The sequence below is a fragment of the Danio aesculapii genome, chromosome 15 (assembly GCF_903798145.1).
Source record: "Danio aesculapii chromosome 15, fDanAes4.1, whole genome shotgun sequence".
NCBI lineage: Eukaryota > Metazoa > Chordata > Actinopteri > Cypriniformes > Danionidae > Danio > Danio aesculapii.
Window position 1 is genome coordinate 29,143,006 of NC_079449.1, and position 72,089 is coordinate 29,215,094.

General features: G+C 34.3%; 4 protein-coding genes across 5 annotated transcripts; 1 reads left to right on the forward strand and 3 right to left on the reverse strand.

The window, feature by feature from the left end:
• Positions 1-897: 897 nt before the first annotated feature.
• acad8 (acyl-CoA dehydrogenase family, member 8) lies at positions 898-11,877 on the reverse strand. Its single transcript, XM_056473661.1, has 11 exons — positions 11,739-11,877; positions 10,930-11,030; positions 10,054-10,223; positions 9,416-9,525; positions 8,515-8,591; positions 8,301-8,438; positions 7,309-7,444; positions 6,871-6,968; positions 5,007-5,159; positions 2,046-2,148; positions 898-1,760 (listed from the first exon to the last, which is right to left on the reverse strand). Exons 1-11 carry the CDS (start codon positions 11,851-11,853, stop codon positions 1,705-1,707), a joined length of 1,257 nt encoding a protein of 418 aa, XP_056329636.1. The 5' UTR covers positions 11,854-11,877; the 3' UTR covers positions 898-1,704.
• A 1,954-nt stretch (positions 11,878-13,831) lies between these two features.
• On the forward strand, positions 13,832-17,962 carry thyn1 (thymocyte nuclear protein 1). 2 transcript variants are annotated; one of them, XM_056473506.1, is made up of 7 exons: positions 13,832-14,129; positions 14,218-14,411; positions 14,610-14,678; positions 14,759-14,851; positions 16,358-16,453; positions 16,527-16,677; positions 17,700-17,962. In XM_056473506.1, exons 1-7 carry the CDS (start codon positions 14,081-14,083, stop codon positions 17,744-17,746), a joined length of 699 nt encoding a protein of 232 aa, XP_056329481.1. In that variant the 5' UTR covers positions 13,832-14,080; the 3' UTR covers positions 17,747-17,962. The 2 variants fall into 2 exon arrangements, with proteins under 2 accessions (XP_056329481.1, XP_056329482.1); XM_056473507.1 differs by having other exon boundaries at positions 17,703-17,962.
• A 24-nt stretch (positions 17,963-17,986) lies between these two features.
• Positions 17,987-24,706, reverse strand: vps26b (VPS26, retromer complex component B). Its single transcript, XM_056473505.1, has 6 exons — positions 24,197-24,706; positions 23,964-24,120; positions 21,350-21,514; positions 20,662-20,837; positions 19,069-19,211; positions 17,987-18,991 (listed from the first exon to the last, which is right to left on the reverse strand). The coding sequence occupies exons 1-6, from the start codon at positions 24,417-24,419 to the stop codon at positions 18,860-18,862; spliced, it is 996 nt and encodes a 331-aa protein (XP_056329480.1). The 5' UTR covers positions 24,420-24,706; the 3' UTR covers positions 17,987-18,859.
• A 4,520-nt stretch (positions 24,707-29,226) lies between these two features.
• Positions 29,227-52,826, reverse strand: jam3a (junctional adhesion molecule 3a). The gene is made up of 9 exons (XM_056473590.1): positions 52,670-52,826; positions 41,905-41,973; positions 41,711-41,824; positions 41,481-41,633; positions 36,620-36,822; positions 35,655-35,754; positions 33,263-33,392; positions 33,123-33,174; positions 29,227-31,480 (listed from the first exon to the last, which is right to left on the reverse strand). Exons 1-9 carry the CDS (start codon positions 52,716-52,718, stop codon positions 31,445-31,447), a joined length of 906 nt encoding a protein of 301 aa, XP_056329565.1. The 5' UTR covers positions 52,719-52,826; the 3' UTR covers positions 29,227-31,444.
• Positions 52,827-72,089: the final 19,263 nt, after the last annotated feature.

Consider the following 72,089-nt stretch of genomic DNA (forward strand, 5'->3'; position numbering starts at 1 on the left):
AAGCACTATCTTCAAAATTACAACCACACACTTTATTTTGACTGCTACGTTGTTTTGCATTTAAGAGGATCTGGGTTGAGATCCCGGACGAGCCCCCAACTACAAAAATAAGTTAATTCCAAGTAATTCCAATTCCAAGAAAACTAAAACTCCTTCAGATGTTTGATCCCAAGAGGTACTTTAAATTTATGAGAAACAAAACACTATTATGGCTGCAAAATTTAGTTTACTATCTTGCTAAATGCATTCAAGAGGCTTTTTGTTGAGATCCCGGACGAGCCCCCAACTACAAAAATAAGTTGCTGATCTTTCTTCCTTTCATTTCTGACTTACCTGTCATTCCAAGAAAACTAAAGTTCCTTCAGAAGTTTGATCACAACTAGTACTTTAAATTTATGAGAAACAAAACACTATTATGGCTGCAACAATTAGTTTACAATCTTGCGATATGCATTCAAGAGGCCTTGGACTGAGATCCCAGATGAGCACCCAACTACAAAAATAAGTTGTTGATCTTTATTCCTTTTTTTTTCGACTTCCCTGTAACCATCAAGAAAACTAAAATTCCTTTAGATGTTTGATCACAACTAGTACTTTAAATTTATGAGAAAAAAAACTCTATGACTGCAACAATTAGTTTACCATCTTGCTATATGCATTCAAGAGGCCTTGGGTTGAGATCCTGGAAGAGCCCCTGATTTTCAATAGTCATAAAGATAATACTAAGTGAACCAAAAATTCCTTTTAAAGTTAGAACTTACAATAAGTACCTTAAATATTAAGACCAAGCATTTTATTTTCTGTTTTCCAGACTGTATTGTTTTATATACCAGAGACTTAGAGTTGTGAACCTGTATGAACTCTCCATTTATTTTTCAAAACCAGTATCTGCATCTGTGCATCCTTATATGAAAGGTTTATTTTGTTGCATCCAGTCAGTGCTATATTGTGCCACATGGCATAAAAATATGGCTGCTACTTGTGTAAACATGATGTTCAGGCATTTAAAAAAACTGTAACTTCAAACCTAACCTGTAATCATTGTAATACAAACTAAATGTGATTACACAGTACATTTTTTACATGATGCATGATTTTTATGCAAAACTCAAATATCCTTTATGTAAAGTTTCATCAAAATATAGATATTTTATGATTTTGCAGGGTGAACAAGACAGTTAGAAGTCACAACAACTATTTATGAACAACTTGAAGATCAGATTTACAAAGCCATGCTGTGAAAATGATCTGACAATGAGAGCTGTCTGTAGTGAAAAATAAGTGCTGAATACTGTATTAATCTGCAAGTACACAAAAGAGTGAAATATGGGATTTACTGATCTATTGAATTTAATCCAGTAAACTTTAATTTAATTGAATTCAGTAACTTGGTGTCGTAGCCAGTGCTTCTCTTTACTTGTCGTCTTGTAACATCCTAAAATGTATACCCCACCCCAAACTAAAATCCTCAGTGTGCTATTATAATAAACACCATAACTTAGATTCACCAATTTAAGAGTTTAAGGCATAAACGTTGTGAAGATATGCAGAAAACACCATTGATGGCTCAACAGACACTGGAGTGTGGAAGATCAGTAATCTCTACAGTCACATCATGAGGGAGATATAAATATATAACAGGCACCTGACCTCATATCTGTGCTTTTAGAAAACGACAACACAGACACTTTCCTCCTTTCAGCATCACGACTCGGTGAGCAAACTTCTGGCGATGATCATCCTCATCACTTCATTTGTTCCTAATTACAAGACAACAAATTATGGTAAATGAAAAGTAACGCATTACTTGCATTCTAAATATCATGTTTGTTTACCAAACCCAGAACACAACAATAATGAAATCCTATTACTAAATTGATATGTACGTAGGATGTTTTAACATGGATTTATGAACTATTAATTATTGTAAATATTACATGTATATTATTAGACATTACAACTACTACAAAAGCAGTCATACACTAAATTTGTATGTGTGTGTGTGTGTGTGTGTGTGTGTGTGTGTGGAAACAAAAATTCCTTACCCTCCAATATCTGATGTACTCTAATGTCTCTGACGTACTGCTGCACTGCATAGTCCTTAAGGTATCCATAACCTCCATGAATCTGTAAAGCCTGGTTACATATCTGAAAGAATAAAAAAAAGGATTAAAAAAAATGATTTACAGCACTGATCAAAAGTTATTTAAAAGTTTTAAAAATTGAGGCTTCATTCCTTTATTTTTTTGATGACACATGCAATAAAAATGGAAATATCATGAAATATTATGGTACAATTAGGGCACGAAATGCCGGTACAAAGTGACATCGTTGAGTTTTCAGCACATCAGTTTATTAACTGATGAGAAACACTTGGTTCGAACCACTTAGTGTGCTCTATTAAGAACGAGATTCAACTTCATTAACATGCATGATATAGCTTTGAAGACTCCTTTTACCTGTTAAACCGTAATTGAAACAAGTAGAAGAAGAAGTATTGTTCAGAGACATGGGTCATCAGTGTGGCATTTATAAATGTGCCGCAACGAAGGTTTTGTTTCCATTTCCTTGCGATGAGAGCTCAGCTTCTGTGTAAGGAACATTTTTTAACCCGAGAGCTTTTCGCATCTGGAAACGGTGAAATCCAGATTAGCCGCTCGTCTCCTTTTAAATAAGATGCGTTTCCAGTTGGTGTTGATTGCCTTGTCTCTACAGAATTGGTAAGTGTGTGATCAATATTTGTCATTTATGTTTATTCAGAGAGAAAGTTAGTTAGGATCGTCAGCAGTACTCTTGTTTTTAAAGACTTACCTTAGTCAAAATGATTTAGTTACTAAGTTATCTTAATATCACTACAATTTTATAGACTGAAAATCCTCTGCTCTTAGATCCGCTGTAAAAGCTACTCTCTGAATCACTGTCTATCTCTCCTGCGCCTGTGTTTGTGTTGCCACTGTGCAAATCTGCTGTAGTGCACATAATGAAACTCCCCTTTTCATGCAAGCCCTTCCCTCTTTCACCACTCGACACTCCCACCTAAACAAAGCTGGACTTTTTTCAATCCAGAGGTGTGATGCTGCGTTAACACCAGACGCAGAAGAAACCAAGGGATTGGGATGGGGTGGGGGGTTCATATTAATGAATTTTAAAATAGTTTAACCATAATATGTATATGAAAAAAAAACAACATTTATTTCTGTGAAGGTAAAAACCTGCATTTGTCACATCCTTACTCCAATTTTCAAAGTAACATCAATTTTCAAAAATCATGTTAATAAGTTGGCTTGGTGCACGAGAAATATTACATTATCTTTATTTATAATACTTAATATTATCAGTGTTGAATATAGATGTTTAATAATGAAAAAATAAATAAATACAACTCAGAAACCAGTTATTACTTTCAAATATTATAAAAGGTAATAATAAATAATAAAAGAAATGAGCAACTTCATGTGCTAATATTCAAGACATCTGTACTCTTGCATGTGTTAACTGTATAACAGGGTTTCTCAACCACGTTCCTGGAAGATCCCCATTTCCCATGTGTCCTTAACCAAACACACCTGATTCAGATCATCAGCTCATCACCAGAGACTGAGGCTAAGTTTACACTGCAGGCAAATGTGGCCCGAATCAGATTTTTTTTTTTTTGCGCACATGTGACTGTGATCTGTTTTTGTCTTGACAGTGTGAACAGCCCAAACTGCAAGGAATCGGATCTTTTTCATTCAGATTCGTGCCACTTTCATATATGGTATTAAATCAGACACAGATCTGATGTTTTGCGATGCGACCGCATTGTGAACGGGGATAGGATTACATAATCTCTGAGCGACATGCATCAATCATCATTCTGTGCTGCAAACATCATCTGCTCCTCAGCAGTGTAGTAGAATGACACACAGGGCGATTACTTTACCACAGAAAGTTGGTTGTTCATTCTGAAAAAAATTATGAAGGCAAAACTGGTGCTTGTTAATGACTGGTGCACGGGTGGATCGTGAAGCTGAAGTGTTGGATAGGGGATCCGTGTCCAACGAAGGAGGCACTTTCATTTTAAAGGATGAACTTTCTCTCTGAGAGAAACAAAGGCAGGAGCTCAACCCCCTCCCCCCCCTTCTGCGCATGTATGTTGTTTATTAAGAAGTCAAATGAAATACCTCTGCAAACACAGATAAACCAACTCACAGTTCACCTTCACAGTTCAGTCTGTGGCTGCTCATTAAGCCTTGAGGAGTTTCCGGTGGTCGCAAATGATCACAAATGATCAGAGTTTTCAATCATAAGTGACTTATTTTAGGTTTCAAATGCTAAAAAACACATTAGTAGTAGCAGAACAACCCTTTACAGTTCATAAAATACACTGCTGTTCTCTGTGAAAAGGGCAATAATCATATTAAACATAATCTGACAACGTGCTTCATATAGTACACACATTGCATGCATATTTAGACATTTCGTGCTGTCCGTTGGTTGTACTTTTGCACATGCGGGTCAGTTTAGGACCATGATCTGTTCACACTGGAAATCTGATATTTGCCACATTTATAACAATGTGAAGAGCTATGCAAAAACATCTGATCTGAGAAAAAAACCTTGCATTTGATTGATTTGAGCGCTAAAGCCTCCCAGTGTGAACGTAGGCTGAAAGACTTGTAATAGGTGTGATAGACAAAGGAGACATCCAAAACATGCAGTGTTGGTCGTCCTCCAGGAACATGGTTGAGAAACACTGCTGTATATTATCTTAAAACCCATACAGTGACAATGTTTGCTTAAAACTTGACTTATAGGGTCACTCTAACTGCATTCTAACACACTTGAAGTTCGTTTGTGTTTTTGCAAAGCGAGTGAGCGCCAAACAAGATAACGCCAGCATACACAAATCTTGAACTTCTGAACAGTCGTATATTTATGTATTTATGCTACATCAACATCACACAAATCATCCACATAAAATGTCACAGAGTGACAGGTGAGTGTGTGTGTGTGTGCGTACTTACTGAGAAACATTCATCTGTCACAAAGAGCTTGGCCATTGAGCAGAGCGAGACGGCGTCCGGTCGCCCGTCCTGCAGAGCCAAGGCCGCCTGACGCACCAGCAGACGAGACGCGACCAGCTTAGTGGCCATTTCAGCCAGCTTAAACTGCAGAAACTGAACACACACACACACACACACAGGTTTCTTATTTTAAGATGCAGTACAGAATTAAAGGCACAATATATACTGTAATTCTCACCACTAGAGGGCGCGTATTCACAACAAACAAATGCGTAGTTTGATGATTGGCTGTTTCTCAATTCCAAAAACGCAGAGAACGGACTTGCGTTCTTGTGGAGACTGGTCTTGCCAGGTGTCCTCGGATGAACGAACTCGGGAGACCACGAGAACAGAGAACGCGTCCTGTGAGGAATGAGATGCTGCGTTCTTCCTGATGGTCACATGACCTTAACGTATTTTTTAAAGTAAAATTATTTAAACATTACAACATTCATACAACGATTTATTGTGTTTCCCCTTTCAAACTATATACTATGCATAAAAACATTATAAATACACATCGCACAACATAAATAAAATATATTTTAATACGAATTTCAGCAAACAAACATTTAATGTGTTTATTCCTTTATAAAGATATCCATGGTAATGTTTACTCTTACTATTTCATTTAGGGAAACTAAGTTCTATCTCTGAACTTTAATAATAAATCTAAATAAAATGCTGCGCTTCCAACCTCCAGTCGCAATGACTTATGGGACTTCTAGAGCAAGATCAGCGCTCAAGTCTGCATCGGTGCATCCTCGATATCAAGAACACATCTGGGAAGATTCACGCGTCCTCTGTTCTTGCGGTCTTCAGTATTGGAACTGAACTTTGGCAGCTGATGATGACGTTACACGAGAACACGAGGACACGAGGACGCAAGACCGCTGAAGAACGTATATTAAGAAACAGCCATTGATTCTCCCAAAAATGACAATCCTGGTCATCGTTTACTCACCTTCCACTTTTTTTCAATCCTAACTGAGTTTCCTTCTTCTGTTAAACACAAACGATGATATTTGAAGTAATGTTGGAAACCGACAGCCATTAACTTACATGGTAATGTTTTCCCTACTATGGCTCCTTTTTTCCCCAACATTCTTCAAAATATCTTCTTTATGTTTAGTAGTCGCATAGAAATTCATAAAGTTTTAGAATAGGCATGGGCCGGTATAGAATTCTGACAGTATGATAACCTTGGATAAAAATATCACGGTTTGACGGTATTGTCATTATTGCTCTAAAATATTTTCTTTTTAAATGTCTGAGCAAAAAACTAAAACTTTTCCCCCTTTTGAACACAAAACATTTTATTCTGAGACACATTTAAAATATTTTAGAACAGTAAACATGTCAGGCTAAATTAATTATTAACTTTTGCTCTCTTCATTTGTTTCAAAAACAGATCTTTTACTATTTAAAACGGCATCTTTGGAGATCTTTTCTGCTGGTGATCCTGTTGTCCTAAAAAAACTAAAAAATAAATAAATAATAACATAATTAAAAAAAAAAATCCTACACATACTTTAGGAATGGTATTGCAGACAATTTTGACAGTTTTAAAACCTTGTAATGTGTATTTAAATATACATTACATTAAAACCTTGACTTTTCCAAGGTATACCTTGAAAACTGTTAACGTCCCATGCCTAGTTTAAAACCACTTGAGGGTGCGTAAATGCTGACAGAATGTTCATTTTTGGGTAAACTAACCCTTAAATTGTCAATCAATTCAGATTTAATACAAGGAATTGAAATTTTGAGTAACGTTTAATCAAACGTGTAAACATAAACATTTAAATGTGACCTAAACATGTACCTGACTGTTTGCTAGTGTTTCTCCAAACTGTTTCCGCACACACATGTGATCTCGAGCCAGAAGCACAGATGCATGAGCTGCTCCAAGAGAACAAGATGCTGTGGACACAACAAAAGAGGAGGTTCAGAAAAATGTGCAATTCTGTAATCGTTTACTCCTTGTTCCAAAACCTGTATAAATTCCTCCGATAAACAACAAAGATGATATTTTGAAGAATGTTAGAAACAGTGTTTTTCCCAAACTGTGGATGTCAATGGTTACCGGTTTTCCAACATTCTTCAAAATATCTGTTTTTTAAGTTCCACAGATAAAAAGAAAAAAACACTGGCAACCACTTGAGTAAAATGTAATTTCTGCATGAACTGACCCTTTAAAATCAATCACAGACAAAGGCTTTAAATAAACAGGTTATTAAATCGAAGTTACAAAACAATTCACCAATATTGATTCTGCCTCCATTTAGGCCTTTCATAGCAATGCTAAAGCCCTGCCCCTCCGTCCCGAGCCGATTGGTCACAGGGACAGCACAGTCCTCAAATATCACAGCTCTGGTTGGCTGAGAGTTCCATCCTACCTGCAGAATTCAAATCAGAACGTAAAGCACGTCAGAGACAAAATAACTCAATCCTGCCACCTGCTGGACACTCTCTAGCACTGTTTTTTTTAGATTAGAAAAGCAGTTTAGGTCTAACCATCCTAAACAAGCACAATAGCAGCAAGTGCAGCATATAGGTCTTAGTATAAGTGCAATTATGGAAAACTATTGGTAACATTTAGAGACTGATGTACTATGAACATGATACAAAAGTTGTATTAACTGTAGTCAGAGATTAATAATATGCAAATAGATATGAAGATAATATAGAGGTTTGCTTTAAACAGGAATTACAAATAGATATGTAGACATGTATATCATACATTAACAAATGTATATGTGCAGTGGATATGTACATCTGCAAATGGGTATGTACAGTGTGGTGCAAGGATTAAGTGCTATATTAAATTGTGCAATAGTTATAGGGAGAGTGTAGGGGTGCTTGGGAGTCATTCTTAAATGGATGGGTTTTCTTAAGTCTCTTCACTTTTTAATAGCACTCCTTAAGTTAATGCATTTATGTATATATGAATCCAGTGGAAGGTGTTGGAGTATAACAACAACTAAAAGGCTGTTCACACAGACGGGATACATCCTTAGCATGTTCCCACTATGCAGTCTGACTTGTTATTACTTAATACTACTGTAACATTATGCACTTTCACTGTATTTTTTCTCACTGCTGAAAATCTCTCGTCTTTTAGCTTGAGCCTCAGTTCGTGTGTTTTGGAGGGGATATGGCTTTGTGATTATCCAGGGAGAACAGGATCTTTGGCTTTCAAAGCTTGCATGCAATTGCTAGAATTTCAATGTTAATACTGCAGATGTTGACTACCTTCTTCTCTTTTTTGCCAAAGCTGAGTCCAGGAGTTCCTTTCTCAACCACCAGACAGGAGATTCCCTTTGGCCCCTTCCCTCCTGTCCTGCACATCACCACATAAACATCTGTGTCTCCGCCTCCACTGATGAACGCCTGATGGGAAACAGTGAAAACTGCTGGGAAGCTGCATGCAGATCTTTGTCAATGTCTGAATCATGTCTTTATGTACCTTGGAGCCGTTCAGGATATAATGGTCTCCTTTGAGCGTTGCGCTGGTTAGAAGTGAAGCAGCATCACTACCACTACCTGAGGGTAATGAATTTAAGAATACATTACTTTTTAACATTAAAATACTATGTTTATTATACTATTATATTATATTATATATATATATATATATATATATATATATATATATATATATATATATATATATATATATATATATATATATATATATATATATATATATATATATATGCTTTGTGTCTATCTATCTATCTATCCATCCATCCATCCATCCATCCATCCATCCATCTATCTATAAAACATAACATAAAGTGTAACATATATATATATATATATATATATATATATATATATATATATATATATATATATATATATATATATATATATATATATATATATATATATATATATATATATTTATTTATTTTTTTATTTATTTATTTATTTATATATATATATATATATATATATATATATATATAATATTAATAATAATAAAACAAAAAATATAAACACAACTTATGAACACACAAATTATAATTTCATTAAAACTTTTTCAACAAGCAGATAAACACTGTAGCTTTGAACTTTGTACTCGAAGATGTCAAGTAACACTTAAAGTAAAACTGCAGTAATGGTGTTTTAAATGTAGCTTTGACACCACAGAAATAAAATACATTTTAAAACATTTTTAAATCGAAAATTTGAATTGTAGAAATATTTGCTTCTTTATTACTTTCAGTCAATTTAATTATTTTTAACTATTGTTTTTTTCTTAACTATTGTTTTTTTTTTTTTGTATAATTAGCAGTGTGAGTTAACAATAAGAACACTGATATATCCCACACAGGAACACGAAAATGGGATCATGAACTCACCAGGTTCTGTGAGACAGTAGGAGGCAAACTTCTGCATAGAGCAGAGATCAGGACAGAATCTCTCCCTCTGCTCGTTGTTTCCGAATGTGTCAATCATCCAGGCACACATACTGTGACAACACAAGCAATAATTACTTTGGACAATAAAAAGAACCATAAATTACATGAAAGAGTTCACAAGCATGTGCCCCTTTTAAAGTAATACATATAAATTACAACACAATGACGACTATTCTTACTTAATTTTTTTTTTGTCTGAATATCTAAACAATCTTAAACCACGAAGCATTTTCTATACAAGCAAAACTTATTGTCATGATTTAGGAAATAATATGCCAAAAATAACTGAGTTTTTTCTTAAAACAAGCAAAATACTCCTATTTTAAATCAAAAAGAAGATTATTTTTCTTACCACACTGGCGGATTCTTTTGCCTGTTTTAAGGAAAAACTCACTCAATTTTGACACATTATTTCTCAAAACAAAACAATATTTTTTTATTTGTCTAGAAAATGCTTCTTGATTTAAGAATTTGTAGATATTTGGAGAATACTAGAAACAAGACAAAACCTCTAGGTAAGAAACGCATTTTTTGCAAGGCACCACTCAGCTAGCAGGGACAATTATGAGGAGACTCACTTGTGAATACTGACGTAAGCAGTCGTACTGACACAACCTGTGGATAAAGCCTCAAATATGATAGAAGTGTCCAGACGAGACAGTCCAGACCCCCCGACATCAGGGTTCACATAAATCCCACCAAAGCCCAGCTCGGCGGCTTTCCTCATGGCCTCCACAGGGAAGATTTCCTGCAAATATTGTTATAACTATTATTTTTTTGCATTTCCAAAACATGACCTGTCCTCATACCTGTCACAAGACCAACATACTTTCCTGCAAAAATAAAGTGACTGAATGCACAGAACTTACAGTTGAAGTCAGAATTATTAGCCTCCCTTTGAATTTTTTTCCTTTTTTAAATATTTCCCAAATTATGTTTAACAGAGAAGGGAAATTTTCACAGAATGTCTGATAATATTTTTTCTTCTGGAGAAAGTCTTATTTGCTTTATTTCAGCTAGAACAAATGTAGTTTTTAATTTTTTAAACACCATTTTAAGGTTAAAATTATTAGCCCCTTTAAGCTATTTTTTTCCGATTATCTACAGAACAAACCACTGTTATACAATAACTTGCCTAATTACCCTAACCTGCCTAGGAAACCTAGTTAAGCCTTTAAATGTCACTTTAAGCTGTATAGAAGTGTCTTGAAAAATATCTAGTCAAATATTATTTAGTCTCATCATGGCAAAGATAAAAGAAATCCGTTATTAAAACTTGTATGTTTAGAAATGTGTTGAAAAAAATCTTCTCTCCGTTAAACAGAAATTGGGAAAAAATAAACAGGAGGGCTAATAATTCAGGGGGGCTAATAATTCTGACTTCAACTGTATTTCAATGGTAAAAGTTGCAGAGTGCTACATATAAACAATACTCTTTCAGATGTTCGGGTTACCTTTTGGTCCCATTCTGCCATATGTGGTGCCATTTCATTGGCAGCAAAGTCAAATGCCACCTTCTGAAACTCTTTCTGTTCATCTGTGAGTCCTATGGAGGCTGTGGGAATGTATTAGGTATTTATATTAGTGGTTTATGTACTGGAAGCATCTTTTGAGGTGACAAAAGAAAGATGAACGACATGACAAAAAAACTTCGTCTGATTAATGTTAGAGCCAATCGACAGCGCTCTATACACACCCCTATGTATGATTGGCTGAGCATGTCAACAGACAACCAATGGCGGTTGAGGAAGCACGGACTTCAACTAGGTTACAGAAAATATGAATTTTTATAAAGATTTCTTGTCAATTATTTACAAATGAATGCAGACATTCATCAACTCTGAAACTCCAGGAAGAAACCCTGACGTTCAATGAAGCATCATATTGACTTAACAACTCCGTTTACTAAGGAAAATGTATTATTAAATGATATTTACATATGTAACTCCAGTAAAATTCGATTAAGGACACTCTAACACACCAAAAATAAACTTCCTATTTTTTAAACCAATGGGAGCAAACTTTCAACCTGTACCTCTACCAAAAATTAGGTCAAAAATACATATATTTAAAAGCAAAAACCTGCACCAAATTTGACATTTATATCGAATATGAGGTTAAATTAGCTAAAATATAGTCACGCATAATTAAAGCTATTTTATCTGATGCACATATCCAGTTTAGCAGTGCTAAATGACTAACTGTCCTCATCTCTCAATAAACATTGATATTATAATCAGAGGCTTAAAATGATTTAACTTACGATCAATGCAAGCTGCTATTCCTCGTCTATGCAAACTGTTAAATATTAAACTGCGTGTTCTGCCGACACTATTTGATCCCAATCGGACACCTCTTATGAGTGCCCTAGCCGCCATGTTGGTTATGTGACGCGATGACTAACAACGGTGATGATAGGTAAATGTAGTTCAAACAGACTTGATTTGTAGTTCATTTTAAAAAGGTATATGGCAAGCCACTTTAACATTTATTCCATATAACTCTAGTCTGGAGAGCTGCAGTCATGGGCAGAGTACAAAAATTGTGGGCTTGGCAAGCAGTTGCATTCCTGTTCTCAAGAACTGAATTGTTTATATCAACAATGGGGTGTATATGCACACAGACTTTTCATTTCAGCCAGCCAGCCTCAGCGCTTTCGGTGAATTGTGTTTCCATTATAAAATTGCCACGTTGAAAGTCTGATTTCTTTAAAAATCAGTGATCTTCACTGTCTGAAGATATTTGATATAAAGTGGGTCTTAGACTGGACAAAACGCACTGCATTAAAATCAATTTTCCCCTGCCTTGTCTTTAAAATATGGCAGTTTATTTTACCTCAGTATTTTCAATGGAGTTTCTGCGCTCACCTTCTGATTCTGACGGGGCTACACAGTCTTTAATCTCATTTTACGCTAGAACAACTAAATGAACGATTAAGTCTATTTAACTGAATGTATTATAATTACATTACAACATCGATGCTTTAAAACAAACCTTATAAATTGAAAATAGTCACATTTAGCTTTCACCAAAAGTTTATCATTGGCTGAAAAACACTAGCTGTGCATAGAGCCCATTACATTTCAACTAACAATGTAAATTCAACAATTCAGTTTCACTGGTTAAATGCTCAATTTTATATCAGGAACTGAATTACAACTAGTAAGAAAAGTAATTCTTGATAATTGTATTTTCACTAGTTAACTGTCCCTCCCATTTCACATATCAGAAATACAATTATTACTAGTAAAGGGCTTTTTTATTGTTAATCATGTGGCTATTAGTACAAAAGTCTGTCCTTAAAATCCACAATAGACTTGCTATTAGTAAAAATGTGATATCAATAATTAAATTGACACTAATTTAAAAGTAGGTTGCTGATATCTGTAAATATTTTTCAACATATTAGATTAACAATAGCAAAATTAACACAGTGAAATTAATCTTTTTTTCTATCAAAGTAAAAAAAAAATACTAGTAGCTTTTTTCAATTGTTGATATAAAAAATTAGGTCACTGTATCAAAAATTTAATTAATAATATCAACAATTGAATTCAAGTTATCAACAATTATTTTTGATACCAGCAATTACATTTTTGACATCCGTAAATACATTTTGACTAGAAAGTAATTAATTGCTGATCAACATTTGAATGACTTTTAAGTAGACGACGCAGTAGGTAGTGCTGTTGTCTCACAGCAAGAAGGTCACTGGTTCGAGCCTCGGCTTGGTCAGTTGGCAATTCTCTGTGGAGTTTGCATGTTCTCCCTGTGTGGGTTTTCTTCGGGTGCTCCGGTTTCCCCCACAGTCCCAAGGTGCAGGTGAATTGGGTAGGCTAAATTGTCTCTAGTGTATGAGTGTGTATGGATGTTTTCCAAAGATGAGTTGCAGCTGGAAGGGCATCTGCTGCGTAAAACATGTGCTGGATAAGTTGGCGGTTCATTCCGCTGTGGCGACCCCGGATTAATAAAGGGAGTAAGCAGACAAGAAAATGTATGAATGACTTTTAAGTAGTGAAAATACAATTGAAATTGTTGTCTTTTTGTATCAACAATAATAACTGTTCATGAAAATAACCACAGTTCTAGTGCAAACACCTTATGGCCATGGTCAGCTTAAACTTAACCATGGTTATTTCATAAAGGAAGTACAACAACTAGACAGTAGTTCCTTATGAAAATAAAAGACCTTTCATTGTTTGGAGAGGACGAACTAGTTATTTTTTTGAAGGGAAGTACTGTAATAAATACGTACTTTTTAAATTTTAAAAAAGCATAAAAAGAGATACGTGTAGGCTACTGGTGTTTTAGAAATTAAAGGATAAATCGGCTTGCCATACCAGATTACCACGTGGGGTCATGAATGCGCAGCATCAACGCAGTTTTCTGTCAAGTTTTGTAGTACATGATGGTATTAGAAGTTGCAATCCATTTCAACATAGGTCTCTTATTGTTCACATTGTGTACATTCCGTGGATGAGATTCAAATAAAAGCGGACAAAATCCAGTTCTGATCGTCCAGACCGCATGTGATCCTCCAGGGCGCTGTTTGATCACGAGTGCTTGTAAAACATTGCATTTCCTCGCACTGTCTGCCAGTGAAAAATGCCACCCAAGAAAAGAACACGAAGCAGCGCCAAATCGAATAAACACTGTAAGTAATACGTGTTATGTAAAGGCTGCATCGTTTTATATGTTTACACAAGAAGTCAAGTTAAATAATGAATGGTTTGTTATTTTAGCTGATGCAGACGCCCACCCCATTGAGGAGTCTGATGATGTTGCACAGCTCAAAACTAGCAAAGGAAAAAGGTCAGTAGCTGTAAAAGGTGATGTGGAGAAAAAGAAAAACGATGATGCCTGCAAACCATCTTACAGCCACTGGCTGATGAAGTCTGAACCTGAGAGCCGGATTGAAAATGGAGTGGATGTGAAGGTCTTTTAAAGTATTTAACTGTTTAATTGTATTTGCGTGAGAGAGTCTAGCAATACTACTATATTATAGAGAACTACAAAATACATCTATTGAATGGAAAATAAAAGGAAAACATCCTTTAGTACATAAAAAAAATCAGTCTTGAAATAAAGTGTATATGCTATGTAACAAAACATGATCTCATATCTCCAACTGCAGTTTGGAATTGAAGACCTAAAAGCTCTTCCCAATCAGACGGGATGCTGGGATGGAGTGAGGAATTATCAGGTAAACTTTGATTGATACTATATTTATCAAAATAAATCACACGTAGAACATCTTCTTAAGTTGAAAACTCTTCCCCTCAGGCCCGAAATTTCATGAGAGAAATGAAAGTTGGCCAGCAGGCCTTCTTTTACCACAGTAACTGCAAAGAGCCAGGCATCGCTGGCCTCATGAAGGTGAGGAGTCCATATACTGCTTAACATTTCTACCACACACACATAACAGTCCGCTTGATAAGTTATGGTTGGAAGGCTGTTTCCGGGTTCAAGCCTCTACTCATTTGAATTGAGAACTCAATAGCTGTTTATGACTGCTGTTGATTCATATCACACATTGAATTGAATTGTTTTTTACAATATCATGGTGTGCTGTAACTAAAATTTTAGGACGTGCTGCATCCCAGAAACTAATATTTTAATTATTTATTTGAGGACGAATCCCTGTCTGACCATCAGAGATCATCTTGCATCTGATAGAGCGTTAAAACTGTGACGTAACTTCAAGGTCCCGTGAAGTGCTTTGTAATGTAAATTTTTTTATTTGATTGATTTTATTTGATCAACTGAAAAATAAAGAGAGGGCGGGACCTCCCCCTTAAAAAAAAATAGCATTTCGTTTTTATTACAGCTCTGCCAATGAGTGTGGTTGAGATCAAGCACATCAAATGAAAAGTTAAGAAGTGTCTTGAAAGGGGCAGGGCTTGCCAGATACTAGAAAACATTTGATTGGTCATGTGATAAGAAATTGAAGTATGAGGTCAGGTAAAAAAAATTTTCGCTCCATTTAGGTGGAAGTGACAAACTGCAAGCTTTGGATGTATATATTCAATTCAATTCACCTCTATTTATATAGCGCTTTTGCAATGTAGATTGTGTCAAAGCAGCTTCACATAAAAGATCATAGTAAATTGGAACAGTGTAGTTCAGTTTTTAGTGTTTAAGTTCAGTTCAGTTCAGTGTGGTTTAATAATCACTACTGTGAGTCCAAACACTGAAGAGCAATCCATCGCCGCGCAGCTCTACAGATCCCGAACCATGCAAGCTAGTGGCGACAGCGGAGAGGAAAAAACTTCACCAATTGTCGAAGAAAAAACCCTCGAGAGAACCAGGCTCAGATGGGCACAACCATATCTCCACTGGCCAAACGTCTTGTGCAGAGCTGCAGTTCAAGTGTATATCAGGTCCAATTTCTATGAAAGTGTGTGTGACAAATAAAGGTTTGATTGATTGATATTTTCTAAATGCGAATTTTATCACCGTTGTAGAGCACACTCACTAACAGATATCCTTAAAACTAGCAGACTGAAACTAACATCTACATTTTTTAATTTCACGGGACCTTTAATTAGTCTTAAAGGCACAATATGTATGACTTTTTTTAAAAATAAAAATACCACTTCATGCTCTTATCAGCATTTACTTCAGAACTGTTAAGTTTTGCTTTCAGCCTTTATTATCGACGAAAATAAGTTTTGAATAAATTACCTCATCAATGAACATGCTTTCTGGGGGAGTTCCTAAGGATGTATTGAAGATGACAACTCCCATGATTCCACACTCAGTCTCAGCATCATTAAACTTAGCATTTGTCTATAGTGAATATGTGCCCTCTAGTGGCGAATATTACATACTGTGCCTTTAACAAGCTAATAGTGAGAATGATGTTAAGAATCATTTTTACAGATCGTTAAAGAGGCTTATGTGGACCATACACAGTTTGACAAGAAAGATGTACATTATGACCCCTCCAGCAAAGCAGACAACCCTAAATGGCATATGGTATGTGTTGACGCACACTGATAGAGGAATTTTGTATTTTGGGCATCAGTGACCAGAGATGAATTGTGTACAGGTGGATGTTCAATTTGAACGGATGGCCAAACGCTTTATTCCTCTGGCTGAGCTGAAGAAATATCACCTGCAGCACAGAGTGAAGGGCGGCCCACTCAAAGACATGGCCCTCTTCACCAGAGCCAGACTGTCTGTTCAGCCACTCACTGCAGGTTATTCACATTAATACACACTTGAGGATTATACACTACCTGACAAAAGTCTTGTCGCCTATCCAAGTTTTAGGAATAACAAATAATAACTTGACTTCTAGTTGATCATTTGGTATCAGAAGGGGCTTAGATGAACGGCAAAGGCCTCTAGATTACGCTTATTTTACCAAAAAAAAAATACGATCTTGATTTGATTAATTTAATTAGGACAGTAAGGTCTGACTTTGCTCAGACAAAAGTCTTGTCACTTAACAGAAATAAAGTACAGAATAGAATATAAAGTCATGGTGCAGTGGGAAAAGAATTAATATTGTGTATGACTAAAGAGCTTGGACGACTGCATCCAAACATCTCTGCAATGACTCAAATAACTTATTAATAAAGTCATCTGGGATAGCAAAGAAAGGGTTCCTGCAGGACTCCCAGAGTTCATCAAGATTCCTTGGATTTATCTTAAATGCCTCCTCCTTCATCTTACCCCTAGACATGCTCAATAATGTTTATGTCTGGTGACTGGGCTGGCCAATCCTGGAGCACCTTGACCTTATTTGCTTTCAGGAACTTTGGTGTGGAGGCTGAAGTATGAGAAGGAGCACTATCCTGCTGAAGAATTTGCCCTCTCATGTGGTTTGCAATGTAATGGGCAGCAAAAATGTCTTGATACCTCAGGCTGTTGATGTTGCCATCCACTCTGCAGATCCCTCGCACGCCCCCATACTGAATGTAACCCCAGACCATGATTTTTTCCCTTCACCAAACTTGACTGATTTCTGTGAGAATCTTTGGTCCATGCGGGTTCCAATAGGTCTTCTGCAGTATTTGTGATGATTGGGATGCAGTTCAACAGATGATTCATCAGAAAAAATTTCCTTCTGCCACTTTTCCAAATGATCAACTAGAAGTCAAGTTCTTATTTGTTGCTCTTACAACTGGGATCGACGACAAGACTTTTGTCAGTATAGTGTCTATATGTTGTAGCTGTAGCTCTAGCATATAATTTGTGATTTTTGTTTTATTTTCAGAAGAGTTTGAGTTTGTCCTGAGTTTGGAGAATGAAGATCCAATATGAAAATGATCATGAAAGTCCCATTCTCTAATGATTATTTCCCATTTTCTAATTTATAGTCAGTTATTTTGTAACCAATGTACATGCTGCTATTCAAGTAGCTAATGAGTATTGTACATTTTAAATACTATTGTTAATAAAATATGTTAGAAGAACACTCAATATTACCATAATTCTCCACAAACGTATGTTATCGTATAACTTTTTGTAAAAAAAAAATAAATAAAAATAAATATTCTTGGATGCAGAGGTTAGTAAATTTTATTACAATAGGGCTGATTAAATAGAAGCCTTTTGCAGAAGTTTTCACGGTTGCATGGCAGTTAATAGTCATTCCTCATCACCTGAACAGCTAATAAACAAATATTTAGTATAATACAATGAGACACGCATGTAAGAATGGAAAATTTACCTTAAAAATGAGTAGCAATCAATCACGATTTTTTTTTTTTTTTTGTACGACAGCGGGTGTAAATTTGAAAATACTGGAACTGCCGTCGATATTGACGATTCTGTTGATTGTTTCTAATAGGAAATAAACACTTAAGACACCAAATCAAAAAAAAAAAAGTCAATAAAAATATTCATGAAAAAGACACTGATTTGCACAAGTTAGTAGATGACAGGAAGTTCCCTTATTACACATTTCTACGCAGGCCTTCATTTATAACGCCCTAAATGACAGAATAATACTGTGCAGAGCTCTATAAAGCGCTAAATTCGTAAGACAAAAAGATCACAGTAAATCTCATTTAGGGCTCATTAAACAGGACAAAAGTATAGAAGCGCGATTCTGACTCCTCAGTGCACTAGACTTAAGAGGAATGTTTTGAGACGTACAACTCAATCAAATATATAACAGTGGCGTAGACATGAAAAGATTTCTGGCGTTTCAAAAAACGTTGGTCACTCGTGTAACGAAAACATGCGGAATTTGAAGGAGAAATAAAAAAATAGTTCTATACACGTTGAATTAGCTAGCCTAGCCTTTTACAAGCGTAATTCTTATGTTTTGATCTCACGAAGCGACGATTCATTTTTGATCCCTTCAAGACGTATAAAACATTATTTTGACGTAACAAGGTTCGTTTGAGCGGTTGAGGGAACGGAGAGCGTCTAGTCGGTCTCCTCTTTGGCTTGCGCTGACGTAGGTTCAGGGTTTGATCCCTCATACCTCTGGGCTGCTATGGTGGCCTGTTGGGACATACTTCTCCTCACGATGTCTCCTTTCCTCCAGAGTGTGATCTCCTGTTGGGAACGAACAGGAATGTGATCAGATTGTACTCATACTTCATTACTAAGAGATGTTGTATGCAGTAGTGGACCTGCTGTTTGAAGTATCGTCGCTCTTCCTCATCTATAAGGACGAGGTTCAGGTAGTAACGCACAGAGAACTTCTTGTTAATGTCCCTCATGGTGGGCGTCATTTCATATCCAGCCAGAAATAAGCGGATGGGGATGGACTCGCCTGGAAAGTATACAGGAGCAAAGCCATGAGCTTGAATTGCATAGTAATATCTGCCTGTTTAATGCTTAATTTTAATTCTGAATACGGTTACATATTACTGTTGAATTATTTGTTGAGGATTCAGGAGAACTAAAATCTAGGGTAATTATAGAGATGAGCTGAAATAAAAATTTTGGTCTATACAAATAATTAAATTCAAGTTCATTTGTATAGCACGTTTTACAATAATTATTGGTTCAAAGCAACTTTACAAAAGGTTCAAATTATTGCATTAAAATCAAATTAAGTTAACCTGCAATTTTACTGCTTATAGGTGACGTCTATGTGTAAATGTTTAATGAAGTGTATTAAAGGTATGTGTTGTCCTGGATGTCCTTGATGGTTGGTATCATCTCTTCGTACGAGTTGTCTTCGAAGTCCTCAATTGAGTTTATATACAAATAACCAATAGCCCTTTCTGTTTGGAAGTAAATAACTGATATATGGGCCTATAAGTACAAATCTTGGCGACCTCTTTTGTTGATGATGAAAAAAGGGCATAAAAAGTAGCTACACAAAGACACAACACACATGCTCTGAATCATTTCCACCATGTTCAAATAGCTGACAAACGACACGGGGCATTTATTTTCAAACAATTGGTTTCATTTTCAAATATGCTACAGCAGCTTTAGGGCTAAAGTCTAGTTTTTCTGTGTTACCTTTACTTAAATTACAGAAATCAATGGTTTTTGAGGTCGAATAAATAATAAAGAATTAAGATGTGTATATTTCAATATAATTTCACAGCTAAACAAAAGAAATGCTGCAAAATTTGATGCTAATTTTGCAAAGACTCTCCACATATTTAATCATTTTAGTTGCAAAAAATCTGATTTATTTACAGTTTAGGGCAAAATCGTTAGCCCTCCTCTTAAATATTTATTCTTTTTCAAATATTTCTCAAGTGATATTTAATGGAGCAAGGACGTTTCACAGTGTTTCCTATAATATTTTTTCTTCTGGAGAAAGTCTAGAATAGACTTCTTATTTTGTCTAGAATAAAAGCAGTTTTTAAAATGTTCAAACCATTTTAAGGTCAGTATTATTAGCCCCCTTAAGCAATCTTTTTTTGATTGTCTACAGAACAAATCACTGTTATACAATGACTTGCCTAATTACCGTAACTTGCCTAATTAACCTAATTAAGCCTTTAAATGTAACTTAATTAGTATCTTGAATATCTAGTAAAATATAATGTACTGTTTTCATGGCAAAGATAAAAGAAATCAGTCATTATAAATTAGATTAAAATTAAATGTCTTAAATCTTTCTGTTAAACAGAAATTGTGGAAAAATATAAAATAATTAAAATTTAACAGGAAGGATAATAATTACATATTTGTTAATAATTAAATCATTTTTTATACTAACCACAAAGAAATATGCATGATGAAAAGTTTAGCTTTACCTCTCACTGGTGCCCCATCCATGATCTCATATTTGGCGATAGTGTCATTTTCGTGGTAGACACTGGGTCCTGTTCCAGTCGTTTCCCTTTTTATAATATCGATTTCCATATGCTTAATCTTTATCCTCACAAGAAGGAAATAAATCTTCCCCACAATAACATCCCTCAAGTGGTACCTAAAGAGCACAAAATTGTGGGAGGTCAGATTCTGTGGGTTTCCTTAATCTTCTTTTAATTAACACGTTCACATAAACAAGTTCAATTATTTAACAATGATTAAATTAAAATAATTTTTAATTAGTTTAATACAAAAACAGCCCATAGTGGGACCATATATTTGCTATGTGACATCTCATTATAATTAGAAGATATTTAATTGGAATATATACATTTAATTATTAAAGTGCCCCTTGGCCAATCATAATAGACTGGACCTTATGACCAATGATAGCAGAGTAAATTCTCGGAAAGGTGGAGTTTACAGATCCTTGAATGGATCATTTCAGAAAGTGTGAGGAAAAAAGTTGACGCTGCATTGAATATTATGAAAAAGTATTTATTTTTTCAAAATGATAATAGGAACCAATTAACAGCATTAAAACGCATTTTAAAGAGTAGAACTGAACAAAACTTTGGGCTTAACCAAGATGCTTTACACATATAAACAGTATTCAGCATGGATACTTACTTGGACTTGTTGTATTCAAACTCAATATGGAGACAATCTTCAATTCCCACTTCCATCTTGATGGAGGAGTTGATCTCTGGGTACGTGCACAGCGTCTGCACTACAATATCCATCTCTTTACTGATATCATTGAGTCTTCTGCTGATTGTTGCCCGCAGAAAATATCTAAACAGATCATACTCAAGATATTAAAGTTTATTCTGTTTCTCTAAATAGTTCACTAAGCGTTACAATAAATATATATATATATATACATACATGTATATATACACACACACGCACGCACGCACGCACGCACACACACACAGTTGAAGTCAGAATTATTAGCCCCACTCTGAATTTGTTTTTCTTTTTTAAATATTTCTCAAATGATGTTTAACCGAATCAGGAAATTTTCACAGTATGTCTGATAATATTTTTTTCTTCTGGAGAAAGTCTTATTTGTTTTATTTCGGCTAGAATAAAAGCAGTTTATAATTTTTTTGAACCATTTTAAGGTCAAAATTATTAGCCCCTTTAAGCTAAATTTTTTTTCGACTGTCAGAACAAACCATCATTATACAATAACTTGCCTAATTAACCCAACCTGCCTAGTTAACCTAATTAACCTAGTTAATCCTTTTAATGTCTCTTTAAGCTGTATAGAAGTGTTTTGAAAAATATCTAGTCAAATATTATTTACTATTTACAAATATTATTTTACTATCTATCTATCTATCTATCTATCTATCTATCTATCTATCTATCTATCTATCTATCTATCTATCTATCTATCTATCCTTCATATTGACCCCATGCTATGATCATTTTCGAATATATATCAGTTCCATGAAACAGCTTTAAAGGGCTCTTGATTTTATTTCACAATTTACATTTTTTCATCTGTCTTTTTTCTTAGAGTTGCAAGTTTTTCTCTCTCAAATTAATTGCTGAATTGAACATTCAAAATGAATTGCAAAAAATAAAATGGCAACTGTATGAAAAAAAAGCCAAAACTTCAAAATGTAAGCTCAGAATTTTTGAGGAAAACAAGTTAGAATTGCAAGACACAAACTTAAAAGATCTAAGTTGCGAAAAATTTGCCAAAATTCTAAGGCAATATGGTCAGAAATGTGAGACAGGTTCTCAGATTTCTGAGATAAATGTCACAATAGCAAAAAAGTTAAAGAGAAATTGAGAAATTACTGTAATTTTTAAAGATAAATTCTATAATTTTAAGATGTAAATTCAGAATACACAAAAAACATCTGAAGAGTAATATTAGCAAGATGTAAGATGAGTTTAAATCTCACAATTCTGAATTTTTTCTTGCGATTTTCAAATTCATAGCACACAATTTTAACTTTATATCTCTTAATTATGAATTATCTCCAAATTGAGTGTCAATGGCTACAACTGCAAAACACAAACATACAAAAATCTGAATTCTGACATAAAAAGTCAGAACTTGAGAAATATAAAGTCACAATTACTTTTATATTTTGAAATCCTGTGACAGAAACAGGCCTCTACATCTGACAGATTAGTAACTTTGTTATAGATTAAAAAACAGATTGAGGTAAAGTTGGTTCTATATTCACACATTCAGACTTTCTCCTTAATAATATAATTTCAAAAAAGTATTATTTGCGAATTCTAAATAGAGAAATCATATTAGCAGCCAATGACTATCAAAGTACAACAGTCAGTTCAGTCAATTAAATAGTGCTAATGTTGTTTTGAAGTCATACTTAAATGTGACTTCAGACCGAATACTCAAAGTACCACGGTACAGAATATAGGGAGCATGTTACAAGTTGTCACTGAACAAATGTGCGAATATAAAACGAACTTTACTTCAACAGAAATGCGAGACAGAAACTCATTTCTGAGAAAAACGTCAGAATTGCAGGTTTTAAACTCAGAAATGTAAGAAAAACATGTCAAAATTGAGAAATAAACTGACTTTTTAGAGAGAAAAAAATCTTAGAATTGTTAGATGTAAACTCAGATTACATTAAATATTACTCTTCAGATGTTTTTAAGTCAGATTTCTCAGAAAAACGCTCAGTTTTTTTTGCGATATCAAATTCATAGCACACAATTCTAACTATATATCTCACAGTTATGAAATTTCTCCAAATTGTTGAAAATTAAACTTGCAACTGCAAACTGCAAAACATAAACATACAAAAATCTGAATTCTGACATAAAAAAGTCAGAACCTGTGAAATATATAGTCAAAATTACCTTTGAATTTTGAAATCCTGTGACAAAAACAGGCCTCTACATCTGACAGATTAGTAACTTCATTATAGATTAGAAACAACAGATTGAGGTGAAGCTGGTTCTATATTCGCACAATCAGACTTTCTTCTTAATGATTTAATCTCAGAATTAGATATTTGCTATTTCTAAATAGGCAAATCATATAATAAGCCAATGACTATTAAAGTACAACATTGTTTAGTTAATTAAATAACTGCTAATGCTGTTTTGAAGTCATACTTTAATGCGATGTCAAACCAAATATTCAAATTATCGTGGCAACGTTAAACAATATAGGAAGCGTTTAAATGAACGAATGTGCAAGTATAAAACCATCTTTACCTCAATAAACAACAGACAGGTTTACCTCAGCTTGACATTCTGTCCAGTGTAAGATTCATATGGCTTTTCCACATGGGTGAACTCAAAATCAAAGGTCTGCGACTGTGAAAGTTCACCAGGCCGGGCAAGATCCTTCACTAACGACACAAACTCATGATGGTTCCCTCTGTCATAGTAGAGCTCTGTGAAGCACACCACCACACGTTTACACAAACACAACCCCTACCCTAAACGTCCATTCACCAACAAAACACTCACCTATCTGTCCGACGAACTCGATTTTAATGCCATAATGTTCGAGTCTCTTTCCAGGGGTCTTGAGAGTCACGTTCACTTTGCCACTTACAGTTTCGCCATCATAGAAAAGGAAATATTTGTCCTTTTTGCCATCTTCAGTCTTGTGCTCAACTTTCTTCCTGGTGTCAGCGTCATTCAGCACGATATCGATCTCAGCGGTCTGTCCAAAGCCGAAGAAGCTCATATTCCTGTCAATAATACTGTATCATAAAGCATAGATCAGTTGATTGACAGCTGCTGCGCTTAGCTACAGGTGGCTGTTCAATTCACGGGCGCTCTGATGCTTTATTTTTTAATAACAACCGGCCTTTAAAACAAGTGCATACGCTGTTCGACTGAACTGTACGCGATTTAATTTAAATATTAATATGTTATGGTCGAAATCTGACGCATATTTCTGTTGTTTTTGGTTTAAGTAGCTGGATTTGCAGCAGGACAGCAGACAGGAACGATATTTGCCAGTAGAACAACTTCCGCACTTCCTGGATCCTCCTGCAGGTGTACTTTCAAAATAAAAGTCTGGGTTTTGTTTCATAATAAAAGCTTGTGGAATGCGAATATTTAAGAGCGCTAATGTTAGAACAAAATAGATATCTAATTGCAAGATGTGAGCGGAAATTTTTCCAAAAAAAAGAGGAAGAATTGTGAGTAATAAAATAATTATTAGGGGAAAAACCTTTTTTGTTGTGACTGTAAAACCCATTCTTGTTTATGAAGCAGTAAACTGAGTTCTGGAGTGCCATTTATTTTGGAAGTGATTTTTCTCCTGTTTCTTGGTTTAGTTAAGGAGTAAGGGATTATATTAGGTAAGTTAGGAAGCACAGTGGGTAGCGCTGTCGCTTCACAGCAAGAAGGTCGCTGGTTCGAGCCTCGGCTGGGTCAGTTGAAATTTCTGTGTGGAGTTTGCATGTTCTCCCCGTGTTGGCGTGGGTTTACTTCAGGTTCTCCGGTTTTCCCCCACAAGTCGAAAAACAAGTGCTATAGGTCAATTGGGTAAGCTAAATTGTAAATTGAGTGTAAATGAGAGTGTATGGATGTTTCCCAGTGATGGGTTGCAGCTGAAAGACATCCGCTGCATAAAACATATGCTGGATAAGTTGGTGGTTCAATTCACTGTGGTGACTCCTAGTTAATAAAGGGACTAAGCCGAAAAGAAAATGAATGAAAGAATATTAGGTAAGTTATCTTTGGGGTGTTTTTTGTTTATTACTTTGGCCTTGCTTAGCCCTGAAGCTATTTTTGTTTGCGCTCCTATTCTTTGTTTTCTGTAAATACAAACTTTTCCTCTTTTCCTCACAATAAAAGAACCTTAAGGTCGTAAAAATCAAAACCTGCTAACTGTTTATTTATTTTCTGTAATGTATGTTTCAACCTCAGCCCTAGACATTTGAGGTCGTAACAGTTGTACTGAGAAAAACATTGCGAATGTATGATAAGTTTATGTCTTGCAATTCAGACCCCTTTTCCTAAATTTTTATTGCATTTCTTTTTTATTTATATTGTGCTAAAAAGGTCTAAATTACAAAAAATAAGCCTAAATTCTAAGGCAATATGGTCAGAAATGTGAGACAGATAGTCAGATTCCAGAGACAAATGTCAGAATAGGAAAAAGTAAAAAATGTGAGAAATTACTGTAATTTTAAAAGAAATTGTTTTATAATTTTAAGATGTAAATTCAGAATACACAAAAAACATCTGAAGAGTAATATTAAAAGTACGATTTCTGTGGAAAAAAGCTTAGAGCTGCAAGATGTAAGACAGGTCTGATGATTTCCAATTTATTAATACATTGCTTTACAAAAAAATCCTGTTAGGATTAAACACATTCAAAATAAAAGTTTGTTTTGACATAATATATGTTTTTGTATTATATGTATATTTATTATGTATATGTGATACACAAACATCAATTTATACATCATTTTTTCTTCTGGAGAAAGTCTGAATTGTTTTATTTCGCCTAGAATAAAAGCAGTTTTAAATTTTTTAAAAAACATTTTAAGGTCAAAATTATTCGCCCCTTTCAGCTATATTTTTTTTCGATAGTCTACAGAACAAACCATCTTTGTACAATAACTTGCCTAATCACCCTATCCTGCCCAGTTAACCTAATTAACCTAGTTAAGCCTTTAAATGTCTCTTTAAGCTGTATAGAAGTGTCTTGAAAAATATCTAGTCAAATATTATTTACTGTCATCATGACAAAGATAAAAGAAATCAGTTATTAGAAATGAGCTTTTAAAACAATTATGTTTAGAAATGTGGTAAAAAAAAATCTTCTCTCCGTTAAACAGCAATTATGGAAACAATAAACAGTGGGGCTAATAATTCAGGGGGGCTAATAATTCTGACTCCAACTGTGTGTGTGTGTGTGTGTGTGTGTGTGTATATCTAAATATAAATAAGCATTTCTCAACTTATGCACTTGTATTTGAGTTTATATTTTGAAAATGTCATAAATAGACATACAAATCTAATTATGGAAAAGGTCAGAAATCCGACTTGCCATATATAAACTTATAATTGTGAGAAAAACTGTTAAAAAACATATAAAAATGGCTGCATTGGGACAAAAGTCATAATTGCAATTAAAATTTTTACAAACAATCGAAACGTGCAAGACGCAAAAAAAAAAAACAAAAAAAAAACTGCAAGTTGTAAACAAAAAAAAAAATGAGGATAGTTTAGTCCAGATTTCCAGGATATAAAATAGAAATTATTAGAAAAAAAAAAAATTACAAGATGTGGGCTCAAAATTTCTAGAAAATGTTAGAATTGTAAAATTTAAATCCAGTTTTATAGTTATATCATATTATATATATATGAAAAGACAGAATTGCAAGATGAAAGATGACTTTATATCTCAAAGGTGCAGTATGTAAAGTTGACACCCATGAACTAGGGATTGCATTCCTGGATCAAAACACAGGCAAGCGCAGCAGGTTGAGGACCAACAGGAGTGAGTCTGACGATCTAACTTAAAGGCTGATTTAAATCGTGTTCTAAATAAAAGCAACGGTACCCGATAGAAGGAATATTTTCAATATTGAAGGGTTTTTTGTTCTGACCAACACCTCGAATTGATAAACAACAGAAAACTGACAATGATCACCTCATGTGCTTTATTCAGTGTTAAATGCAAATAAAGTGAGCTTGAATGCCATTTTACATGACATTTATTGCCATACTACTGAAAGCAGCAGCAGATAGTTCACCTTAAATCTTGACAATAAAATAAACCGTTTGAAATGGAACTTTAGAACTGTGAAATAATGCAAACCAACAAATATCAGCGATTCATCAGCACCTTCATTTAATAATGTTAAAGAGGTTTAATATGTATTAATTAGATTATAAACCTTACCATTTTGTGAGTGAGTGCATTTTCTGTTTTAAATGGCTGCATTTTAATTTCTGTTGTGTTTCATCTGATGCAAACAGCCCAATTACTTATCACTGCAAATCGAATCATGTAGTGCTTTGAATTTTGTGATTCATGTTTGCGATTCAAGATTCATTTAATAATTTTTGTGATTTTAAATGTGTATCATGCAGTTCTAAACTTGTATCTCACAATTCTGACTTTTCTCAATATTGCAAGAAATAAACTCGCAAGTGAGTGTTTATAACTTAAAAATTGCAAGACACGAACTTACAATTAAAGTCTGAAATTGGGAAACAGTATTGATGTGATCATTTAATATAAGAATGTCTTTATTATTAAATAACAATAAAAGGAAACCGATTACATGAGCGCATTATTTGTATACATACATGTTCACTTCCTTTAACTGTACCTGAGAATATTAACATCTAAGCATTGTATAATGGATTAATTATTGATAGTACAATGGTGCAGTGGCAGAGAGAACTGAACATCTTGGTGATATTCAGAAAGTATTTCGTCATTAATAACGTGTTTTGACATCACACAGACTACACATTACAGATAATGCAAAAATAATTGGTTTATAACAGTTTCACATCTGACACTTTTCTTATGATAACATACACTGCAAAAAAATCGTAATATTTGTATTGTTTTACAAAAAACATAACCTTCACATGCCAAATTGATGAGTTGTAAGATTTGTTTTCTTGAATAGTTTATTGTTCTTACATTTGCTAATAATATTTGGCTTATTTTTATGCTTTAGAACAGAGACGCCCATGGTAACCTTTGATTTGGTCCATCATCCCAACTGAGAAGAGAGTGAGAATGATGGGTATCCTTTCGAGACGGTCAATTTACCCGAATTATAATTAATGAATCAGATTTTGTTTGTACATACTGTCACCTAAAAATGCAGACACTTTGCAGAGCAAATCAAGCCAAAGGCAGATTCTGCTTGACTAGTGTATTAAGCATTGAACTCCACTGTGTTATAAATGTGATTATGTTTTTAATGCAGTAAGTTATCATTTAAAAAGTTATACTGCATTAGTTAATAAGATTTAAAGTACTGTTTTCTATTTATTTTGAAATATCACTAAATAAACTACTAAATGACCCATGGCAACTTTAATGTAATATAGTTTGGTTTACCTTCGACCCACGGCTCTTAATGATATTTGTTTTTTGGCCCTTCATATGAAAAAGTTTGGGCACCCCTGCTTTAGAACAACAAACAAACAAAAAAACGATAACACTATACAGTAAGGTTTCATTTTGCTAACATGAGTAAACAACATTAGTTCACATGATTAGTATTTAATAAATATTATAAATAAATATAATATTTTTATGTCGATTTCCAATTTATTAATACATTGCTTAAAAAAATCCTGGGTAAAGATTAATCACATCCAAACTAAAAGTTTGTTTTGACATAATATATATATTATATTATTTTTATTTATTTATTTTTTATTTATTTATATTTATTATGTATATGTGATACACATATATAGAATCCAAATTATACAAAACAATTTTGTTACATATTTTTTTTAATTTATACATAATTTGTATCATATACATATAGGTTTTATATCTAAATATAAATAAACATTTCTCAATTATATGCATGCATGTGTGTATTTAATTACTTAATAAACATGCGTACACTGTAAAACCCAATAAGTTAAAGCAACTCAAACCATGAGGAAACCGATTGCAACAAATCATTTAAGTTCAAAAACTAATCCTAATGAGAACTGTGAACGTATTCCATTTAAGCTGAAGTAATGATGTATTTAATGAACTCATTACTTTCGACACCAAGTTTAAAACTCTTTTCAAATGAGTAGAATTAACTTTCAGTACATTTTGAGTTAACTACACTCATTTCATTTGATAAAGTTGACCGTTGGGTTTTCAGTGTAGCATTCAGAAACTTTTCTTTTGGATGCAAGTAATCAAGATTATCTTTGCCCAGCACAAACATATATAATATAACTTAATAATATAACATTGAAACAATTGTTTTTTAATAAACTAACTTTAATAAGGATAAACAAATATTTTGCTCATAGTTAACGTTAACAAATGTTATCAAATGAGACCTAATGATAATAAAAAATACTGGTTAAGATTTGTTTGCAGTGTAACTTTAAATATCAAGGACATACTGTACATTCAACATTTACCATAGCTGGAATGTCAGGTATTTCATTCTATTGTATTTTTGAAGTCAAATACAGAATCATTTGGAAACATTGTGGCCGAGCATCACCAGGGTTCATTAACTACAGTTAAAAATGCTATAATACTTTACTATAAAGAAAAGGTTACATTGAAATGTCTTGCCATCAAACACTCTGAATAATATTCATAAGCACTTTGATAAACTATACAGTCTATACATTTGTTCACATACTTGAATATAAAGTATCTGGCCCTTAATTTTGCATAGGCATATATATTAAATTAGCCTATTTGTTGAATGTAACTACTATTAAGTTGGCATATGAGGTACAATAACTGAGCCCAGGCTGTTTTTCCATGAACAATATTGAGAATAGCTTTTGACAGTGGGACATGCCATGAGGAAGACTAATATATATTCTAATAGTGTCTCAAAATAATTATAAAATAGGAAGAAATATGCAAATAATGAGTTTATTTCTCATTCTGGTTGTCAAATGTCAAGTTAATAATCAGTTCCACATTAATAACAACATTTCCACAGTAATAATCAAAACAAAGTCAATTTGATGGTCAGATTACTGCATATATATAGTATTGGTACATATTTTGAAAACGAAATGAAATAAAAGACGATGTTGATTGCTTCCACATAATCATGTTTATTCTTGTGACGCGGCCCACAGTCTATCTACTATTCTGAAGTGAACTACAATGTACGCGTATATATATATATATATATTATAAATAGATTAAAACAATAACACCCAGTCAAAAAACCTGGACAATATGTCCAAAACGTATAAAACAATTATAAAGCATTGAAGGTCACTTAAACACAGAAATGGCACTCTGAAAAAGCCACAAGTGCGTAATCTGTATCTAGAGGAGTATTTCGAAAACGAAACTAAATAAACGAATCATCTTGCACAACCAAGTCGACGGACTTTACCGAGATGTTTGATTAAACCTCAAACTGAAATGCTACGAATCTACAGTCTGTGAACGAAATGCTACTAAAACACTAACACATAAAATCCTCGTCAAAAAGTGACCCAGATGAACAGTCTTGGCATGGCATTGTACACATTTACACTGACAGGGTTCTTCACATAGTCACACACACTATATTTCCAGCGGGAGATATCCGATTTACCTTGAAGATTTGTAAATTCTTTCACTGGTATTGTGTGTTGACTACTTTTGGGCAAAATACAGCAGCACCCGGATGTAATTTAGACCTTGCTATGATAACAAGTCATTTCATTAGCCTCATTTCAAGTCTAACATTCAGAAATTCACAATTCTTTGCAAACTCAACTTCTGTTACTGCATAAGATTCGCAGAAACTGACTTGTTTACTTAATAAGATGCATATAATAGTTATAAATTAGAGTATGCTCCATTGAAAACCTTTTATACAGTATGTAAACGTTTTATTTCTAACTAATTCCTGTTTGCCTAAATGAAAATAAAGGGAGTCAAAATTCCCAGTTTAACACAGTAGTTTTCATTTCTGTAATAACTTTGGCAAACCATGAAGTCGCACCTCTGCGTAAAATCGGACAGTTCACAATTCAGGCCTTCAGACAGCTGAAGCGTACATCTCCTCGTCTTTGATTCTAGATGACAAAGGAGGATTTGTGGCGAAAATGTCCCTGAGGAAAAACAAGATGAGTAATCAGGTTATATGTAGTGACACTGCAGGAGCAAACAACAAAACGCAGTCGAATATATGTTACTCAGAGATTATTTTGAGGATTGCACAAATCCAACTTTGAGCTTGACTCACAAAAACAAACAAATCTTGATTGATATACATTTTAAGAACTCTAAGGCCCCGTTTACACTGATGCGTTTAATTTTAAAATGATCCACACCGGCGCTTCACCCAGCATTTCCATACCCAGGAGAGAGCAGTGCACGTCGGACAGTTCATTAAGGATCTACTGCTGGATCTCATCTCACTATAGTTGTTAAACCTGATATTTAATTTATCTTGTCTATATCTAACAACATATACCCTGTATGCTTGCTTTTATTTTCTATATTGTACAAACGTATTGTACATCATACTTTTATAATGACCATTGTTGATTATTAAAATTGATATTCAGCAAAAGAGAGGGTATGTTTCGTATTTTTCAATGAAAATGAAAGGAATGCACTAATGTTAAAGGCTCCATTTTGTTATAAATATGCATACAGTGAAGATGACGGTCATATACTGTAAATATGCAGCTTAACATTTTTGGTGTCTGTTTAGTTGTTAATATCAAACTAAAAATAGGCAGTTCCTTATCCTGAAAGTATACAGTTTCCTTTGATGATTTACCCATCATGTCCTCAGGAGTTTGTTTTCCATATCAAACTTGCGACATTTAAACTTTCAATGAAAGCATGCAAGCCTGAGTTTTGTGTACTTAATATTGAGGAACAAGCCCCAGTCAAATAGGTGACTGACTGCAGCCATGTCTCCATTTTCAGATGTCTCCGTTTTCCCCAATCCACACTGACACTGAGCAGCAGCATTTTAAATCGAAAATGGCCTCTTCAGTGTTTTCAAAAGTCTCCATTTTCGGGACTCGAAAGTGTGGACGGAAGGTGTAACCATAGCCAAAGTTATGTGTTTTAAAACTAAAAGGTATTAGTGTAAATGGGGAATAAATATATACTCAGGGTTTTTGCAGGTTTCACCAAGTTAAATTTAAGACATTTTAAGGACCATTCTCAATGACATTTTAGACTTATACAGGTCTAAATGCTAAGGATTTTGTTTGAATATCCAACTTGAAAAAGATTTTCACTTGCCCTATCAAAAATGATTACAATTTAATACATTTTAAACTACAATAATAATAATAATTTAATAATAAAAAATCTAGTTCAGGTCAGTATCTTCAGCAGTAAATAAACTTTTGAACAAAATACTTTAAGGAATGTAATTAAATGCTATTTTTAAATAAAAAGTTAGAAGTTTGATTGTATGGCGGTTCATTCTGCTGTGGTGACCCCTGATTAATAAAGGGACTAAGCCGAAAAGAAAATCAATGAATGAATGCATCTATGGGTGTCAATGGCCAGATTGGGTAGCTAAACGTGAACAAAGGAAAATTAAGACACATTCAAAAATTAATTAAGACCTCCAATACAATATTTCAGTAGATTTAAGACCTAAAATTTAGCTTTTGAGATTTAAGACATTTTAAGACTTTTTAAGACCTGCAGATACCCTGGTACTAATGTGAATACTGCTAATGCAAGTAATAAATGTCATGTCAGAAATCTATAAAGCCATACCTCATCTGGAGTGGTGTACTCCATCCTGTTTTCATGTTGGGGTACTTTGTAGCTGTATGGAACATGAACATGAACATAAAAATGCATGAACTGCCAATTTAATAATTTGCCACCAAATCTTTCCAGATTTTTTCACTCACTTGGTTTCTCTGTGATCTTTGCAGGAACAGTAACCACTTTTCTGAATTTGACAAATGCCCACAATGACAAAAATAAATGCTGCAACTCCACCTAAAACCTTCAAGAATATTCCCACGATGTCCAAGTCATCTAGAGGAAAAAAAGACATGTGCTTAAATTAATAGTTCATCCAAAATTAGTATAAATCTCAGATTCACTCTAAACCTGTATGCTGAAGGTTTGAATATATTTCATATAAGCTGGATTTATTAGGCAGCAGTACAGTAGCTATTGAACTAAGTGAAATAGAAGTATTTTCTTAGCATAAAGTGCAAAAAAGTGATATACAGTGCATCCAGAAAGTATTCATAGTGCTTCACTTTTTCCAAATTTTTTTATGTTACAGCCTTATTACAAAATGGATTACATTTATTTATTTTCTCAAAATTCTACACACAATACCCCATAATGACAATGTGAAAACAGATTTTTTTTAAAATTGTTGTACATTTAGAAAATAAAAAACCTGAAAAATCACATGTACAGAAGTATTTACAGTCTTTGCTCAATACTTTGTTGATGCACCATTGGCAGCAATTACAGCCTCAAGTCTTTTTGAATATGATGCCACAAGCTTGGCACACCTGTCTTCGGGAATTTTTGCCCATTCCTCTTTGCAGTACCTCTCAAGCTCTATCAGGCTTGATGAGAAGCAACGGTGTCCAGCCATTTTCAGATCTCTCGAGAGATGTTCAATAGGATTTAGGTCTGGGCTCTGACTGGGCCACTGAAGGACATTCACAGAGCTGTTGTGAAGGCATTCTATTGATATTTTGGCGGTGTGCTTTGGGTCATTGTCCTGCTGGAAAATGAAATGACCCCAGTCTGAGGTCAAGAGCACTCAGAAGCAAGTATCAAAAGCAATCCAAAAAAAATAAAAGCCCTTGACTGTTTTTTTTTTTACTACGTTTTCAGATTTTACCACATTCTCACCCTGCTATTCACTTGTTTGTTTTATTTTTGGGATTTTGTTTTTGTCTTACCTGCTTTCTGGAACCGTTCTTCATCGCCGGACTCGAATCCCGTCGCGATCATCTCCTCTCTGCGTCTTAAGTCCGCCGACATACATAGCGCACTAACGGGATAAACTGGTTGCAGCGGGAATGCCGTCCATACTAAGGTAAGCGGTCAGCTGGTAAACGCAGAAAGAAACGGCTTCACACCACCCCGTAGCGTTCATTTAAAAAAAATTTAATGCAGCCATATGTAACTCCGTCTACATAATTTGCGGTCTCCAGAAACGTCTGTAGGGCTACGTTTTCAGAATGAGCCTGTGTTGTCAATTTTAGTCCAGACCAGAGAATTTTGCTTCTTATGGTCTGACAATCCTTCACATGCCTTTTGGCAAATTGTTGTCCTTCTGTAAGGTTCACCTCTCTCCACAGAAGAACACTGGAGCTCAGACAGAGTGACCATCGGGTTATTGATCACCTCTCTGACTAAGGACCTTCTCCCCCGATCACTCAGCTTAGAACATCTTCCACTTACAGATGATGGAGGCCACTGTGTTCATTGGAACTTTCAGTGAAGCAGAAATTTTTCTGTAACCTTCCCCAGCCTTGTGCCTCAAGACAATCCTGTCTCAGACAAGGTCTACAGACAATTCCTTTGTCTTCATGCTTGGTTTGTGCTTTGACATGCACTATCAACCCTGGGACCTTATATATATATACAGGTGTATGCCTTTTCTAATCATGTCCAATCAACTGAATTTACCACAGGTGAACTCTAGTTAAGCTGCTGAAACCTCAAGAATGATCAGTGGAAACAGAATGAACCGGAGCTCAATTGAGAGCTTCACGGTAAAGGCTGTGAATACTGATGTACATGTGATTTTTCAAGTTTTTAATTTTTAATAAATTTGCAACAATTTCAAAAAATATTTTTTCACATTTTCATTATGGGGTATTGTGTGTAGAATTTTGAGGAAATAAATGAATTTAATCCATTTTGAAATAAGGCTGGAACATCATAAAATGTGGAAAAAGTGAAGCGCTATGAATATTTTCCGGATGCACTGTATATTTAAACCTATAGGTAATTTTTTATTTATTATTTGCAATTATTTGTTTAGGGTTAAAGTTTGGTCGACTGTTCAAACTTGGCACTAGTGGGTGGAGTCCAGCAGTGTAAATAAGTGTACTTTCATTTCATAATCTTTTTAAAATAATTTTTGCACCAGTCCACATATGGAAAAGATATGAGAAATGTGCTTCTGTTTTACATTTACACAGAAAAAATTATGTTGCAAGGTTGTCTAATACTACTACTAATATCAAAGAATACCATATTAAAACCTCACTTATTATTTCAAATATTAACATTAATTATATTAAAAGGGGCCACACTTACACACTTCCATGCTCTGGCGAATACATTTTGACCATCCGGCTTCATTTCTGGCCTGGCAATAATATTCACCCGCATCTTCTTTCTTTACCGATCGGAATTTCTGTGGATCAATGGCAATTAATGTTAAAGGTAATGCACATTTAGTGTTAGTCTCAGCAAATGGTCCTAGTGTGGCATTCATGGCAGTCTGGAGCTCAAGTTTCCTGATACATAATTACATTGATGCTGTTTCTTTACAATGTTTTTATATAGGTTGCAGCATCCAGGATAAGAAACAGTACCATTCTATTCTTTGATCTATGATCTATGATCTATGATCTATTCTATTCTATTCTATTCTATTCTATTCTATTCTATTCTATTCTATTCTATTCTATTCTATTCTATTCTATTCTAAAGGAAGCTCATGACCCAGACTATTGTACAGTAAATGGACAGTTGTTGAAGCTGTGGATTAAATGTATTAATGTTGTAAATAATGTTCAGTTTCTTGTACAAACAGATCATTTAGCTTCATTAGATTTTTTTTTTTGGTTTTGCTTGTATATATATTTTTACTCTTATTGTTGACTTGCATTGTTTGAACTGCCAAGTAATACAGTTTTAGCTAAAATGTCTACTGTTCAGACTACTGAAGGACATTCACCTACATTTTGGTGGTCTGAGAGTAAATTACCAGAAACTTTTCATATTTGAGTGAACAATTTCTGTGGCCTCACGATGTAGTGTTCATAATAAGCACACTTAGGCAGTGGTAGGTCATTCTGGTACTTTTTGTGTACCCTTACAGTTTATGAGTACTTTTATATGAGTATTGTGGATTTATACATACTGTACTAATAGTTTTCACCTACTGAAGCCAATGTTTATTCTTGCAATCCTTTAGGTGACATTTCAGACACTCTCCTCTGATTTAAAAATATTAAGTAAGTTGTTTTGCTAGCATAATAGCCCCAAACACTTACCAGAGAGCCAGTCTCAATGTTCATGATGTATGAGGAATTGTAGAACTTGCTGCTGGTTTTTGGGTCCTCGGGCAGCTCCTCGCTATTTTTGAACCACTGGTACTGTGACTGAGGAAAGCCTTCATTCTCAATACAGCGCAGTTCAGTGCTTGAACCCACAGTAACTGCATCTGGCACACTACATCTGGGGATCACCGGCTTCACTGCAACAAACACAACAAAACAACCATGCCTTAAAGTTGCAATTAGCAGCTGATATTTACTTCTGTTTAATGACATCAATAATGATATATTTAAAAGTGTAAAATGGGGACTGTATTATTATTATTATTTCAGGGTTTTCACCTTTAATGGACAGGACAGTATAGAGTATTGACAGGAAAGCGTGGGGAGCAGTGAGAGGCATCGGATCAGCACAGGACCACGAGGCGGAAATCGAACTCGCATCACCGTGAGCACCGGAGTAATTGTGTTGAAGCACTACCACTTCACCAATGGCGCCGACGGGTCTGTATTTTGTGATTTGGTTTTTGATTGGATTTTGATATCGGGCATTACTCTAAAGACAAAAAGTGCAACGCTCGGTATGGCCTGACAATCCTTGTGCATGCACAGTAGCTGTAGCAAACAGAGCTTTTTATTAGAGCTTAAGCAACTACACTGAAAAAAAGCCTAATTTAATTAACTTAAATAAATTACTTTAACTTCTTACACCTAAAAGAATGAAGTTTTTCCAACTTATTTATTACTGAAAACCATAACAAATTAAGTGGAAACTAATTCATTCATGTAGTTGCAACAAGCTGAAGTTATTAGTTTAAATGTTCACTTTTTACAGTGTACAGGTATATGGGGCAGGTCACCTTAGATTTTATTGCTGATTTTAAATATATAATTTAATTGCGAGTTAATCGGGCAGTTTTTGAGATTTCAGGATTCTCAGTTCATTTAAATAGGTCTGCCTTTGGTCTATGATGAACTGTCGGGGGGCGTTGCAAATTTGACCGCTGAGTGAACAGACTTTTCTTCAAAGGGACTTTGGTTACTCTTAAACAACAACAAAAACAAGCGGTAACTTTATTTTAAGGGTCCAAAATAATGCATTAGTTAGGCATTCATTTATGGTTAATTTGTTTACAATTAATCATTACTTAAAAACAAAAGCACTAGTAATTAATGGTTAACTAAACATTTTAAGTGTCCTAAGTTATGCATTAGTTGAGCTCAGTTAAACTTGTAAATCATGATTAACTTGTTCACAATTATGCATCAGTTAAGCATGAGCAAACACATAATTCATGATTAACTGAACATGAAGGCATTTTAACCATTATTTACAATTTGAGAAGCCATATTATTTATTTGATTCATTGTGTAAGTTAACTAAACAACAAGCTACTAATTATGTTTTATTACAGCTTGTTTGCAATTATATATGGCTAAAATAGTGTACAAAACCCATTTAAACCTTATGTCCTAAAGTTAAAGTTATGTCCACGTTTATAATGTCACTTGAGTGATATTCAAGTTTATTAACTAAAACTAGCTAGTAGCTAATTAAGGCTAAAATGTCATTAATACAGTGCTAATAAAGGAAATTTGAGCCCCTATTCTAAAGTGAAAGGTATATCCACATTAATTATGGCACTTATTGGGAAATATTCAAATTTATTGACTAGAACAAGCTAATGATTAAGGCTTAAATGTCATTAATACAGTGTTAATAAAGACAATTTGACTCCCTATTCTAAAGTTAAAGTGATATCCACATTCTATGGACTAGAATAAGCTAATAGTTACTGCTAATCTGCTACTAATAAAGTGATCATATAGACAATTTGATCCCATTCTAAAGTGATTTCCAGTACCAAGCAAACCAATGTGATACAAATAGAAATACAGTTAACTATATAACAAATGCAGCTAGTTAAATGACTCATTTGTAAGTCACAAAATAAGGAAATAAATAACTGAGCTTAACTAATGCATAATTTGGGACCCTTAATATGTTTAGATAACCATTAACTACTAGTACTTTCGTTTTTAACTAATGCTTAATTGTGAATAAATTAACCTTTAATTAATGCTGAATTAATGAATTATTTTGGACACTATAGTGTTACTGTTATTGTTTTTGTGTAAACTACAAACATGACTCTCAAAAATAAAAGCATGAGCGAAAACAAGCAAAAGATGGTGGAATACGGGACTGTATGTGTGCAAGCATGTGATCGCCATCTACTGGCCTGGCATGCATGATACAGGCTTTTACAGACACTTTGACAACAGTAATCTGTACGCAAAAATATTATCAAACACACAAATTAAATACTTGTATTTTGTTTGACCAAGGGAGAAGTTTCATTTCAATAAGAACTTTTGATTTCAGTCACAATGAAATTATAATACAGTAAAATTACATTTTTATGCAATACTGAAGTATAGCATTGCTTAAAATGAATGTGCCCCCCATAATCTTTAATCAAAATAATTTTCCCTGCCTCTTCTCCTCTCATTTCACCCATTTAATACGTCAAAATAGAAAAGAAAAGATTATCGCATTGTCCATTTCATGCCAAGTCCAACATAAGCATAGATGAATTGTTCAAAATAATATCCATAACATGCATTTACAAGACAGATAGAATGAGTTTTCATTTTGTGGCAACTTTAAGCAAGATTTAAGAGAATGAAGGCCGAATTCACATTAAACCTAAAGCTGCATGGCATTAAATTCATTCGCGGCTTTATGTAACTTCCAAACAGTAAGACCGAGATTATAATCTGAGACATTATTGTGCATCCAGAGGAATGATGTTGATCAGCTCAGTGAATCCATCCTGTGTGCTGAAACCCACTGAAATCTCTTTGTCCAAACTGTCCAATCAGTGTCCTCAAGGACAACATCACTGACAACTATTCATGGATTAAAACTCAGAGAATGAAAGGCTTAGTTCACCCAAAAATTAGTCAATGATTTAATCACCCTTAATGCATCCTTTAAGATCAACAATTAGAGTCCAGGAATCAGAAGATTTTCTGCATGATCGGTCTAACCGTGACTGGCTGGTTGTCAGGCGATTGCAGATTTCAGTATTAAATCTGAAAAACTTACCTCAGCGCAAATACACAATTCAGAGTAACAATAGAAGGTACTTTTCTGATGATTTGTTACTCATGTTTTAATCTCAAGCCCAGTCCCCCACACACAGCTTGTTACAAGTTGATCCCATCCATGATAAAAATACGAACAGAGATCTGAGGAGGAGCAGTGCTGGCTGGCGCCTCTCATCTGTACAGAGCTGAGCTGCTTTAACACAGTGCTGGAGTTAAACTCTCTGTTCCATGTTAGTGATGCTCATTTTGACCAGTTACCAAGCAGTAAGAATTTTGACAAATTATTGCACAATTATAGATCAGTTAAACAGCTTAAAAGTTTTTCTTTCAAGCTATTTTTAAAATGTTTACTGCGATAGGAAAAAGATTCTGTTAGACATGTCATAATTGTATTTGGAAAGAGAAAACATCAGTCACGTTGAAATTGTCAGCAAATGCCTGATAAGAAGTACCTATATAACAATAATACTTACAATTATTTATGAAAAAAATGTATTATAAGAATATATTACAAGCATATTACCTTGAACTTTAATGAAATAAGAAAAAGGAAAAATGGTAAAGTTATAAACAGTGTTTACATATGTTTTGTTAGTGTTATTAATACGGTTTGAGAGGAAACTGTAATGATTATGTTTTTATTGGAAAAAAAAGGAATAAAAGTACATTTTTGTTTGTATTTATTGTTATTTAGTGCAGCTTTAATGATTAATTGTGACTAATCAGGCTCCAAATAAAGGTCAGTATTTACATAATGTTAAAAATGTGATTTTAATGTGAAGAAACTGGAGTGGAGAGATGAGATAGTGGCATTTACAAGAACAAGCTGAATTTTATCAGCTAACCTGTTAAATTTGTTGACATCTGTTCAAAAGTCAACAAACCACTCATTCAAATGATCTGTTCAGAGTGAGTCTGGTAAACAAATCACTGAATCAAATGATTCATTCAGAGTGAGTTTCCAGTAAACAACTCAGTAATTCAAATGATTTATTCAGAGTGAGTCTCCAGTAAACAAATCACTGATTCAAATGATCCTTTCAGAGTGAGTCTCCAGTAAACAACTCACTGGTTCAAATGATCCATTCAGAGTGAGTCTCCAGTAAACAACTCGCTGATTCAAATGATCCATTCAGAGTGAGTCTCCAGTAAACAACACAGTGATTCAAATGAATCATGTCTCCAGTATACAACTCACTGATTCAAATAATCCATTCAGAGTGAGTCTCCAGTAAATAACTCACTGATTCAAATGATCAATTCAGAGTGAGTCTTCAGTCAACAACTTACTGATTCAAATAATCCAGTCAGAGTGAGTCTTTAGTATACAACTCACAGATTCAAATGATCCATTCACAGTGAGTCTTCAGTAAACAACTCACTGATTCAAATTATCCATTCAGAATGAGTCTTTAGTAAACAACTCAGTGATTCAAATGATCCATTCAGAAGAAGTCTCCAGTATACAACTCATTGATTCAAATGATCTGTTTAGAGGGTGTTTCCCATAAACAACTTACTGATTCAAATGATCCATTCAGAGAGTCTCCAGTAAACAACTCACTGATTCAAATGATCCATTCAGAGTGAATCACTAAAGAATTTTTTTAAAGTAACTCTGATTGGATTCTACTTAGAAAAAAAAATCACCTACCGTGCCTTAAGGGTGAGTAGACATAAGTGCTACTTTTCATGTTTGGGTGAACTAACCATTATAACCTGAGAGACAGTATTTCACCAGTACCTCTTACAGCTAGACTGATTAATATTTCGTCAAATGGCTTCTGGTCGTCGATGGCCGCCACCTCGCAGCGATACTGTGCTGTGTCTGATCTGCTGGCGTTCAGGATCAGAAGATTTGCAGGCTCTCGCAGCAAAGCCCTGTGCTCCAAGTCACCTGAGAACATAAAGCACTTTAACTTAAGCACTAGTAAACAACTAAAGGATGTTATTTGCTGAGAGAAAGAATGTTACCTGATATTTTGTTTTGGAAGTACACATAGCTGGGTACACCGTTTTTTATTTTCTTCCATTCAATTCGAGGATTGTTTGTAGAAATGGACTCTATCAAGCAGGTCAGTTCGATTGCTTTAAAAATACAAGACAGCTGATCAATTAATGCATATATTAATGAAATAATGGACAAAACAGTAGCATATAAGACTTACACTCAAATTCATTTGCCCACACAGATTTCTCAGTTGTTCGGAGTATTACAGCAAAGGCGGCACTGTTACCTGTAACAGATAAGTAAACAGTAAAAAGTCTGTCAAAAAGTGTGCAAAGATTATATACAATAAACAGTAATGGGAATAACGGTGCTATAAATAAACAACGTTACTTTTTAAAAATATATATTTTTATTTATTTTTATTTGAATATGTGAGTACTACACAAAATGGGATCACATACAAAGAAAAGAAAACAACAACAAAAACATGAAAGAACAATGTGTGAGTGTATGTGTGTGCGTACATGCAAAGGTAACTAGATGGACTGTCAGAGTACATACACAAGGAAAAAAATATATATATAAATAAACAACATGTATAACAGTCTTTAAAAGAAGCAAATAGCATAGACATAAATAAAATAGATAGAGGAAAAAATCAATCAGTGGTAAGGAGTGACAACAATGATAGTAATGTAATAATGACAGTAAAATGTAAGAAACGACAACAGTAATAATAACTGACAACAACAATAATAATAATTATAAGTACTACACCAACTACTACTACAGAAAATTACTAATGTTACAACTACTACTTTTGCTACTACAGCCACAACGACGACTACTACTACTACTACAATGTCGACTACTACTACTAATACTACTACAACGTCTACTACAACTGATACTACTACAAAAATGACTTCTACTATTGATACTACTACAACGTCTACTACAATTGATACTACTACAACAACATTTTCCACTTCTACTAGTGACACTACAACAACAACGACTGCTTCTACAACATATACATCGTCAACATCTGCTACTTCTGATACTACTACACCAACGACAACTACTGCTATTACAACATCAACTAATTCTGATACTACTACACCAATGACGTGTACTATTACTGATACTACTACAACAATGATTACTACTATTGATACTACTACAACGTCTACTACAATTGATACTACTACAACAACATTTTCCACTTCTACTAGTGACACTACAACAACAACGACTGCTTCTACAACATCTACATTGACAACATCTGCTACTTCTGATACTACTACACCAACGACAACTACTGCTATTACAACATCTACTAATTCTGATACTACTACACCAATGACGTGTACTATTACTGATACTACTACAACAATGACTACTACTATTGATACTACTACAATGTCTACTACAATTGATACTACAACAACATTTCCCACTACTACTGTTGACACTACTACAACAACGACTGCTTCTACAACATCTACATCGACAACATCTGCTACTTCTGATACTACTACACCAAACGACAACTACTGCTATTACAACATCAACTAATTCTGATACTACTACACCAATGACATCTACTATTACTGATAATACTACAACTACTACTTCAACAACCACAACTACTACTACAATGACTGCTACTATTACTACTATCATTATCATCATCATCATCATAAGTAGTAGAAGAAGAGAAGAGAAAAAATAGAAGGAGAAGAAAAAGAAGAAATAGAAAAGAAAAGGGAGGAAAAAATAGAAAGTAGAAGAAGAAAAGGAAAGGAAGAAAAGAAAAGAAAAATAAACAACGTTACTAATGGCAATACTTTTTTCAGTAACGAGTACTTAAATGAATTACTCTTTCTACCATTACAACGCCTTTGCTGTTACTGACAATATAAAATATGCATGACTATAATTGACAACACTGAATCGGTTTTCATGCAAGCAGCGTCTCTCTCAGCCATACAGTAGGACCTCTCTTTCTCTGGAGTGTGTGACTTTGTTCGGGGCTGAGGCGGGACACATAACCAACCAGTGATGATTGTGAACGTGGCCAAACTGAGAATGTGATGACTGGCTTAGATTGACTACATTTCCATTGTTTGCCAATCAGAGGCAGAGTAGTGTAGGGTTGCATAGTTTACCGGTATAGTAGTATCGTGTTACTATGGCTCCAAAATATTGGAGGTGCCACTGTAGTTTGTAAACAGTAGTATCATCATTAACAGTCTATCTAAAATGCATAATGTTGCATGTGAAAATGTGGAAAAATACCGTTTTATTTGAATAGTCTGTGGAGCCTTTTTACGGTTGCAAAACTGTGTACAATTCACATCTTTTATGGTAGCCTATTGCACATTTTTTGATGCTTCAGTCAGAACGCACATCTGAATCAGTTCATTTCTGTTCTTGTCAATATGATTTAGTAGCTACAACAATCGCAACAATCTCTTAAAAAGAATGACTCACAAAGTAAAAATTTTTATTCTTTTGGATTCTGACCTGAAAAGACAAAAAAAAAAAAAACAATGAATGAAAAACGCAAAAGAGCAACAGTTAACGTTCAAACATTTTTTGACCACTTTATTTAGCCTAATTTTGTTGGAAAAATACTCTTTTTGTAACAAATTTCATTGGGTATAATTTGTATCTTTATTTTAATGTATTTTTTGTTGGTCAGTTATCTACAAAATAAACAAGAACTAATGCATTTTAGGTGATGTGATGTGCAAATACTTTTTTCAATAATAAGGGATTTATGAATTCAATTCAAGTAAGCTTATTATAATATATAAAATATAGCCTTTCTGACAATTTTCTTTATTTCATAGATTTAAGTTATGAATAACTGTATAGCAATACTACTTGGTATCACAATAATTCAGCTGGTATAGTATCGTAACGTGAATTAATCGTATCGCAACAATCGTAGAGTCAGGGCTCATACACATTTTGACTACTAAAATTCCATGACTTTTCCATGATTTTTTCAAGACTTTCAAGTCCATTTTCGTGGCCTAATGTTTCCATGACCGTATGAACCCTGTAAAGTAGTGTGGGTGTTCACACACAAGCACACCCACAGTCAGCTGCACACACCAATGACCAGGAGTCAGAACAATGGCAAATCCAATAAGTTCAATGGTAGTTTTGGCAAACTCGAAATATAAGCACTACTTTTCGTTGAGATGAAAGGCAAGAAAGTTTATGTTGATAATGATATGTTGAATTTGATGGCCATGTCTCACATACTCCCACAACAACATTAAAATAGTGTAGATTAGTGTGCAACAATTGATTCAGTGTAAATAAGAATTATTAAGCCCCCTGAATTATTAGCCCCCCTGTTTTATTTCCCCAATTTCTGTTTAACTGAGAGAAGACTTCAACACATTTCTAAACATAATATTTTAATAACTCATTTCTAATGACTAATTTATTTGATCTTTGCCATGATGACAGTAAATAATATTTGACTAGATATTTTTCAAGAAATTTCTATACAGCTTAAAGTGACATTTAAAGGCCTAACTATGTTAATTAGGTTAACTAGGCAGGTTATGGTAATTAGGCAAGTCATTGTATAATGATAGTTTGTTTTGTAGATCAAAAAGTATCGCTTAAAGGGGCTAATCATTTTGACCGAAAAATGTTTTTTTACAAAATTTCAAAACTGCTTTTATTCTAGCCGAAATAAAACAAATAAGACTTTCTCCAGAAGAAAAAATATTATCAGACATACTGTGAAAATTTCCTTGCTCTGTTAAACATAATTTTGGGAAGTATTTAAAAAAGAAAAATAATTTTAATTCTTTAATAATTCTGATTTCATCTGTATTTATTTTATAGTCATTTGACAAAATAGATCTTTAAGTAATACAATGGTTACTTTCCCAGGTAATTACTTTTAGAATTATGTAACTAAGTTACTATTTTTGAGAAGTAACTAGTAACTACAACTAATTACTCTTTAAAAAAGGAACATGCCCAACACTGATAATAAATTGTATCTAAGAATAAAAATAAATAATTATATAAATATATTATATTTCTAATGTTTTTTTATTTTGATTTATTATTTATTATATTTTTTATATATTTAATATTATATACACCGTGCAGAGCATAAATGAGTACACCACCTTTTGAAAATGAATATTTGTAGTAATTTCTCAGTGAATATAGACAATATATTTTGGTGACAAGTTATTCAGATTTTTATAATAAAATGAATGACATAAAAATATGATTGTCAAAAACAATCTAATAATTAAAAAAGTAATGAGGAAATAATGGCATCATATGATTCAGTCCCGTTAAATTCCACCCCAGACAAACTGTATAAAATCAAAAAGAAAACCATCTGAATTTTTAAAAATTCCCCAGACACTTTCTGTCGCATACTTTTCATCATTTCAAGATCTTGTAATGTTTATGGACATCGTCATGGAAGAATTTGCAACTTTGCAAGTATCTTGGGAAAACTGTACCAGCCCTGAACAAATTTCTCCTAAAAATGTACAGACAGATTTAGAGAGCCTGTGTGTTCTTTCACTGTCAGTCTGTCCACACCAACTTCAAAAAGCCAAACAATGTGACACCATAAAAAGACAAATATATAAAAAGAACAAACTATTTGGCAAAGCCTGACAGTCCCGATAGACCTCTCTCATATGAGAAAATAATTTGGGCTTTGGGACATTTGCTTTTTCTAGATGCATTTTCCACTTTCGCATAATCTCACGAAATCCACAGAGTGTATTTACAGTGATCCATATGTGATAATCTGTGGCTTAAGCATCAGATTAAAATCTTACCATATGGACTTCTACAAAGCATGAGACGGACTTCAGTTATCAAAAGCCAAACATCTGTGGTGATTTTATCGTCACCTAGACTTTTAGCATGAGGTAAAGCTAAATGCAGCACATTCTGCAGCTTTTAAACACAGTAAAGAGGCTCTTCGGGGGAGCAAAGAGTCATATTGCCACAGCTGGAGAACTTCAAGGTTTCCGGTGACGTTTTCCAAGGCTGACTTTCCCATCGCATGCATGCATCATGATCTATTTTTACATCTGCTGTTGACATTTCCCGATTAGACAAGCTACATTATCCACCGCTGAGACGCATGCGGTCTCTGTATGTAATGCGGTGTCAATGTCAGAAAGGTCCTATTTACACTAAACAAAAAAATGCTTATGGATACATGTGAGTGTTTTTTTTGCAAACTTTTGTAACGTGAACTAATAATGAACAATACTTGTACAGCATTTATTAATCACAGTTCATAATTAACTAATGCGGTATTAAAATTAAAACTCATGCTTGTTAACATTAGTTAATTCACTGTGAATGAACATGAACTAACAATGAATGGCTTTATTTCCATGAACTAACATTAACAAACATAAATAAATAGTGTAATAAATGCATCAAAAAATATATTTCAGTGTAGGCTTGCTACGATAGATGGTGTAGACGGTGTTACCGGTTTAAGACGCAACACCGGTGACATTACTTTTCCACCGTGACACTGTTCCCACATTTGTTTTTTTTTAAGTATTCATTTTTTAATTAAATATTTATTTGAATTAAATGGAAAGTATAATTCTAAATAATTTAGGCCTACTTAAGACGAGAGCATGCACTATAATTAAAATCTGAACAATACAATGCTTCATATTTCATTTATCACGTGAGGAGAACGAGAGGAGTCGAATTTACAGAAAGAGAACGGCGGATGATTTAGTGTCAAAACGCAATGCAAAAGCGCTTTTTTTGGCAATATTTCGGGTTCAAACCAAATGTAAAAAGAGAACCTGAAAACGTTAATGAGGCAATCTGCAAACTTTGCCTGACAAAGGTGGCAGCATCTGGAGGAAACACAACTAATTTATACACGCATCTTCAAGGCACCTACTTGATGTTTAACTATGGGTGGGTCGTGGGTAGATAAGATCAATAGCCATAAATCCGCAACGCATACTTTCATTTTAAAAATCATGTGACCATAATCTCACAATGTTTAATAATAAATAATCATATTTTTTATTAAAACGAGTGATTTAGCAATGCCGCGCTATTAATAAGCCAACTGCAGAGAAACAACCAACCATCGCAGCAACCACAGTGATCACTTTTTTCCGAAGTTCAGCTCTTCTTTTTTGCACTTGATTATGCGTTTAATGTTAAAAAAATCAATAATGAATAGGCCGACAGGAGTGTAGGATATCCTGTGTGTATGTGCGTATTTTATCACTGAAGCCGCTCTCTTCAAAAAACGAAAGTCGCTTCGTCTGTCTGGCAATATTTTGGCTTTTAATTGAATCAAAAGTTAATTTAGATGAGCCAATATTCAAAAATTGCAATAAAGTAACTGTGATGTGCGGCCACACACTGAATCTGAGGTCTGATCTCATCTCTCTCTCGCTGTCATCCAGACATCGATACATAGACGCCACTCAAGTCAAGTCGCAAAACTGAGGCTGGTACCAGCTGACAGTTAGAGAAGCTATTGCGAAATCTGTCAAAATACAGCACTGAAATTAACAGGCATAATTGTCTCTGAGCCAAAAAGTCTATCTGTAGGATATCTGTAAAAACGCAATCAGAGGCAATATTATGTAGAAGTTGTGTCACCTAATTATTATATTAATTCTAATAAAATGAAATCCAAAATAAACAATTAATTGCATTTTTCATTTTTTATAAAAAATATACGGTAACAAAAAAAATCAAAGGGTGGTTAGTTTGTATTTATGTTAATAAAAATATGCTTGGCCAATTTAAGCTTAACGGCTAAATATGCTGCCAATAGGCAAGCCATTCAAAAAATATTATTTTACTGTGTACTTGGTTATAATGTATATTTTACAATAATAACTAAATGTAGCATGTCTCGCTGTCATTTAAAACATGCAATTTATAACACACCAGAGCTGTAGGCCTGTGTACGCAGTGTATAAACTTACAGGGAGGTGTTGGTCAATAGTCATAGTACTGCGCACCATGTTATTGAACTCCAATATCTCTGAGGGAGATTATGTTACCAGATAGCCAATATTAACTTGAGAAATTTTACAAAAAAAAAAAGTATTTTAAAAAGAAGCAACACGCAAATAACAAAACAAATAAAACTGATCCCGTGGAGTTCAGCACTTGTCATCTTGCCAGAGTATGCTGTGCAGTGTGTATAGCGCCCTTATGCAGTGCGTGTTGGCCATTCCCGCAAAACTGAAGGTAAAAGTATAATACACACGCATTTATAAGCTTTAAAAGCAGAAAAAATAGGAAAAGAGGAAACCCCCATGATACCGGTATTACCGGTGTTGTCACATGTCGATTAACCGGTGGGGAGATTTCCTCATCGTCACAACCCTACTTCAGTGAATCAAATTTATGAATGTATATAAATTACATCTCATTTATTAATAAAATGTTTACGTTTTTAGTGTTTTGAGGGATATTTAGTGACTATCTTAGAGGTTACTGTAGGTCAAACTATACAAATGATGTGTCTAATTTTTCTTTTTTAGGCTAAACGCAGACATAAACACCTATTTTACAAGAAACGTGTTTTGTGAATACTTAAGATGTCTTTCGGTGCTCTTGAACTGACAATTTCAGGCTGTTGAATGATATTTTCCCTAACATTGATTGGCACAATTATGCATTCACAATAGCATGAACCTCTATGAGGGTCAAATGTATCTTTACATTACACAATTTTAATTAATAATATTTAAGATATAAAATAGAGATCAGAGAGAGCTATTTCTTGCTATTAAATGGCTGACCCCCCATACATTCTGTTTTGATGTCCTTCAGGGGGGATCAATCGTTGATTAGGGGGGTCTATCGCCCCAAACCCCCCTGTAATTTGCACGCTGAGTACACGTGATTATGAATTAAAATTTAAGTTTTTAAATTCAATTAGTATTTAAATTAATAGATACAATGTAACAAGGACACCTTAAAATAAAGTGTAACTAATAAACTAAAGACTAACTATGTTTTGAATTCACTTATTGATTGATCGACAGATTTTTTACATAATTTAGTAGATAATTGGATAAACTTTTTTATGTTTGGGTAACCGAAAAATGTGTGCATTTCTATTCATTTCTGATTCATTTTTATTTAATAACCTTAAGGATTTAGTTCCAATTTAGTGTCCACAATTTCACTTTAATTAATAAACAAAAACAAAACTTTTGAGGAAAAAAAAGGATTTTCTTACGCAAATTTTACAAATTTATTTCACATTTTTATTTATTTAGTTTAATATTAATTGTGTTTTTATTTATTTTAAGTTAATTTCATAACAAAAATATTTTACATCACAATATGATGACGCCCTCTTTCTAATTTGCAAGTTAAGAATCATTTTTACATGAAAAATAGTATTTAATTATTTTCATGTAATTTTCTACAGTGAACATTGAAATTGTATGAAAATAAATTTTACACATACATACCCAAACACATACACACATTCTGTTATTGTAACCCGAAAACCATCCATTCAAAATCATTCCATTTCTGTTTTCTCTGTAAACACTATAACAATACAACCCCCCCCACACAACCTTAATATTTGTGTTAATTATGAGGGTTGTTTTGACAGCATATTTTGTGTTTAATTACTCCTACAAGACAATAGTTGATTGTTGTAGCATTTCCAATGACACAGAGGCCAACTAAAAGTGCGATTCCAGACTTTACAAAAGAAGTGACCTAAAAAGAGCAGGAAAACAGAACGAGTGGGAGAGAAGGGGGTGGTGGTGTGATCTTTGACTTGAGACATTCTTTATCACATGACTGTTTACAAAAAGCTCTTTTCCATAGATCTGACTAACTCAAAAAAATAAAAGAGTTTGTCTCTGGACAGCCTGAAATTAGGCTGAAGTTGAGTCCATTTTAAAGCAGTTTGGTATTCAGGACACTTTGCCCAACAGTAGCAGCTTTGATAATTCACACCTCTTCACACTTCACACATCTTGCACAAAGATACATTGTGTTAAGATCTGTATGAGTCTAATCCAGCAATACATGCCTATATTCAGAAATTATTCAACAATAAATAAATCAACAAAACTTAGTTCATTTGCTACCCTTAATTGTGTTGAATACAGTTTACTTAGAATTTTAAGTATATAAACACTATGGGACGATAACTGTTTGCAAGGTATACCATGCAAGGTACAGTATATCAAGTCAAGGTTTTAAAACCACCAACATTTTCTGCTATATTGATCCTAAGGTATATGTAAGATTTTTTTTTTTTTTTTTGTTTTTAGGACAACAGTATCTGCAGCAGAAAACATATCCAAAGATGCTGTTTTAAATTGTAAAGAAAGCAGTGTTTTTGAAACTAATTAAGACAGCAGAAGTCAATAATTCATTTAAATAATTTAGCCTGACATGTGCAAACTATTTTAAATGTTTCTCAAAATAAAATATATTGTGTTCAAAGGGAAAAAAGTTTTTGTTTTTTACCCAGACATTTAAAAGAAAATATTTTAGAGCAGTAATCACAATGCCATGAAACCATAATATTTTTATCCAAGGTTATCATACTGTCAGAATCTTATACCGGCCCATGCCTATGTATTTTAATAATTTGGTGTGATAATTTTCTGTCTTAAAATGAGGTTGGTGTTATCCAGATCATGTTGAAACAAACACATTTTGCATTATTCTTATAATCTTAGCAAAATCGTATTTAAAAAGGCTAACATTAATTATAATCAAATACATGCATGCTTGAGCATCACTTGGGGTCTGTCGGTTGCCGTGACTGCCTGCCAGGTTTTTGAGGTGGTACAAAATTTGATGGAAAATGTAATTCTGAGGACAAACCCTGCTATATAAATGCACTGTTAGCCCAGATTTCATGTCTAATTATACAGTTTAAGTGGAAAGTACTTAAATAATTTAATATTTGGTTCATTACTATAACATTTTCAGTGAATTCTACTTTTGTGTAGACATAGTTTATTGTATGAATAACTTTAAGTACAGTAGACTAATTTAAAAAAGTTTTTCGCTGATCAAGACCTCAACCTGATTTACTTTTTAAGTCAGGCAATGTCATTTGAGAATTCAGACTTCATTTGAGAAGTCTTTTGAGAAGTCGTCATTTGAGAATTCAGACGGCTGATTTCAGACTTCTGGCAAGTAGTAAGACTGCAAACATTTTATCAAAAAATGATCACTGCGCATTTTCAGCTGTGTATTATTATTACTTTTTTTCTCATCTGATTATCTGCGATTATAAAGCATACTTTAAACAGCCCATGCTATTTTAAGCTTTTAATACAGTTTTGCCACTGATTTAGGGTACACATCGTCCTGTTAAACACATTCTAGATTGGTCACATACAGCGTGCTGTGGTTCCAGTGGAGCAGACAAATTAAAAGCATTAAGTCTATTCAACTTATAATACATATTAGAACAATTTACTACACATTTTCTGTAACAGGTAGGCTATTTTTAAAAGTGTGCTTCATTCTCACGAGGCTAACCAGATTAAAAATAGCCTAAATAATCTTCCCACATGCATAAGCATACTGAGAATTGAACATATCGATAAAAACAGCTCTTTCAACGCCTAACACTAGATATTAAACATCATTTGCCTCCCTGAACAGAATCCTCGGACATATGCATATTCGAACGAACGCGCCCAGGAATGCTGTCAAAGCAGGCGGACTCCGTGCTTTAAGACACAGCCGTTAAATTACACAAGCAAGACGATATAAAAAGCAGAGTCCTATCCAAAAATAACATCCACCTTACGTGAAACGGCGTACAGTGTTTACACTAAACCTGAGCGTGGCGTTTAATGGCTAACGGTAGTAAAGCAGTAGCAGCAGGGGTCAGCGCGAGAATGCCATCACACGACCACCAGAACCCCTCGCTTCTCCACAGCGATTTAAGAAACACTACTCACACAGCCAGGAGAAGAGCACCAGGGAAAGCGTTTGACAGCCGAACGCCATTTTGAGCCGCTGTTTCACATGCAGGTTTAGCTTAGCTGTCCAGACGAAGGAGCGGGTGGACAATCTGGAGGATGCTGCCGCTGATGAGTTTCCATAGCTACAAGGACATCTGAGCGGAAGAGAGAGGAGGGGCCGAGAAAGGGCTCGTGGACTTCCGGTTGATGTTGAATATTAAATATGTGAGAGACACATTATATGGATTAAATGGAGAAAGAGGGTATTAAAGTAATACTACAGCGTATTTTGAGTTCTAACTCGAGGAATTTGTAGGCTAATATTTTTGGATAGGGACCCATTAATAGCATTTCTCGGATAAGAGTGATGCTTGTCGGCTTAATTTGGCTTACTTTTTTTTCCAGGGGTTTACATGGGGATTTGGAGGTCAGAGTCCGCACAGATGCATTTTTAGATCATAAATCAGTTTTAATTTACAGTTTTTCTCAGTCAGTTTTATGAGACGATATGATTTAAATCAAACTTCGCTTATCAACATACATAAAACACATGCATATACACCTATTAATTACTCATATATCCACCTATACTATTGGATGTTCAAAACAACATATATGAAACTTGCGGATATACATATATACATATATTTTTGCATGCAGCAAGTTTATATGTATGTGCATGTTAATGTGAGTGTTTGTGCGAGGATGGAGTTTATATGTATGTGCGTGTGTGGGTGTATGCACGCATCAAGGTTATATTTGTATATGCGCAAGTTTCATATATGTTGCTTTGAACATTCAATAGTATAGGTGTATATGAGAGTAATTTATAGGTGTATTTGCGATTGTTTTATGTATGTGTTGATAAGCGAAGTTTGATTTAAATCCTACATGGCGCCTCATACAGTTTGGTGCGTTTTTCACAACACTATTTACATTTGCACAACAGTTAATGCATATCTCAAAACAATTAGTCATTTGTGCACATCAGAGTAGCAGTTTCTCATTCCTTCCAACAAATTGCAAATGCTTTTGGGCATGCATCAATTGCTTTCATACAACTCTCTGCTGTTTTTACATCATTATTATTTGCTTATGCCATGTCAGTCAAAATTAACTCATATAAAACTAATACTCCTCTTTTCATTACTTGAGTCATTACATACAAAAATTTTGAACTTGTCAAAATCTGTCAAGCTAATTTTATATATAAAAAAATGTATTATTTTCCTGAAAATGTCTTCTAAATTGAACAATTTCATGAATGATTTACAGACGTACATACAGTATGTATGTTGCAATATTGTTTACAGTTGTGCACAGCTCTACCCAAATGAATTTTATGTTTGTTGTAAATAAGGTTGTGTTTATTCTTTTGCACAATGCTTATACTTATTAGCTCAGAAACACTGTGAATAAATAGGAATTGCAAAGAGCTGTAAAAATGTGAAACATACATATTCAGTGTCTTGTACTCAGATACCTCACTAAATACAGTGATGTCTGACTTTACTGCAGTTTTCAAATGGCTGTACAAATAGTATATAGTGCTGTCTTGAACATTTTCAGGAAGTGTCTGACTTTTTTGCATTGGAAAAAATGTACAGAGTAAACTGTCATAATGAAAACATGACAAAGTCATTTAACAATCTTGTTCATAAAAAATGGTGTCAGGACTTTTCATCATGATGACACTGACACTTTCATTGACATCAATACTTGCTGTTGAATGAGCAATCCATTTTGAGCAAGTGACACGCTTTTGCAGGTTATCAACTAGGTTTTGCAGTTAGCACTAATTGTTTTGAGAAATCATTAACTGTTGTGCAAATGTAAATAGTGTTGTGAGAAATGCACCAAAGCGACTGAGATCAACTGTAATACGTCAAGAAAGTTTCACGCTTAAACACCAGATGGCAGTGTTAGAGAAGATAAAGTCTAAATGGGTCCTTTTTGTGGTAGATGGTAGGCTTCCACTTGTTTGTTTGTTTTATTTCATATTAAAAAGTCCATTTGTTTTTGTTGGCTAATTGTAATTCAGCTTAGCCGAGTGAAACTTTAATTTAGCCACAGGACATGAGTTATATCTTTATCTTGCTTCAGCTGAAGAGAAATCAAGGGTTCAGGAAAGCATTGCAGGGTTTTCCTCTAACTTATTGATTAGTTTGTTTTATTTAGTGATAGAAACTAAAATAGTTTATATTTATAATTAATCTAAAGTTTTATGCACAAAGTGAAATTTCATTTACATCCGAGATAGGACTTAAGCTGGAGAAAATTAAAAATTTCATAAGAAAGTTAACTAATAATGTCAGACATACATACATACATACATACATACGTGGTGGGTCAATTAGCACTGTTGGCCTAAGCACTAAGGTCGCTAGTTTGAGTCCCGTCTGGGCCAGTGGACATTTCTGTGTGGAGTTTTCATGTTCGTGTGGGTTTCCTCTGGGTGTTCCAGTTTCACCCACAGTCCAAAACATGCAGTAGGTGAATTAGGTAAAACAAAATTGACTGTAGTGACCGAATGTGTGTGAAAATGTTTTTTTTTTTTTTCATTGTTGGTTTACAACTGGAAGGGCATTTGCTGTATAAAACATATGCCAGAGTAGTTAGCGGTTAGCCAGAGGATATAGACAGACAGACAGACAGACAGACAGACAGACAGACAGATAGATAGATAGATAGATAGATAGATAGATAGATAGATAGATAGATAGATAGATAGATAGATAGATAGATAGATAGATAGATAGATAGATAGATAGATAGATAGATAGATAGATAGATAGATAGATAGATAGATAGATAGATAGATAGATAGATAGATAGATAGATAGATAGATAGATAGATAGATAGATAGATAGATAGATAGATAGATAGATAGATAGATAGATAGATAGATAGATAGATAGATAGATAGATAGATAGATAGATAGATAGATAGATAGATAGATAGATAGATAGATAGATAGATAGATAGATAGATAGATAGATAGATAGATAGATAGATAGATAGATAGATAGATACTCGCCGACCACATTATTAGGTACACCTTACTAGTACCGGGTTGGACTTCTTTTTAACTTCAGAACTGCCTTAATCCTTCGTGGCATAGATTCAACAAGGTACTGGAAATATTCCTCAGAGATTTTGGTCCATATTGAAATGAGAGCATCACACAGTTGCTGCAGACTTATCCCGTTCCACGACATCCCAAAGGTGCTCTATTGGATTGAATTCTGGTGACTGTAGAGGCCATTTGAGTACAGTGAACTCATTGTCATGTTCAAGAAACTAGTCTGAGATGATTCACGCTTTATGAAATGGTGTTAGTAGTAGCTGGTAGTAGCCATCAGAACACTCATCGGGCCAGACAACATTGTAGCCCCAATGTCCTGTTTTAGCTGAAAGGAGTGACACCCAGTGTGGTCTTCTGCTTCTGTAGCCCATCTGCCTCAAGGCTGGACGTGTTGTGCATTCAGAGATGCTCTTCGGCATATCTTGGTTGTAATGAGTGGTTATTTGAGTTACTGTTGCCTTTCTATCAGCTGGAACCATTCTGACCTCTGGCATCAACAAGTGATAGAATGAATGCTGGTGTAATTTTAGTTTAAATAAAACTGATTCAGTTCAGTTTAATAAAAATGTCACTGAAAATCCACTGAAACCCACAGTAGCAGCTCCACAGACCCTGACCAAGCAAGCCTGAGGCAACTCTAATAAGAAACCAGAACTCCACCAATTGATGGAAATGGTGAACAAACGGGTCCTTCGGGTGCTCCGGTTTTCCCCAAAAGTCCAAAGACATGTGGTACAGGTGAATTTGGTTGGCTAAAATTGTCTGTAGTGTCTGAGTGTGTATGGATGTTTCCCAGAGATGGGTTGCAGCTGGAAGGGCATCCGCTGCGTAAAACATATGCTGGATAAGTTGGTGGTTCATTCCGCTGTGGCGACAACAGAATAATAAAGGGACTAAGTCAAAAAAGAAAATAAATGAATGAATGAATGAATTATTTTTCAAATACATACCATGGAAACAATCAACCAATGGAAACTATGGTAACCAAAAATTAATCATTTTTTTTGCTACACTAGTTTAACCATGGTATTTGTAGTAAAACGGGGGTTATACAAATTGTAGCCCAATTAAAGTTAAGTTCGCACCTGGTAACACCTTTCTTATCTGCTAATGAAATGCTGAGAAAATGTTGAATCACAAGAAATATTTATTTTTACTTCAAAACAAAAATACATTTTCTCAATCCTTTACATGCAGTGAGAAATGCAAGGGCAAGAAACCTGCCCACTGCTCTTGAAGTAAGCTAGCAGCATATAGCCTTAGCATACGCAAACAATAAGAGACAGCTGTGTTCGTTTTCTTAAGCAATTTAATTAATGTTTTCTTCCACATATAAAACAGTTCAGTGACAGTAAACAGACATGTAACACTCCTCATCTGATGGAGTCCTCATTATTGTTTTAACACAATATGACAATGTTGTTGTTTTTTTCTCACACACACATGGCTACATCTCTATGAACACTGTATGAACACGTTATATAGCTTTCTCCATTAGATGTAAAGTACATGATCCCAAAGTACATGAAATGAAAGACGCAATATGCGCCAGCAGGGGTCACTCATGCTTTATCACATAAATTACAAACGATTGATTTCGATGAAACGCATACTATGTGGAAGAGTTTTAATTCTGTATTCGGACGTCTTTTTACTGTTCAGATGCTGAATCCCTGAGTGTTTTCAAATCGTCTCTTAATTTGATTGTGATTTAAAATATTTCTTTGTCCTTAATTATATTGGCTTTGTTTTTTTGCACGTGTTTATCTGTTGTCAGCTTTATACTTTTGTAAAGCGCATTAATAGCGCCATTGAAGTAGGCTATGGCTACCAGTAAAATTATTATTATTATTATTATTATTATTATTATTATTATTATTATTATTATTATTATTATTATTTTGTTATTGCAATAATAACAGGCAATTACAACAGACAGAAATACAAACAGACAGAAGTATAGTACAAGCAATACAGATTTTTTGCAACAAAAGAAATATGTCAATTTTAAAGAAATATAACAATGGTGGAGCAAAAAAGACAATGAGAAATAAAAAGAAAAAGCAATAAAAACATAAAAATAAAAAACAAATAAGAGAGGACGCATGAAAAAAATGATACAAATTAATGTAGATAAATAAAGCACATGTTTTATAAGTTTTAACTGCTTTCTTGTCATGAGACTCTGTAATGGTTTTCAAGTACAGTTCCGATTCTCGATAAAAAAGTTTATTATAATGAAGGGTTTTTAGTGATATTTTCCATTCATTCCATTCATTAAACCTAAACCTAATGCTAACCCTAAATCAAACAAAGATAATTACTAAATGGCACTTTATTGGTGTATCTTATCAGTCTACGTTGCAGTTACAATTCGAGATAAACATACATTTTAATTAAATGTTAAATATATTCTCATTGTGATAATCAATGAACATTTTTAAGCTAATTTATTTCTAACCTTATTTATCTAACCTTATCAATACTTACAATAGAATGTGATTGGAGATCTAATGCATTCTAAAATAATATAGAAATATGTCTAATATGAAAATGTACAAATTATACAGATATAAATATAGCTTGTCTGTTAGTGGCTTCAAAAGAAGTTTCCCAATGTGTCCACATTAATTTAATGTGCTGTACAGTGTTCTTTATTTCAGACACAAATAAAAGATTTTATTCAAATTACATTAATGTATTTTCTTAAATGGTTTCATATATATATATATATATATATATATATATATATATATATATATATATATATATATATATATATTTCAATGTATATATGAAGAGTTCAGATGCAAAAACCTTTAAGTGCTGTCTCAAATTTCAATTGAAGATGAGAATTTTTCTCAGCCTTCTTTGTTTATGTTAATTCATTTTAAAGACTGTGGAAATAACTTATTTTTTGCCATAAAAGTAAAACCACTGAACCTACACATAGGAGCCTGATAAAAATGCATGTTTTAGAAGAAAATTTCAGATGGCATTTTGAGGTTTTTGCATCTGAACTTAAAATATATTTTAAAAATAATATAAATAAAAATATGTAATCAAAAATAACAAATAACAAAAAAAATTTACAGAAAATACATTTATGTAGGCTAACTATATTTAAACTATATATATTATAAAAGTAAATAGTTTGAAATATAATTTAAAAATCATGAAACAATCTTAATTTGTAAAATCAGGAAGAACAACACAGAATATCTTCCTTTAATCTTGCATTAAGAAGTGTTTTATTTTTACCCCAACTCTTTTTGCATTCAGCCACAAATTTTGTGCCACTGGAGCACAGCCTGTAGAGACAGCCTGCAATCACACCCCTTCTCGCCACTGTTACACTGTGTTTGCACACACTGAGACCAAACTGTCCAGCTCTGTCGGCGCCTGCTGCGTCTTCTCAGACTCTTTCAACACATCACGCTTTAGTCTATAGAGAACAACCGCACCTTTACTGCCTCATTCAATCTTGGCTTGGTGTGTTTATTTGTATATGATACCCGATGATGTCTGGTGAAGCTAAAATATAGTTTCAAAAATATAAAAAAAGGGTAAAAATAGGCTATGTTTGACAAAATAAATAATAAAATATACAATAATTTCTCAAAGTTTAGTTTTAGTCTTGGAAATATATTTAAAATGTATTTATTTAAAAGCATATATATAGATTAAGTTTGAAGAAATGTTTCTATCTGATATCTCAAAATGTCAAAACATACTTACAGTGCATCCGGAAAGTATTCATAGCGCTTCATTTTTTCCAAAATGGATTAAATTTATTTATTTGCTCAGCATTATACACACAATACCCCACAATGACAATGTGAAAAAAGATTTTTTGAAATTGTTTCACATTTATTAAAAATAAAAAAGCTGAAAAATCCCATGTACATCAATATTCTCACCCTTTGTCGTTAAGCTCTAAATTGAGCTCAGGTTCATTCTGTTTCCACTGATCATTCATGAGATGTTTCAGCAGCTTAACTGGAGTTCACCTGTGCTAAATTTAGTTGATTGGACATGATTTGAAAAGACATACACCTGTTTATAAAAGGTCCCAGGGTTGACAGTGCATGTCAAAGCACAAACCAAGCATGAGGACAAAGGTATTGTCTGTACACCTCCAAGACAGGATTGTCTCGAGACACAAGGCTGGGGAAGGTTACAGAAAGGTGTCTCCTGCTCTGAAAGTACCAATGAGCACAGTGGCCTCCATCATCCGTATGTGGAAAATGGAGATCCGGATGTGCAACCACCAGGACTCTTCCAAGAGCTGGCCGGCCATCTAAGCTGAGTGATCGGGGGAGAAGGACAATGACCCAAAGCAACCAATGCCAAAATTTCAATGAAGTGGCTTCACAACAACTCGGTAAATGTCTTTGAGTGGCCCAGTCAGAGCCCAGACCTAAATCCTATTGAGCATCTCTGGAGAGATCTGAAAATGGCTGTACACCATCGCTGCCCATCCAACCTGATAGAGCTTGAGAAGTACTGCAAAGAGGAATGGGTAAAAATTCCCAAAGACAGGTGTGCCAAGCTTGTGGCATCATATTCAAAAAGACTGGAGGATGTAATTGTTGCCAAAGGTGCAATAAATATCTCAGCTATTTCTATACCTGTATATGTTTGCAAAGTCGTGCATAAGATACATAAGATATGGATACTTAAAATCTCCATCCACATTCTATTGTAATATTAGAAATGTATTTTCTTGACACCTAAAATACTTTCATTTGACATTTTTCTTGTGGATGGTCAGTTAAATTAAAAATATTTCTGATTTCAAAAGTATATTTTACTGTACCTCACCCTAACAAAATACATTTAGCAAATATACAAACTATACTTTATAAAATTATTAAATAACTTTTAATCTTGTCAGGTGCTGTCCTGGACTGAACCATCATGCGGTGCACACGAATCTAAAGATCATTTGAACAGCTACTTGATCTGCATCATCAGAACATATGTGACCAGGAAACCATGGCAACCATCTCAGGTGCTCTGGCAAGCTGGAAACAAGGCCAGAGGAATGAGCTTTACAAGCCTGTTTTAAGTGCTTGATGGTGTTACACTTCGAAAAGGCAAACATATGGAGAAATGTGTGGAGAAAGTTATATGGTCACAAGGATATACTGTACAGTAGCAAGTTGTAATGTGAAGGGGACGCTGACAACAGGGTGCGGATACAAATGCAGGGTTTTATTAACAGGATGATCAGGCAGGCAAAGGTCAACACAGGGCCAAACAAATGTATACAGGCAAATGCAGAGTTGTAGTCAAATCCACAGGCGAATGGTTAAAAGGCAGGAAGCAGACAACGAAAATGAACAAAACAAAAAGCAAAGGTCTGACACGGAAAGACAAGGAAAACACGTCGTAATGTTCACAATGACAGCATAACAGGACTCAGCAAAGAGGTGTGTGCGCTGTATTTAAAGTCCATATAATCAGTCTTTGAGCAGCTCCCAGCTGTGTGAGTGTAATCAATCGTGATCTGCAACAGGTGTGTGTGTGTGTGTGTGTGTGTGTGTGTGTGTGTGTGTGTGTGGTACATGACAGGAACTTATAGTCCATACACCAGCGGATTTGTAGTCCTTTAGCGATCTGCCAGGATTAAATTGCTGGTGATTGTAACACAAATACTGATAAGTGTTAGTACTTTTTTCTATATTATTGTTTGTTTGTTTTTGTAAATACACAACTTTTTAAAGCTTCTTTATAGAAAATAATTTATTTGTGTTCTGTTCATAACACTCTCAGAAATAAAGGTACAAAAGCCATCACTGGAGCGGTACCTTCTCAAAAGGTACACTTTTGTACCATACAGGTGGACATTAGTACTTTTAAGGTACACTTTTGTACTTTTAAGGTTAACTTTTGTCCCATTATGGTTCTATGGTAATATGATATGTTGTTGAGTCATTAGTAGGGCCACACGGAATCTGCGCGCACAGAATTCCGCAGATTTCCTCAGATTTTTAGCCTTCTCCATCAAAACAGAGTTATATTCGGCAGTTCACACACCTTCCAGACAGTGCGTCTCTTATGGTTTATGGTGTGTTTGAAAACCTTTAAGCACCTGTTAGGAATAAAAACATACCTATTGAACAGGTACCGCTTTTTCTGAGAGTATATTGTGTCTCAATGCAGTGCAAGTTCAGAAAACACATGCAAATAGAAAAACACTAACAAACCTAGAAGAGTTCTTCATCAATTTGACAACACATGAACATAAACATTTTCACAATACAACACAGAAATGTGTCGGGGTCCAAATAATAATAGTAATAATTATAATTTACCTAGCTGCTTCCTGTTTCGAGTCAGCTACTGTATATTGTTGGAGATCTGACAGGAGAGTTCATTTATCAAATTATTAAGACTAAATATACAAACAACAAGGAACAGTACGTTCAGATTGAAAAACAAAACAAACAAAAAAACAAAACTCCACCAGATCTACAAATAGTGGTCTGGTGTTTTTACAGTATGTTTCTGTATTTGCATTTGTTGTGAGAATTAAAGTGCTTACGTTGTTAAATAAATAAATTATGTTTTCTCAAGTTTTTACAGTAGTGTTTTCTATTTGCATGTGCTTATGTGTTCATAAATTGCAGCACATTTGAGCTCTCTTGGCCATCGCTCTGCTCATATTACAATATAGACCCCTTTTTTTTTCTTAGTTTCCCAGAACTTTTTTTTAATTTTTATTTTAGGGTCTATTTGTCTTGAATGAACATATGATAAAAGATCTTCATGGAACTTCGGAGCCAATTAAGAAATAAAAAAAAAAGTTTGCATAATGCCATATTGCATAATTTGCGTAATACCATTTGCATAATGCCAGTATATAGTCTTCTTTGCCGCTGGCTTCTGCTGTTGACATGTATAGAAGATGCTGTTTTCTGTATTGGATGAACTGGCCTGAATTGCTAAGGTAAAATTAACTTAATTGGCGGTGGTGATTATAGCGGTTAAGAATTAAAAAAGCGATTTTACTCTCTTTATTTCAAACATGCTCTGTTTTAAAAACGTTTTAAACTTACAAAATTAATTATGGAGGTGCGATGATCACAGAGAGTTGTAACATGTTTTAATCCCCGTTTCTTAGCAAAAAAATGTTCTGCGTACATGTGTATACATGTTATTATGGAGACATGGCACCTGCCAATCAATTCAATTGACGGTGGGCCTCAAAATCACTGGGATTTGTCTCCTAATTTAATGTCAGGAAATTGTAAAAAAGAGACTTGTTACGTAGCGGATGCACCTCGCTACGCACATAAGGTTAAGGATGACCGCTATTAAAAGAGGTCACCCAGAGTCCCCGTTCCTGTTCCCCAAGCACTCACACACAGGCCAAGTTGCGAAAAAGGGGTAACAAATTTATTAAACAAAAATTCCAGTATAGGAAGCAGGGAACAAAAAGGCCAAAACAATAAACAAAACAAGGTACGCTACCTATTATTAAATTTCTTACCTAAAACCGAAAATAAAGATCCGTAAATGAAAAACAATTCTGACCTCCATAACTATCCATTAAACAAGAGAAAACTGGACAAAAGAAAAAAAGGGGCCTTCCCTTAGATCATTCAGCAGTAAGTAAACATTTAGCCACAGCTAACAGAATACCGTCCTAGTACCGAATTTAACAGAGTATCTCACCAGATGACTTTGGAAAAAGGTTTCAGACAGAAAGATATCACTGCCACACAGAGAACTTAGAGCGATCTGGTCACACACACAACAGCGAGGGGAAACAGGAAGAGAACTCGATGAAGAGCGCAAACAGCACGCTTTTATAACTGGCGCCGCCCCTCTCACAGCTGCACCTGATATCCGCTCATGTGGAGAGAGAGAGAGAAAGAGAGACAGATAGAGGATACAACACACACAGGAACAATACACACTAGCATTGTCAAAATAATGTTGCTCAATATGTAACAGACTTATTGTGTATTTATCACTCTAATTTGACATTGGACACACTATACCTACACACAGCTCTGTCCAAACAGCTAACAAAAGTTGATTTTCATCATAGGTGCCCTTTAATGTATTAACATCTACAGTTTACCTTTGTAACTCAGACAGAACCAGGTGGTGATGAGAAAATCACATGATGAGTAAAAGGTCATCCACAAACAGGAAAACATCTTATAATATACCATACAATAAACCCTATTTATCCACATTAGCTGTAACCATACAATTGTAATGTGCATAACTGATTAAAAAAACGAATTAACAAAAAAAAACCATGATCAATAAAAAGTGAAGTGTCATGCAGGACATTATGGGAAAGTCAATTTACTGTGATTTACTGTATAAAGTAGAAAACTTACTGTTAACCAGGTAACAAATTTATTACTGGTAACAAGCCATTTATCACTGTTGCTTTTGATTTCAGAGAATTTCTGGGGCTGAGATTGAGATATGGCAATGACCATTTGTTAAACAGAGAACAGACTCTGCCATCTGGCCAATCAGAGAGAAGCAGCAAAAAGGCAGGTTTTAGAGAGATCAGATCTTTGAACCAACCCTTTCAGACAATGTGACGAAATATCTGATTCTGTGATGCATAATATAGGGAAATTAAAGTGATTTTTTGACATTGTGTGGATGTAAACATACTGAAGGAGACCTCATGCTAACATTGAAATAAATAACCTTTAAAACAGCAATAATGAGGCATTTTTGCAACAAGACTTAATCAATCCAGCTTATTTTTCCAGAATCACATGCTGAATGCTTTAGCGTGGCCATCCTGAGCATGTCTGGACTGTACCACTACCATAGCTGGCTTATTATGAGACACATCATTACAGGATAAAGTGGATTAGAGATTTAGTCATGGGTATTTGGGGTTTTTCTCTCCATATATAGGAGGATTTTGCAGGACAGATTTACACATATAAATACCTCACAAATGGACGTTTTGTTTGGCCTTTCAATATGTATCTAAACTATGGACTTATGTTGTTGAGTCATTAGGCCTCCTCCATCAAAAAACAATTACATTCGGCAGTTCACACACCTTCCTGACAGCGCGTCTCTTATGGTTCATGGTGTGTTTGGTTGCTTGGTAACAGTGGTTTTTCGCCAAAGCTCAACTTATGGCGCTCTCTTTGATTGTAGAGGATCCGCAGTAGTTCATCACACTTGAGTTCAGTCTCTCTCATCGTTAGGATGAAGTTCTTTGAAAACTGTGCAATAAAGTCTCTAACATCAGTCACTTGTTTTTGGTATCTTGTTTAGGCTTTATTGGCATTATAAATCTAAGAAAACATTTATTTAGATTATGAATTAGGGATAGTTTAAATGAAAATTCTGCCATCATTAGCTATGTTCCATCAAAAGATGTGAATGAAACTTATGTGCAAAAACATGCAATGTCACATAAAAAATTTGCGAACAAAGCACTGCTTCCATCCAATGAGTCAAAGAGAACAAAATCACCCCTTCTTGACAAACTGGGACCAACAATCAAAAAAGTAAAATGTAGAATGAAAAGAAAGGATAAAACTAGAAAAATCTGAATAAATATTGTGTTTTTTACATTTACTAAACTAATATATTAATTACATATTTGTTTTTTCTATGTTATTACATAATTGTATTACATTTTAATGTATCATTTTGTATTACATTTGTAACGTGAAGTGATGCTGACAACAGAGAGGGTAGATCCAAACGCAGGGTTTAATAGCAGGATGGTCAGGCAAGCAATAGTCAACAGGGGAAAACAGATGTATACAGGAAATCCCAACCCAGGAGACCCTCTGGAGACCGCGAACTACTTCCCGGCGGCATGTTTTTGTGCAGTTTTTGTTTTTGCGAATCCGCCAGAAGTCGCCATGTACGCTTTTCGAGATCTCAAATTTCCCTCGCGAGTCCTATTCGGGCCTGCTGTTCTCGCGTAAACCCACCAGAGGCCGCTGTCGACTCACTTTTGGACAGACTTTCTGACTGACTGAGCGAACGATCGGCTGACCCACCCTCCACCTTCCCTAAACCCAACCAATTTTATCGAATGACCCACCCACCTACTTCCCTAAACCCAACCAACACGTTTCAAAAGCAATAAAAAAATAATAAAAGCCCTCGTCTGACTTTTTTTTTTACCACATGCTCACACTGCTATTCACTTGTTTGTTTTATATTTTGGATTCTGTTTTTGTCTTACCTGCTTTCTGGAACCGCTCTTCACCGGACTCGAACCCGTCTTCGTGGTCAACTCCTCTCTGCATCTCAAATCCGCCGACGGACGTGGCGCGCTAACGGGACAAACTGATTGCAGCCGGAATGCCATCCATACGGAGGTAATCGGTCAGCTTGTAAGCGTGAAAAGGAACGGTGTCACACCGCCTCGTAGTGTTCGTTTAAAGAAATGAAATGCAGCCATACGTACCTCTGCCTACGTAATTCGCTGTCTCCAGAAACGTCCGAAGGGCTACGTTTTCACAATGAGCCTGTGCTGGGAAATCTAGAGTCGTGGTTGATAAACAGGCAGATGGTCAAAAAGGCAGGAAGCAGACTGGAATAAACAAACAAGACAAGGTGAGAGTCTAAAACACGGCAGGACAAGGCAAGGGAAAACGTGTCGTAATGTTAAATGTTAAACAAGACTCAGGCCTGAAGTGTGTGTGCGCTGTATAAATAGTCCTAGTAATCAGTTTAAGAGTAGCTTCAGCTGTGTCTGTCTGCAATCATGGCGATCTAGGCCAGGTGTGACTGGATCTTGTAGTCGATTTAATGGCGGATTTGTAGTTCTATGCAATACTGCTTGTTTACCAGCAATCTGCACAAGCTGGATCGTTGGTGATCGTGACAACATTTATATTTAACATATTATTACTTTGTAATGTCAATAGTGCCTTCATTTTAATTAAAACTATAGAGAGATCGACATAGAAAGTCACTTACCTGTTAAATAATGATTTGATCAGCTGTAGTTAGAAATTGCTAGTCCTCTAAGGGCTTGTTATGCAGTCTTTGTCATCATCTTGTGGATAGACAACCTCAATTGTCTTTGCTCTGCTCAATTACAGGCTAATGGCGCCCTTTAAATAAATATATATTTATTTAAATTATAAATATTTAAAATAGGCACCATCCTTATAAATAAACTTCATAGTTGCAATCTAAACAACTACATTCTTGTCCAAAAAAGCCTCAAAGTTCATGATGTTGTCCAACAGCTGCAATATTTGTCAAGCTGTAGTGAGTTTATTGATCTGCTGTCACTCTATGTGGGCAGAGTAAAGCACAAGAGTGAAGAGGCTGTAGGAGTTCTGATATTACAGAATATCGCACGGCTATCAGCCAATCAGATTCGAGAACCAGACAGAACTGTTAAATATATATTATATATATAAATTTATATTGTGTTATATTTTATATGTGTATATGTTAAAGTGACATATATTACATTTTTTAAACTCAATAAAAAATGTATTTAAATTTATTAATTTAGTAAATGTGATAATATTTCACATTAAGATTAATCAGTAGCACTGAATCATTAAACTTTTAATGATATTTTTTAAACAAACCCATTCCGCAATGCTATTTATTGTTGAACAGCAGAAGATTTCAAAAAATAACTATCATTATTATACATTATTTCTGTTCCATTGGGAAATTAGAACTAATTTATAAAAAAAAAAAACACATACATTTTTGATAGCTCCACCAATTTCCAGCACAGCATGCGTGACACACAACCAACTCTTTCACTGTGATCCAGCAGTTCATTTATCATGCAGAATCCAGCACACTTTCAGCAGATTAAATATGCATAGTGAAATTCATGTAAAAAGCCTTTTACAGCTACATGTCTGAAATCATGCATATTTGTCTGACAAAACAGCCACATCATTGCAATTTCATGCCGAAAGCATGAAAACCCGCTCTCCTGCCACATTACAGGAAGTTCTTCACGCTTTGATACTGAAACAGGCATTCTTTTAAACGGACAGATGAAGAAGCAGAGGCAGAGGCCAGACACTCACTGCTGTTGCCAAGAGTTAGGCTTTTCTTTTCTTGGCAAAGCTCACATCCCTATAGAAACTGAACGTGTCAAGCGCTCACACTTCCACAGTAAATACAGCAGGTTAAAAATACTCCAGTGTTTTTTGCTGACTTGAAGAACTCAATGACATTCCTGTCATAGCTTTTCTAAAAATGGTTAAACTGTGCTGAGGCCTGTATAATGTGAGGCATGATTTATTAAGAGATTAAGGCCGTGTCCACATGTACACAGGTATTTTTACATTTGACATTTAGTCATTTAGCAGATGTTTTTGTACAATGCCACTTAAAATTGGCAGGCAAATCAGCAATTCAACAAGAAAGCCTCATTACACTATGACCGACTCGCAGCAGCAAAGCAACAAGTGACCCTTAATTTCAATGGAGAGTGAGCGATTTCTGGCGATCTCCATCTATGTGAGCGACAGCAACCGTTGTCGACCAGGGGTCCGTTTCCTAAAACCATCGTTAGCCAACTAAGTTCCCAAGTTCCGTTGTTACAAGCATAGTTTGTTGATTTGCCGTTTCCCAAATCCTTCGCTCCAACGAACATTCGCAAACTGCGTCGCAAGCTTGAGCACTCGCAACTACAGCTCTGGAGCTGTCGTTAGAAACATAGTTCCTGGCTGTGTTCTATTCTCAGTTGCTGGTTAGAAGTTTCTGCTGTGGTTTACAAGTGTCAAATTGTAAAAGTAGACTTTTGTAAAAAATAAAAAATAAATAAACAATACCCTACTTAATAATAATAATAATAATAATAATAATAACAATAATAATCATCATCATCATCATCATCATTTTTATAATTATTATTATTATTATTATTAAATTATGATTTTTCATTTCTAATACATAATAATTAAAATAATAATAATTATCATCATCATCATCATCATCCTCATCATGATCATCATTAGCATTATTAATATTGTTATTAAATTAGGATTTTTTTTTTCCTTTTCAAATTTATTTTATAATAAATAGCCTCATTATTTATTTATTCATATGACTTATATATGATATTAGAATACGTGTTAGTTTTTGTAATGATTTGTTTTAGAATAGTATATGTCATATTCTCAATAATATTCGTAAAGGAAACACAGGCTCTATGTGGCACTTACATATATTTCAGTTAATATGGAAAGTGAGTGCATGTTTTTAGCAAATCTAATATTGGATTAAATGCGTGTTGTTGCAAAACAATATAATTTGTACAAAGAATTGATGGGGTTCTTCTCTAAAGAAGTAGTTCCTCCGCCCCGTTTAGAGCGTCATTATGGGCATTTTACGCTATAACTAACATGGTTCAAGCGATAGATCTGCGACAGAGAAACTATGCCCAAACGATGCATCGTACTATGATAGTTCAGCCGTGAGTCACGTAGTTGTTTGGGAAACGCACCCCTGGTGGATGTGTCGAGCGAGTGAAAGAAGTTGAGAATCCTGCCTCGTTCACACTAGCAGTGACTTGTCACTCTATGTAGCGATCTGCTGCAAACACAGGTCTGTGTAATTCTACAGCATGGAGAATACAGCCGGCCTCTGCATGAGCTGAGAGGATCACGTGAGCTCTACTGGTGTTCATATTGACTGTCGCTCAACAAAGTCGCTTTTTGTTTGCATAAAGTTGAAGGATTCTCAACTTTGAGACGTTCCTCGGCCCAATTAGTTACCAACGGTCGCGGTCGCTGGGGTTCCACTTTGGGAACCACAGTTTGGTGCTAGATCAAAGAGGCAGGAATTTTTTTGTTTTGATAAAGTGATTATCAGAATGCGTCAGGTGCAAATGTGCACAAACTGGTGGAAGTGTCAGTTAAAGTGTCAGAGAGATGAAAGAGTGTGTTTTCTACAGGTAGTTTATGAAGCCCACTCACCTGTGTGGGTTTTCCCCCTGTTCGATTAAAAAAAAAACTCTCTGTCCACAACACACAAGAAAATGCAAAAACGCACTGTGATGCATGTTAAAGGCACACAGAACCAACAGGTAGAGATCACCCCAAATAGGGAATTAAGTATATTTTGCAAGTCATTTGCATACAAGTAAATGCAAAGTGAGAACAAAGGCATATTATGGTCCTGCGGTCTAACACTGCGGAATATGTGATACGTTTTCTGTGAACTTGTGAAATTTGCCTTATTCACGTCTTCCGTTTTTGGTGTGAATCCAGCCAATCAGGGACGCGAAATCTCCGGTTGTAGTGTCCACACGACACTGTACCTGGAGTTTTAGAAAATCTTCACCCCGGCCAGAGTTTTCAGAAAGTTTCGATTTCAGCCACGTTTTTCACAAAACCGTGTAAACAATGAAATGTGACTTTTTCTTTTGTAAAACCAAGTGGTGTTTGCAGTATTTTCTATTCCTTAACTTGATTTTTTTGTGTGTTTTCATACATCATATTATTAAAAAAAATTATCACACGTTATTTTTATGTACAATTTACACAATTAACTAATCATTAACTTAGAATTTTATTGCTTAATAAACTACTAATTAGCTGCTTATTAATAGTTTAGGTATTGGGTAGGGACGTAAAATAAGATTATACTTTAAAAGTGCTAATAAGCAGTTAAAATCTTAATAATAGGCAGTTAATAAGCTAGTAAATGGTGTGAATTGGTACTTAAACTAAAGGGTTACCCAAAACAATTAACAAAACTTTAATGAGATGAAATTTAATGAGATGCTTATATTGCCTAAATCTAATTTTATATATCAGTTTTATTTGTTTTTTATTTTATGTATTTATCACATTTATTCAGAGCAGCACAAATATATACAATTTATATAAAAAATGATATATAAAATACAAATTTATAAAAATGTAATTGAAATAATAATAGGAATTTTGTTTTTATCTTTTATCTTTACTCTTTAATAGTAAATATCCATATCTGTCACATTCATGTAATGGAAAAGTAGATTTTTGTTATTTAATTAATTGAATAAAACTGTCTTTTTTTACATTTATGTTCTTATGAGTATGCTTATCAATATCTTTATTAAATAGTATTTATTCAGAACATTTCATTAAAAAATGTTTAAATGAAATACAGTTGAAGGCACAATGATTTGGCATTTTTCATATATTTAATTAATTTCTTTTCAAATATTTCCCATGTGATGATTAGCAGAGTAAGAAACATTTCACAGCATACCCTATTTGTCTTCTGGAGAGGGTAGGTAGTAGGTAGTGCTGTCGCCTCACAGCAAGAAGGCCTCAGCTGGGTCAGTTGGCGTTTCTGTGTGGAGTTTGCATGTTCTCCCTGCGTTCACGTGGGGTTCCTCCGGGTGCTCCGGCTTCCCTCACAGTCCAAAGACATGCGGTACAGGTGAATTGGGAAGGCTAAATTTTCCGTAGTGTATGAGTTTGATTGAGTGTGTATGGATGTTTCCCAGAGATGGGTTGCGGCTGGAAGGGCATCCTATTATTTCTTAATATTTCCTATTTTTTGTTCCTTCTGGGGAATAATACTTATTTCTTTTAATTTAGCTGGAATATATGCAATTTAGATTTGTCTCATGACAATTTTTAAAGTCTATATTATTGTGTCCCGTAAGATTTTTTTTTTTTTGATTGGCTACCGAAAAAAAAATTGTCCAATGGCAATGCCTTAATTAGCCTAACTTGCCTAGATAACCTACTGTAATTTACGCAGTTAATTAAACCTTTCAATTGCCCTTTAGTTTGAATACTAGTCTTACAAAATAGCTAGTAAAAGATTATGTACTGTGATCATGGCAAAGACTGAATAAATAAGTTATCAAAAATTAGTTTTTAAAATATATAAAAAATGTGTTGAAAAAAAAATAGAATAATTCAAATTTCTTAAGGGGGTTAACAATATATTTTGATATTTAGTTTGTTTAATGTAATTAATTTAAAACATTTTTTCCATACATAAAAAACATGTAAAAACATTTGTAAAAATATAAAATAAATACCTGTAATTTATTAAACAGTGTATATTGTCTAACGGTATTTTATTTAATAGTATTTTTACATTATTTAATTATATATTTTAAAATTCCTTAAGCACTGTCTATAAAAATGTATGAAATGTTTTTTATAAATCATATCATATCATATCATATCATATCATATCATATCATATCATATCATATCATATCATATCATATCATATCATATCATATCACAAATATAAAAAATCTAATCGTAAATATTAGCCATGACCAAATCAGGCCTCATATAAACTATTTAATATTATCAACACACTCCTGCACTTTTAAACGATAAACAGTTAATTCATCTACATT

Coding starts and splice junctions, on each gene's coding strand:
- acad8 (XM_056473661.1), bottom strand. CDS start 11,853: ATGGCGGCTAGGGCACTCATAAGAGGTGTCCGATTGGGATCAAATAGT. Junction 11,031..11,738: donor AATAGCAGCTTGCATTGATC/GTAAGTTAAATC, acceptor ACATTCCCACAG/CCTCCATAGGACTCACAGAT. Junction 7,445..8,300: donor TTGGCAAAAAAGAGAAGAAG/GTAGTCAACATC, acceptor TGAATTCTGCAG/GTAGGATGGAACTCTCAGCC.
- vps26b (XM_056473505.1), bottom strand. CDS start 24,419: ATGAGCTTCTTCGGCTTTGGACAGACCGCTGAGATCGATATCGTGCTG. Junction 24,121..24,196: donor CGAGTTCGTCGGACAGATAG/GTGAGTGTTTTG, acceptor TGTGCTTCACAG/AGCTCTACTATGACAGAGGG. Junction 19,212..20,661: donor GGATGGGGCACCAGTGAGAG/GTAAAGCTAAAC, acceptor TATACTTTCCAG/GCGAGTCCATCCCCATCCGC.
- thyn1 (XM_056473506.1), top strand. CDS start 14,081: ATGCCACCCAAGAAAAGAACACGAAGCAGCGCCAAATCGAATAAACAC. Junction 14,130..14,217: donor CGCCAAATCGAATAAACACT/GTAAGTAATACG, acceptor TTGTTATTTTAG/CTGATGCAGACGCCCACCCC. Junction 14,412..14,609: donor AAAATGGAGTGGATGTGAAG/GTCTTTTAAAGT, acceptor CTCCAACTGCAG/TTTGGAATTGAAGACCTAAA.
- jam3a (XM_056473590.1), bottom strand. CDS start 52,718: ATGGCGTTCGGCTGTCAAACGCTTTCCCTGGTGCTCTTCTCCTGGCTG. Junction 35,755..36,619: donor ACATTGAGACTGGCTCTCTG/GTAAGTGTTTGG, acceptor ATTGATCCACAG/AAATTCCGATCGGTAAAGAA. Junction 31,481..33,122: donor AGTACACCACTCCAGATGAG/GTATGGCTTTAT, acceptor GTTTTTCCTCAG/GGACATTTTCGCCACAAATC.